At 34.6% G+C, this 72,089-nt stretch overlaps 3 protein-coding genes across 4 annotated transcripts; 1 reads left to right on the top strand and 2 right to left on the bottom strand.

Moving 5' to 3' along the window:
- The first annotated feature begins 27,498 nt into the window (after positions 1-27,498).
- On the top strand, positions 27,499-33,942 carry LOC111880628 (stromal processing peptidase, chloroplastic). Of its 2 annotated transcripts, none has more exons than XM_023877049.3 (22): positions 27,499-27,844; positions 28,328-28,519; positions 28,592-29,041; positions 29,128-29,175; positions 29,264-29,371; positions 29,446-29,634; positions 29,707-30,009; positions 30,092-30,193; positions 30,272-30,406; positions 30,487-30,711; positions 30,834-31,037; positions 31,131-31,301; positions 31,392-31,679; positions 31,772-31,999; positions 32,090-32,242; positions 32,337-32,448; positions 32,517-32,637; positions 32,715-32,835; positions 32,919-32,999; positions 33,111-33,212; positions 33,322-33,472; positions 33,534-33,942. In XM_023877049.3, the coding sequence occupies exons 1-22, from the start codon at positions 27,638-27,640 to the stop codon at positions 33,626-33,628; spliced, it is 3,786 nt and encodes a 1,261-aa protein (XP_023732817.1). In that variant the 5' UTR covers positions 27,499-27,637; the 3' UTR covers positions 33,629-33,942. The 2 variants fall into 2 exon arrangements, with proteins under 2 accessions (XP_023732817.1, XP_023732816.1); XM_023877048.3 differs by having other exon boundaries at positions 33,531-33,942.
- A 5,456-nt stretch (positions 33,943-39,398) lies between these two features.
- On the bottom strand, positions 39,399-46,118 carry LOC111880634 (DNA-directed RNA polymerase I subunit 2). The gene is made up of 26 exons (XM_023877056.2): positions 45,796-46,118; positions 45,263-45,345; positions 45,037-45,165; positions 44,803-44,879; positions 44,658-44,721; positions 44,413-44,483; positions 44,232-44,309; positions 44,107-44,152; positions 43,838-44,018; positions 43,678-43,730; positions 43,494-43,567; positions 43,274-43,391; positions 43,102-43,189; positions 42,883-42,998; positions 42,678-42,805; positions 42,462-42,541; positions 42,090-42,331; positions 41,846-42,007; positions 41,589-41,753; positions 41,429-41,503; positions 41,255-41,358; positions 41,095-41,170; positions 40,810-40,938; positions 40,575-40,715; positions 40,040-40,507; positions 39,399-39,935 (listed from the first exon to the last, which is right to left on the bottom strand). Exons 1-26 carry the CDS (start codon positions 46,001-46,003, stop codon positions 39,522-39,524), a joined length of 3,570 nt encoding a protein of 1,189 aa, XP_023732824.1. The 5' UTR covers positions 46,004-46,118; the 3' UTR covers positions 39,399-39,521.
- A 12,290-nt stretch (positions 46,119-58,408) lies between these two features.
- Positions 58,409-66,184, bottom strand: LOC111880629 (E3 ubiquitin-protein ligase KEG). Its single transcript, XM_023877050.3, has 16 exons — positions 65,257-66,184; positions 64,404-64,766; positions 64,076-64,306; positions 63,488-63,616; positions 63,066-63,402; positions 62,789-62,946; positions 62,533-62,690; positions 62,261-62,382; positions 62,005-62,139; positions 61,765-61,889; positions 61,528-61,632; positions 61,208-61,441; positions 60,710-61,043; positions 60,430-60,618; positions 60,047-60,352; positions 58,409-59,958 (listed from the first exon to the last, which is right to left on the bottom strand). The coding sequence occupies exons 1-16, from the start codon at positions 65,961-65,963 to the stop codon at positions 58,714-58,716; spliced, it is 4,878 nt and encodes a 1,625-aa protein (XP_023732818.2). The 5' UTR covers positions 65,964-66,184; the 3' UTR covers positions 58,409-58,713.
- Between the last annotated feature and the right edge of the window lie 5,905 nt (positions 66,185-72,089).

The following is a 72,089-nucleotide window of genomic DNA, read 5'->3' as shown; positions in this document are numbered from 1 at the left end:
CTTTTATAGGCAATCCGTTGCCAAGGTAACAATCATGGCTCTGGTTACGGGTGTGCAAAAAACCGCATAAACCGTCCACACCGCATCAAACCGCACCGCATAATGCGGTTTAGAATTTCACAGTGCGGTTTGCGGTTCGTAATTTTGTCAAACCGTACTATGCGGTGCGGTTTGCGGTTTATAGTTACCAAACTGCGGTCCAAACCGCACCGCGTCGTGTGTGTGTGTGTGTGTGTGTGTGTGTGTGTATATATATATATATATATATATATATATATATATATATATATATATATATATATATATATATATATATATATATAAGTTTCCAATCACCAAATATTTCATAGTGTCCAATAACTTTATGCTATATTACGATGGTTAAATATGGTAATTAAGGACTTACAAGACTATGATATCAAATTTTATATGTCATAACAACTTAGCAAAACATTATGTGGTTTTTTTTGTTTGCAATATCTATGCCTTTTAAAGGGTATGCAATATAATTAATAAATTTTGAAAGTGTTTAAATGTAATGAATAACAACCAAAGTTATAAATTGAAACAACTTATCAAACCGCGTAAACCGCACAAACCACCCGCATGAAACCGCACCGCATAATGCGGTTTAGAGCTTTTGTGGTGCGGTTTGTGGTTTCTAAAAAACTCAAACCGCATGTGCGGTGCGGTTTGCGGTTTTAACTCTAAACCGCACCGCGAACACCCCTAGTTGTGGTAATGGGTGGGATGGGCAATGACTAGAGCATATAAATTTATAGGCTTATTTTTTATATATCTTATTATGTTAGTATAAAAATAAAACAAAAAATCCTTAATATATCATGTATAGCGGTTGAGCGGAAAATAAAATTGAGCCAAAACAAAATCAATAGAAAAGATTAAGGCCCTGTTTCGTAGACATTTTTTCAGGTCCAAACAGATTTTTTTGGCTGAATGGACCGAAATAACTGTTTGTTTGCACAAAAAAAATGGTTTTTCCCAATAAGATATTTTTTTCATAGAAATCCCAAAAACCATTTTTTTTGGTTAAATGGACCGAAAAGATAATTGTGTCCCAAACCTTGCATCTTTCTTTTTTGGATTATTAATTTCTTTTAAATAAATTTTTAATTTTTTTATTATTACTTTTTATTGGATTATTATATATTAATAAATATTATTTTTTAAACATATAAATTTATGTATTAAAAAATATTATTTTATTGTGCTACTAATTTCTTTTATTTTTATTTTTATGGATCAACTCTTTTTTATTGTATTGTTATATATTAATAAATATTATTTATAATATATAATATTTACATATTAATATTATTACTTTCTTTTAGTTAATTTTTTAATTTATTTTTATTAGATTAATTCTATTTTTTTTGGATAACACCATCATCATCCTAATTTATTTTAAAAAATAGCATTCATCCTACCACTATCGGACATAAAGCGGGTCAAGAATTGCACATTGGGTTATAAAAAAAAACTAAAATTGGTGGAAAGAATAACAACATAACATCAATTTGAAAAAAAAAAACTATAAACAATCTAATCGACATTATATTTGGATTTTAATTGATTTACATTTAATTACTTTGTATTACAATTTGTATTTAGAATTTTAAATGATTATTGTGTGATTTTGATTTTTTAATTTATTTTTATTAGATTAATTTTATTATTTTATTGGGTTATTAATTTCTTTTAGTTAATTTTTAATTTATTTTTATTAGATTAATTCTATTTTTTTGGACAACACCATCATCAATTCATCATACTAATTTATTTTAAAAAATATCATCCATCCCACCACTATCGGACATAAACCGGGTCAAGAATCACACATTGGGATATAAAAAAACTAAAATTGATAGAAAGAATAACAACATAACATCAACTTGAAAAACAATAAACTAAAAACAATCTAATCGACATTATATTTGGATTTTAAATGATTTACGTTTAATTACTTTGTATGACAATTTGTATTTGAAATTTTAAATGATTATTATATGATTTTGATTTTTGTATGACAATTTGTATGTTTTTATAATTATTCAGCAATTTTATTCATCACAATATAAAACTGCACGATAATATGATTATTTTTCATCATTCAGTAGAATTAGCCAGATGTACAATCAAACAACATGATTTTTGTACCAGTGAAAAAACTTTCTTATACAATATTTTTCCAAACAATACTCTCTCGAACAACAACTATCAAACGAGACCTAAATGACGTGTGATTCTTTTGGAATAATCATCATATTGAATCTCTCACCGCCATCGATCGAAATACTCTATGAATTAATTCTGATTTTTCTCAATAGTAAAAGAAAAATGATTCATAATAAATTGATTCTAGCTTTTTTACTTTCAATTTCAGTATCCGTTTTCTGACTTAAGATTTTCAATCTTTCTTAATACATTGGTTTTAGTAATTTGATTTTAGACATTCTGCAAAAAAAGTGATCTTGAATTTATGTTAATATAATTTTAGGTTGTCTTAGTTATTCTGATTTCTTATTCGTATAAGTTATATTAAGATTTTGTTATTTTTTTCACATCTTTTATGTTCTTTTTCTGATAAAAAATTAATTTATGTGATTTCTTTTTTATTTTTTGTAGATAACTTTAAACTTCAACCTCACAAGTTTTGAAATCCTCGTTGTCAGAGCCTAAAAAAGCAATTCCAAAATCATTATTATTGTTGTTGAAAAATGATACAGCATCAAATGTTCACAACTATGTGTTTTCGTTTTATTCAATTACTTGTTCTCATTATTTTATAAGTTCAAAATAATATGTTGTTTAGAATACATGTATCTTGGTAGTGAGAAAAAGAAAATAAAAACAACCAACTAATACTATTACCAAAAAAATATAATTATAAATTTATAACAAATGGCTCATTAAAAAAACAAAAAGAAGTCGATCATCTTCACTATTTTTTTACTGTAAGGGTCTTATCTTTTTTATTTTGCTCAAGACCTTGAATTGGTTTGCACTGATCCTAACAATAATGACGACCATAGGTGTGTAGGAAATGCAATCGCACATGATCTTTGATATAAAGAGCCTCCCATCGAAAATTTTATTTCATATTATTTTACTAAAAAAAAGTAAAATAATAATGTTACATTAATTTATATTACTTTAAAGGAAAGTCTCCAATAAAATCTCAGTATTTTGGGTTAATTTACGGTTTAATACCAATATTTATTGTTTGAACTAGAAAAATCTCGATTGTCTAATTTTATTTGATAATATGTCATTTTCTATTGAAAAAAATAAAGATTGTTTCGTTAATTTGGGAAATATAAAATAATTGGGACTTTTCTGTTTAGAAAATAAAATGTGTGATTAAACTGTAAACTGACATAAACTATTGAGACTTTATCGGCAATTTCTCCACTTTAAACTATTAAAAAAATATTAAAACTGCTATCATGCATTAGAAAATGTATGAGTACTCTCTTTTTTTAATAAAAAAAATCTTAAACTTGGCGCTTGTCATTTTTTTTATAATTTATATTTTTTTTCTCTTACTCTCTCAAAACGATACATATCTTTTTCTATGATTTTACATTTAAATTTAAATTTTCTTATATACTACGTATCTCTTAAGATTAACATTATTTATTAGTAATAGAGATTTTGAAATTCAAAATGTTTGGTAATAAATTTCATGAAATAATTAATTATAAATAATGTAACATTCCATTTATTAATTTATTTTGTTACCGTTATTATCTATATTATTTTAATTCAGCCGTATATTACACATGTTATAACCTAATTGGGTTATATAATGTATCATTTATTATATTATATCCTTATCATTATAGAATTTCAACTACTTGAGTCATTATGGTCGGATATTTTTGGTCTTTTTTATATATTTATTTTTATAAGAAAAAATAAACAAAAAAGTTTATGTCCTTTTACTATTTTTTCCAACGGCATATTTCTCAAAACACACGCATGTATATTGTTTGCTTCTTGTTGCCTGCACAAAATTAACGAAGTATATAAATTTTGTAAAAAAGTGTAGACATAATAAAAATGGTATTTGACAATCATTTATTGTTAGGATAAATCAAAATCAATCCATTTCTTTGTCAACATCGTTATAGATTAAAAAGACGGTTTTAGCGTTTTCTTTGTTTTCCTCGTGTAAATCAATTGTGGTTTTAAGGTTTCAAACCCAATAAACACAATTATCATATGCCATGTGGAATATGTCGCAAAGAAATTGACGCAACCCTTACCTTTATCTTATATTTTTATATGAGAATAGTATCATGTCAGAAATGTTTTATTTATGTGTATATTTTCCCAAAACGATATAATTACCGTATCTTGGTTTACAAATACATATTTGAAGATGTTATTGTAAATAGTAGTAAAGTGCTTGGACATTTTAGATAGATCCAATGTAGGGGAGAGTATGTGGCATGTTCTCCAGGCTTATAAAATACTTGAACATAACTTTTTAATCATGGGTGTGAAAGGTGTTGGGATTTATTCAATTAATATGTTGTACTTCTTCCATAGTGCAAATAAATACAATTACTAGTGAAGTACAAATATCAAAGTGAGATACTAATTAATAAAGGTATAAAAACATAGTAGGTCAATTGTCAAACGTGGTTATCAGGGGAGTTGATATCGGGTCTATGCTTTGTATGTTGGATACAGCGGCTACTTATCACATTTTCATTATGTGCGATGTTTCGTTGGTGGTTTGTTCGGCTATAGGGGTTTGGTGTGACATGGCTATTCCGAATTTTGTCATAATTGAGGACATTTTTTATTGGATTGACTCGATTCATTTATCATCTACGAAGAGATCGACATGGGAGGCTATTATCATGACCTTTCTTTGGGTTATTTGTAAGTATCAAAATAATCTTTTGTTCTAGTGTAAAAGAATTAGAAGGGACTCTTTATGTGAAACTATTTGTTTTAATGGTTCGTGTGTAAGAATTGTAAGCTAAAAGTCATTTGGGTTTCATGGTTGAAAAACCCAATTATGGTTGTCCCTTTGTAATGTTCTGATGTTCTCTTTTAATTTTTTTTGGCTAATTATTTATAATTAATGTTTATATATATATATATATATATATATATATATATATATATATATATATATATATATATATATATATATATATATATATATATATATATATATATATATATATATATATATATATATATATATATATATATATATATATATATATATATATATATATATATATATATATATATATATATATATATGAAGTTGTTAAAACAAAGTCAAAGTTGGCTTTCGCTCCTGTTGCACACAGTTCATTTAAAATAAATCCGCTCTTTTGCATGTATTTTGTAGTGTACAACACGTCAACACCCAAAGTAATAGGTATTCTCGGAATTGAACCAACTTTACCTAAATTTAATATGGTCATTCTCTGTCTTTTTTTGTTTTATAGTTGCATGTATTGCAAAGATTGTGTTCCTCAAAGGTGTGTATGATATATTCTCGCAATGAGATTAAATTTTAAAAAAAATTGACCAATGGAAACTTGAACTACTCGTTGTCAAACAACTCACTATACAATTCTAACACACAACAAAAGGCACCTCACGCTGCTAGGATGCCTTAGCGGGGAAACTTGTTGGTTAGCTCTAGCAAGGTAGTCCATGCTAGCACCGACAAATCTAGAATAGAAAATTACATGTTTCCTAAACAGTTCAACCGGGTCGATTCAAGATAAAATTGGGTTCAATTAGACCGGATCAACCAGAAAAAATAACCGGTTCAACATGTATAAAAATTGGTGGTGAGAGGACCAAGCACAAACCGATCTTTCCTTATTATTATTATTATTACTAAAACCAACTTAGGCTTTGTTTTGTATACTAGCTGAAAAGCTAGTTGATAACTGAAAATGTATTTTTTAAATAAAAAACTAGTTGATAGTTAAAAACTAGCTGATAAAAATGACATTTCGTAAATCTAGCTGAAAAGCTATTTGTGCCGACCCAACACAATCTTAAACTTGAAGTAAAATTGGTATGAAGAAGACCTCTTCAAAGCTTCATGGTGTAAAAATGTTAAGAGGTAACATCTATTTTTAATGGAAAGCCCCCTTACTACTTTTTCTTGAAGCTAATGCATGGGACTCTCTCGCCAGGATGTCCACCTTTCCACTATATGGTTAAGAGCTATTTTTTATAGACATTTTTACACAGAGAAGTAGACCACTAGAAAATTGGTAAAAAAATTAACCTTCCATTGTTTTTTGATGGGATAAGAAGAGGGTGTTTGACATTGCTATTAGAATGATTTTTAAAATTTTAACTTTTTCAAAAAAAAAAAAAAAAAAAAAAAAAAAAAAAAAAAAAAAACAAAAGATATTTGGGTGATAAAAAAGTTCTTTTGGAATGACTTTTTGCAAAAAATAAAATGAATGGTTTCAAAAAGTCACAAAAACCTTATTTTTTGTAAGTTTACATATAAAAGTTACACTAAAAATCATTTTGTTAATCCAAACACATTTTAAATAACATTTTTTGCAACAAGTCCTTCTAAAAAAAAAAAAAAAAACTTTTGATGCTCAAAAGCAATCCCAAACACCCAAGAACTCATGTCATTTGTCTAAGAAGACATACATCTTAATAAAATTGGTACACCTATGTTTTGTTTACAATTATAAAAATTATTCAAGTTAACTATTTTTGAAATTTTAATATTTTAGGAAAATGACATTATTTCACTAAAGTGACATCATTCATTTAAGATATGTTATATGCACAAATATAAATAAATTCTTGAAATATAAAGTTATTAAATAAATTCTTAACTTCTTCATTCAAAACTTAAAATTGATAATAAAAAATAATAAAAACAATAAAAAAAACATCTCGTAAACTACTTACATGAGTCCCATATACACGACTTCACTCATTCATAATAAATTGAAATTGTTACAAACAACTTTCCAAATGAATAAATAACGTACATATTTCATTCACTCCTTTCATACATCTTCAAACTACGAGCAAGATGACTCCAATCGTTCTTCCCCCCCCCCCCCCCCCCCCCCCCCCCCATGTTCTAGATTACTTAGTTTGGGTTTATTTTTAAACAATTTACAAGGAAAACAAAATAGTTTATCAATATTTTTAGAGTACACAAGCCCATATACAATGATTCTCTCATATTGGTAAGTACTAATTATAAAACTTTAAACAACAACATTTATTTCTTCCATCTTTACAAATTTTAACTATTAACATAGCTCTTATATGATCATTTCACTACTAAGTTTCTCCATTTAGTATCAAGGGTGTCCTACCCTAGAATATATTATTTGTCATCACCATTGTCATTCAAGTTGTCAATGTTTTCATCTACATTTATGTCACTCACAGTTCAAGCACTTATTCTTTATATTCTTCTAATTAGGCCTGGCAATGGACTTGTAACGACCATAAAAATTACAACCAATTTAAACTTTTCAAAAACAACCATATTCGTTAAGTTATTACAAAAATGTTTTCAATTCGTTTATTATCAGAGTATCCCAGAACATCAACATAAAACTGAGGAGCGGTACGATCATGCCTTCGCCTTGCCACGGTCTCCTGAAGTACCTGAAACAATACACTGAAATTGTAAGCCCGAAAGCATAGTAAGTTACCCCCAAAATACTACATACAACACATACGCCCTTCCAGGCCATAACAACACATATGCCCTTCCAGGCCATAACAGCACATACGCCCTTCCAGGCCATAACTCCATGGGATCTTCCGATCTGAATGTCTCAGGGGATTTCCATCCCGTAACTCTGTTGACCTTCCGGTCCATACTCTGTGGACCTTCCGGTCCATATCATCTTGACCTTCCGGTCCTTACCATACGTAGCATACATAACACATATATAAATATCATATTAACCTTCCGGTCCTTATCATACATAACATACATATCACATAACCACATATAACATGATGACCTTCCGGTCCATAACATACTGCACATATCGTAACATAACACATACAGCTCTCATAACATCTAACAACATATGTCTCATACTCTTCATAGCACATAAGACCTTCCGGTCACACATATACCACCCTAACTATCAGGAGACCGACCTTAACCATGTCTCTAACATATACCATCATAACTATCAGGATGCAAACATAGCAGAGCAATAACATAACAACAATACCCGAATTTCCATCCGATAGAGGGCCGACCTTGGTGCCGTAGACCCTGTCAGTATAATGAAGATAACTCACCTGTAACTGCCGACTTGAAGAAATAAGATCACGCTACTCCGACCACCAGCATGAGCTCCACCACTGAACATTACCAATTAACCAAAACCAATAAGCACCAATAATTACCAAAATACCCTTGGAAGTCAAACTGGTCAACCCTTGGTCCAAGTCAAAGTCCTTAGTCAAAGTCAACCTTCCTGGTTGACCCTACTCGCCGAGTCAACTCGTTGACTCGTCGAGTTACTATGCTCAGAAACTCCCATGCCACGAATCAACTCGCTGAGTCACCCCAAGACTCGTCGAGTCCAACAATCTTCGAGTCCCATCCTGCTCAACTCACCGAGTCATCCCTCGACTCACTGATTTACAGCTCAACCAAAAAAGGCTAGGGTTCCACGACCAGACTCATCGAGTCCAAGAACAGACTCCCCGAGTCCAAGGCAATCTTCAACATACTCGCCGAGTTGTTCTTCCAACTCGCCGAGTCCACACGGGACTAATCGGACCAAACCCTACCCGACTCGCCGAGTCCTCTCTCGGACTCGCCGAGTCCACACGGGTTATTTCATAATCTGAAATTACAGAGCTTCTCCTTTGCTCCAAACAATAGATCAGGGTCCCTATGGTTCATTAGCAACATAAAGTTGCTACCTTTACGTGCTTCCATGACCCATTCACCATAAACCAAGCTATAATGGAACTTAACTCATTAGGGTTGGCTTTTGCATAGCTAAACAAAGGGCTTTCTTCACATAGAATCCATATAGAACTCAGATCTGGAGTTTCAACTCCAAATCTATATCATGCATCAAGATCTCATCATAAATTCCTCTAAACAAACCCTAAAGCTCCATGAAAGGTGGATCTAGAAGGAATAAAGCCAAGATGACGAATCTGTCACACCCCAAAACCATGAATGGCGGAAACATTTTGGGGCGGAGGACGTCATGTACAGTATCACAACAATGAATAGTAGTAAACAAGCAACAACATCATCCATTACATTAATAATATAATTTCATACATGTGTGTTCTGACAAGGTTATAAACACCAAAATATACATATCAAAATAAAAGATGAGTCTTGAACGAACTCTATCTTCTCAAAAGCCTGGCACCTGTACCTGTCTATTGGTGACCCGAGAATACAAGTTATTTTGAAAGCGAGTATCAGCTTAAAGCTGGTGAGATCATAAGTATATTAATGTCTGTGCTTGTATGAAAGCATTTGTATGATGTTCTGTAAAATGTTTTCTACAATGTTTTGTAAAATGTTTGAACTCTCCTAGAAAACCCTATGTTTCCTACTAACTGTAGCCTTCTACCAAGGCATCTAGTGTCTGTGTGTATGTCTCTTGTTAGAGTGTGTGTTTTCCTAATTCTGACTATCATTAACCAAAAATATAGTTTTTACATTACCGTGTATCATGTGAATATTCACGAAGTGAATGTAATGGGAAAATATTATAGTATCGTAGTATTTGTAATAAGTGACTACCGTTGTACTAACTACCTTAAAACAAAAGGTGTTCAAAGTAACATGTGATCGACCTGTATCTTGCTACCGACTCTAGTAAAACGATGATGTAAGACACCGTAAGAAATGACATTTGACACCCGTAGACTTGCAAGTCCCACTGTAGCGAGCAACAAGGTGTAGGATAGTCAATACAGTATAGATCTATACGCAAACTCATACACTCCCCAATTAAGGAGATTCGGGATACAAAAACGGTCATGGCAGGAAGTGCCATGACCCGCTTAATGGTTCACATAACTGCATGAATGTATATGTAATGAATGTGCTAACTGAAAAAGTGTATTGTTTCTCTGTCTAGCCTGTATGTACTGAAATGTTCTGCGTGTGCTAGCTGTAATGTATGTTCTCTCTCTATCTAGCATGTATAGTAATGTACTGACTCATGAATGAACTGATTCATTGTATGTTTCATTATTCTAGTAATAGTATTAGTATCCTCCTGTGCTACCCCTATGGTAACTTACTAGTGATGTAACTAGTACGCATGAACATGGAAGTATACCCTTGCTACCCAAGGGTATTGAATGGACTGGAAGAACCTTTATGACTATATGTGTACACATGATATATAACTAATATTTAAACGACCTTCGGACGGACACCCGATACCTTACCAGACCACATCCCAACGGGGAAAAGGAAATAAAGTAGGTTGGCCTTCCTAAGCCTTTTAAACATTTCTTATATAACTATACATACATAGACATGCATTTGATAATAAGTATAACAGAGCTTAAGTAAATGTATTTGATAAGTAAAACAGTTTGAAGCAAAAAAGTTTGATAAACTGTTTGAACGGTAAGAAAAACCATTGGATGTGTAGTTATTAATCACATGTGATTGATATAATAACTATAAGTATTCAACTTGTATCCCCCCCCCCCCCCATTAAAGCATTTAAAAACATTTAAACCATTGATTAAGGGGTACGAACTCACCTGTAGTGAGTGGTACGGATGAACTGAAGATGTAGGATTGCTAGGTGTCAAGTGAAGTCTTGAACACACTCTATGATCCTAGTTAGCATATAATATCACATATATGTATCCAATTAGTCTTTAAACAACTAATAAACAAGTCAAGACACCCTAGGACATGCTAAACACTTTATACAAGTGTTATAAGTCTCAAGGATTGCATCTAAGTGTTGTAGGGAAAGGCTAGTGTGTTTGGGGTTCAAGGAACACTCCATTAGGGAGTTTACGGTTTTGTGGTCACTAGGAAAAGGGTTTACGGTCGTAATCTCACCCCCTTTGTGACCATTTGTTGTTTGAAGCTTTAAGAGTCCCTAGAAGCTTTTCTACTTGATGTATGTGACCATGGAAGGAACTAGGGCACCATTTCACTCCTAAATGGAGTTTACGGTCCTATTACCATTTTCCTTTGAGTTTACTACCGTAAACTCCTAAGTTTTATGGTATTTGGGGGTTTTCAAGTCCTTAGCTCATCATGGTAATAGTCTAGGTTAGATTCTAGGCATAAGGAATAAATATGGGACATTTATACAACTTTTGGGGTGTTTACGGTTTTGGGAGATCCCCAAACCGTAAACACATATAAATGTGAGGTTTTTGTGCTTTTTGTGTGATAAAATCATCAAGGATGGATCTAGACAAGTCCCTAAGGCATTGTGAAGCATCTAGGCACCCTAAGGCACCACTTTGCACCTTACTTGGTATTTACGGTTTTGGGAGCCTCCCAAAACCGTGAACACCTTGTTCTTTGTGTTCTTAGGACATTTCCTTGATATTAAGATGTATATCAAGCTTTAAATGACTCTAGGATAGAAGTACTTACTTTGTGGAAGCTTGAAATGAACTTAAAGTCCAAGAACACTAGTGTGTGTTCTTGGTGTTTTGGAAATCTAATCAAAACACAAAAATGGATGGATGAAAAGATGTATAATCACTAGTAGTTATGATACATCAACAAATCAAGCCAAGAAGTACTTACGTTTTCGGGAAATCGGGCGAAAACCGGGATGATAGTTGAGAGTGTTTTGGAGTTTACTCTTTAGGGTGAAAACGAGAAGTGATCTACTTTGGGGAGTAAATTCATGCTTAAGGCATGAGTTTACGGTTTTTAGGGTAGTTTACGGCCCAAACATAAAATTTTGGCCGTGAACTTCTAAGCTACGTGGTATTCGCGGTTTTGAAATTTCAAGACCCGAGACGGCACATCCTTTCACCCGTTCGTTTAAAGAATAACTATTATAATAGTCAAACGAACTTTAAATTTGCTAAAAACAAATAGAACTAAAATTGACTTATAATTATGAAGTGATTGACTTTTAGGGTTTGACCGAATGAAAATTATGGGTTGTCACAGAATCCTTACCTCAAAACAACCTCCAACTGAAGAGTAAACCAAATCTCCTTAAGCCTCCTTGATCCAAGCTTCTTAATCTTCAAGACTTCCTTCCCAAATCCACTTATCTAAGCTCCAAAATGCTCCCAAGGCTCTCACTTATGATTTTAGGGTTGCTGATTCTCAGGGGAGTAATAAGGGGCCGAAATGAGGGCTTAATGCTCTTTAAATAGGGTGCAAACCCTAGGAATTAGGGTTTCTCATTCCAGCACGGACTCGTCGAGTCCAGCCTCCGACTCGACGAGTCCGATCACTTAACACGTGTCCAACACACGCTTAGACTCGACGAGTTGCAACTCCTACTCGTCGAGTTCCTCTTTTCCAAGTTACACTTTGCCCACTGAACTCTTAATTCTGACTTGGGATGTTACAGGACTGGGTTTTGACCCTGATCCGATCCAAACCCTTAAGAATTATATGAGTTTGGAGCATAGTTTTAGATTCGTTTACCCGTTAACGACCCATACCTGCTAACCCTATTATTAAAAGGGTCGGGTATGGATCATCACTAATCTGCTCTGTTTATAACCCGCCCTGTATAATTTTTGAATTATTGGTTTATCTTTTATATTTCTTAAAGTTTAATTTTAATTCCAATCAAAAGTCTAAAGGGAAAATGCCAAAGTCCAAACTGTTTATACATAAGAATCAAGGAGTTGACTTCTACACTTCCAGTCTTCTACTAAGAATTATGATGTCATTTCATTTATATTTCATAAGCAGTCGTCATATTTCATTCATAAATCAATAAATTCATTCATCAACTAAAAGAAGTTTGTCATTGCTATTCTCTATCACTACAATTGACAGTAAAAAATAAATCAAAAGTTACTACAATAGTGAATTTTTGATTCCAACCGGAAATCCTCGAGTACGTAATGCGTTTTCTAAATCAACATTTGTTTTATTTAAGTAATATTATTTTATGAATTAAGTAAAATGTGTTTGATAATTCAAAAGGCCAACAAGTTTGGATATCCGTTGGTTCGGTGGATAAGGGTATGGATTTGATTATACAAAACCATGCGGGTTTGGATCAGATTTTGAAATTTGTTAAAAGGGTTTGGATCAAGGTTGATTTGCTCCAAACCCGCCCCATTGTCAGGTCTACTTCTAATATTCATAAAGTTCGTCCATAATATGGTATAAGGTTAATCACCATTCCTATACCCTCGGAATAACCGAACTGCCAAACCTCACATAACCCCCTAACTATGTGAAAAAACTCGAACCACATTTGACACCAAATTGAACCTAAAGTACCGAGCTTAGGTGAAGGGGTGACAAAAGATCAAGGTGATGTCGCTACAGTACACAAAGTACATGGTAACCCAAATAAACATGAACAACTATATAAGAATGATTGATTGAACCTTATACATCTGTATAACGGTTTCCAAGTGTTTCTCTTCGTACCTTCGGGCGTACGGACATAAATGCGACAAGACCTCAGATCAGTTCAGTAGGAAGGAAGGTTGGGATCTTTCTACTCCAATTATAAATAGGCGATCTGATGCACTCCTGCGAGGTACGCTAACAACCATTCACTCACTTCGATTAAAGACATATTTTAGTAACCTTGTCAAGGCCTCTACTAACTCAATCGTCAAAGCGCTGTTCCGGAACCCCTCCCCGGACAACCAGCCTACGAGTTTGTGATTGTTTATAGGTAATCCATCATTAGAATAAGTTACTCAACTTTGCTAATATGGAGGACGAAATCGGAGGCACATCAATCCACATCCAGTATATCCCTTCTCTATGCTCTTCCTTATAAAGTTGACCATTATAAAAAATATAGTATTATCTTCAAATATATTTTGCTCTACTTAAATTAATTTATCATCATAATCGCACTCTGACACTTGTTTGAAAATAAACCGATTAATAGCTCATCTTTTACTATGAATAAGTTTTATTCTTTTTGTTTTCATTTACATTCAGGATACCCCGTTTCAAAATTTCTAGTTGTGGCATACTTTGTATTAATAAAATAATGTTATATATATATATATATATATATATATATATATATATATATATATAAAATAACATTAGTGTTATTTTATATATATATATATATATATATATATATATATATATATATATATATATATATATATGCTAATGTTATTTTGTTTTTACTAACTATTGTGTGCCCGAATACACAGATCTGGACCACCGGATGAAATAGAATCAAAGGTCATGATCTGAGGGTCTATGATATTAGAATAAGATAACATGTACCATATAATCACACAAAATTCAGCATAAGAGCATTTTAGTCAATTAACATATATTAAAAAAAGGAAATTTTCGGATTTTTAGGGGTAATTAATTAATTTATTTTTAAAAATCTAAATATTTTAAGTTAATTCAAATTTAAAAATCTAAATATTTTAAATTAATTCAAATTTAAAAATCTGATTTTATTCTGTCAGAATGATAGAATGTCAACCATAAACTAGTAAATATATTTTTCGATTTTATTATGTCAGTATGACAGAATGTCAACCATATACTAGTAAATGTAATTTCGATTTTATTTTGTTAGAATACACAAAATCGATTTTTGAACTAATAATATACCAAATACTTACATTGTATGATTATGATTCATTAAATCATAACAACATTCTGAAAGAATAACAAGTGCAATTCTTGAAAAATTAACAACATCCTTAAACAGTGGGTGTGATCATGCTTTAATTCATTCTTCAAGTCTTTCCCATCAGGTCTTCAAGCCATTTCTATCACAAATTCATTGCCAAATATTTTGTAGTGATACACTTGTAACAACTGCACATTAAACATATAAATAATTACCTACAATTCTATCAGAATACATCAATAATATTCTTATAGAATATACTATTCTTGCAGAATGGTTTTGAATATTATAAAAGAATTTGTATTATGCAAATGTTGGAACACCATTCATAGTTTATCAACGAAAAAAAACTTGATCTTTCATCTAAAAAGATAACCAAAAGATAAAAAGAATGAAGTATAGCCAAGAAGAGAACATGACATCTTCTTCAAAACCTAAACCCATAAAAAACTATGTAACTAGAATACTACTACTCAACCATTAATTCTTTCAGAATTTTATAAATATAAAAAAGCAATACATATAGCTTAATCTAAAAGAATAATTCAAATAAAATTGACAAATTTTCGAGATCAAAATACTTTTTGAGATTGCATTTATGTATATTCTAAGGGAGTGGTCAACTAACGTATTTAATAAAAACATAAACAATATATTACAAAGAATGCATCCAAAAAGCTCAATACAATCAACCATGTTAAATTATTATCTAAAATATAATTCCAAAAGAACCCTGACAAGATGATTCTTAGATGATTATGTTAGAATATAACACTCTGTATAGATTATTATAATAAAATTATAAAATTGTTGTAGAATATTCTTAAAGAATGAAACATGTGTCTTCACTAAGAACACCATTTTGACATCTTGTGAATACAAATCAAATCATGATTGAACAACAAACGCAACTAAAAAGTAAAAACCGATAATCAGGGAACAAAAAAGAAAATCCAATTCAAGTAGACCTTAACCTAAAAAAATACCTCATTTCTGAAAGATTGAATAACTTGAGCTGCAATAAAAGATAGCTTGTTAACATTGTAGAAGGATTACTTTTGTCATCTATCTGAAAAAGCCCTATCCTCTTCGTTCTCCCTCCAACTTAATCTATAACGTTGGGAAGAGTCAAACAATGAGAAAACCACAGAAGGTAGAATCATATCACAGCAGATTTAGGGTTCGATTGGTGGTGTCGTTGACAACCTAAAATCACCTGCTGCCTTCGTTTTCACCTCCTTTTGCAGACTCCACAACAGGCACCGAGCACCTCTTCACCGCCAACTGCTGTTGTTGCTTTTCCTGGTTTTCTTGTTATCGACAACGAGAAGAAGCAACCCCAATCAACAAATTAGGGCATAAATCTTCAGAATCCGACGTTTAGACCATGAAGCACCAACCTTAAACTGAACCTTTGCCATCATCATCAATCTGAAATCAATCATACCATGAGACCTTTAGCTACTTATATCATTATGATCATCAACACATGTAGACGATGAAACAAATATTGTCTGAGCAGCCGTCTCAGTTTTCTTTGCTGAAATAGGTAAAGATGGAGAGCCGATGGAGGAAGAGGTGATGCTCGATGTAGACGAAAAAGAGGGTGATATCTAGGGTTTTAAACCGATTTCCATTATTTAAAGGAGACATTAAATGATTTATTGTTTTTTACCATAATTATATATACTAAGTTTACCATTATACCCTTTTTAATTTATTTAATGATTTATTATTTCTTGAATTCTCAGCGGTGCATACATGCACACAATAGTTGCTAGAAACATTTGAACCTAGCTATCTCTCTCTCTCTCACTCTCTCTCTCTCTCTCTATATATATATATATATATATATATATATATATATATATATATATAATAAATCTAACATTAATTAATGCATGTAAACAAACATTTATATTAACTATAACGTAAAATCATAAATCTTTACAATATATTAATCAGATTTAAATATTATGCTTACTTGTTGTATTGTTTGTACAGTTACACATATCGTTCATATTAATTCAGTTGTAACTATCATTTGACCTTGAATTGTTAAGCATGCAATGGTGGTTGTCGAAGCCAACAAAATAAATAACCCTATAAATTGCACGTAAGATAGTGTATAATGGCAATTGGATCAAGTCCATGAATATTGGTTCAATTTGTAACCCAATGAAAATCTTTTCGTACAAATACCTGTAAAACGAAAATAAAAGTAAGTGGGGAGGGGTAGTCTTTTGGTTGTTTTAAAGAAACTAAAAGTTATACTAAGACTTGGAAATTGCAAGTAAAAGGTTTGATTCAAATAAACGAGAGAAAGACGGTTGACATTGGAATTTCATCACCTGAACATTTGACAAGTAAATCATTATAACTCAAGGTTTAATACTTGTAATGCATCTCTAACTTGGCTATAGTAATACAAGAAGCTTGAGATTACGTAGACTTTTCTTAGTTAATACAATGACTCGAGGAGCTTGTAACATATTTTCTTAGTTAAAGTCATAATTTCCATGAAGCATGCAATTAATGAAAATTAACTAGCATTAAGATTTTAAAGCCACCAAATCCAATAGTAGTCAAAATGCTTTCAGTACCATACTAGAGAAAATAGTTTTATGATTTTGTGAAGTGAAAACAACACAAGAACCACTTGTTGTTTGCTAATTTGAAGATCTGTTACTTAATCAATAAATTATCCAACTAACCACTAAACATACATATAAACTCATGAATAAAGACATATGTATAGACAAGATGTTAAGATACAAAATACTTTCATAAAGATTCAAAAACAAGTTCTTGATATTCTTCAAAATCAACCAAACATTTAAATATTACTTCCAATATCAACCAATTTTAGTTTAGCCTGACATGGCTAAACTCAAGAAAATGAAATAAAAGTTAGATACACCAAACATTCCAAGTGAATCAAGATGAAAAATTATAATCTTTCAAATGCTCTTCTTCCCTTCAAAGCTCCAGAAATGCAGAGAATTTTGACCAAAGTTTGGATCTCAAAAATGCCAAAAGAACCTCACCAGCCTTCCCCATATAACTTTTAAAAGTGAAGTACCAGAATTGCCCCTATAGGGCTTGCGCGGATGGCTGTGCACGATACTAGGTGTTGGGCCACTTTGCTTCTTGGGTAGCCCATTGCTCCAATTCGCGTTCCAACAGATTGTAACACATGATTCCTCGAGTTTTCTTCATTTTTGGTCCAATTCACCCCTTGTGTAATTTGTAATGTTAATATTTTTTTTCCTTGTTGTATATTTAATTTCTCCATAAACCCCAAATGTAATTTTGAAATTTAAGTTGGGCTTCAAACCTTTATTGTTGTGGACAAAATGTCTTTATAGTCTATATCAAGGCTCTAAATAAACGTTTAGTATGATTCGGCGGCAATGTCAAACCTCAAGCTTTTACAAACCTAAGCCACATCATTTTTAAGGCGAGACTTAAGACAACAGTTTTGTTAATTAATATTTGTATGTATATTTTTTTCTACTATTGCTATTTTTATATCATATATGACTTAAAACAACAGTTTGTTAAAGTTTGGCGTCAAATGCAAACTTTAGAGTTATGGTGTAATATGGCGAAACCATGGCGAGTTTTTTAGAACCTTGGTTTATATTGGTATCTAAATTCTAGTTGATATTAATAATATATTTAACAAATATAATTTTTATTATTAAAAAGTAGCATATAATTGTACTTTAATTACTATATATAAGTTTTTGTCTTATAATTAATTTTCTAATAACATAATAGTAAACAAAATTTTTGATTGCAGGCCCCTTACATTTGGAGGTCCATATGATCACACCATCCCGTACAACCTTAGGGCCGCCACCAAGGTTAATTAATATTAGGCATAACTTTGCGGCAATGTCAAACTTCAAGTTTTTTCGAGTCGTGGCGAGCCACGTCATTTGTAAGGCAGAGCTTAAGGCGATAAGTTTGTATATAATTAATAATTTTATATATTTTTCTACTATTATTTATTTTGATATACATATATGACTTAAAGTTGCATTTTGTTAAAGTCTGGCAGCAAATACAAGCTTTGGAGCTATGACGCGCCAGCTATGTCAAACTTTTTAGAACCTTGACCGTCACAGGCTTATTATTTTATTTGGGTAATAATCTTATTACTATAAGAATTATCTGATGGCTATTTCCTCACATATACTTATAAGTATGGGTGTGTATTTTTGTATTAAAACATTGGTTTTAGGTCATTTTTGGTTACTTAATTTTTGGTTTTGTTCTCATTTGATCACTTAACTCCTTTTAAGTTTTAAAAGGTCATCGAACTTTTGGCTTTGGGCTCATTTAGTCACCTAACTTTTGGTTTGGTCACTTAACTTTTGGATTTGTGCTCGTTTAGTCACATAACTTGTAAAATTGTACTCATTTAGTCACTAAAATTTTAAAATAAAGTTATAAAAATGAGCACAATTTTAAAAATTAGGTGACTAAATTAGCACAATTTTAAAAAGTCATGTGATTAAATGAGCACAAATCCAAAAGTTCTGTGACCAAATCAAAAGTTAGGTGACTAAATGAGCACAAAGCCAAAAGTTCGGTGACATTTTAAAACTTAAAATGAGTTAAGTGACCAAATAAACATAAAGTCAAAAGTTAAGTGACTAAAAATGACATAAACTCTAAAACATTTATCCCAATAGTTCAAAACATTCTCTCATGGCAACCATTGTTTGGTTTGGTAGTCTCGTTAAATTCTCTTATATAGTTATTTTAGGGTTAATGACTTAGAAGGGTAATAACGTTTCTTGTATGTCCATTTTAGGTCCCTAACATATTTTTTGTGCGTATTACACCATTAAGGTTATTATAACCGTTTACAAATAGTCCTTTTAACAGGAAGAAACCGGTAAAAGAGATTATTTATAAACAGTTATAACAACCTTAATGGTGTAATACACACAAAAAATACGTTAGGGACCTAATATGGACAAACGAGAAACGTTATTACCCTCCTAAGTCATTATCCCCATATGAAACTATAAACCCCTATAGTAAATTTTTACTTTTTAAATAAGAAACTTGTAGGTCTTGGGGTTGATAGTTTGGATGCTTTTAACCTCGACCTTCGTTATAAATGGAAGTGGTGGTTTCTTAATGACAAGGGAGCTCTTTGGGTTAAAATTGTCAAATTTTGTCACGGGGAAGGTGGTGGTTTTTCGGACGATTCGAGAATAGGAATTGGAAGGGGTGTTTGGCAAAAGATTATAGGATCCATTAATCATCTCCATGAGGATGGTTGTATTCCTTCTAATTTCATGTATAGAGTGATGGGGGATGGGACTCAAACGAGGTTCTAGAAGGATGTTTGGTGCTTGGATATTTCTCTTAGGGAGCGGTTCGGGAGGCTCTTTGCTTTGGCCTTTAATCAAGATGCTCGAGTAAGTGAATAATGGGATTCGGGGGGATGGAATTTTCATTGGCGTCGGGGGATTAGAGAAGGGGCTGAATCGACCCAATTTGATTATCTTGTGGAGATATTAAATCCTATTCGCATAGGGGAAATGTCAGATAAGTGGTCTTGGGTGCTTGAATCGTCGGATATCTTTACTGTTAAATCATCACGGAATTGGGTTAATGATATGACGTCTCCTAATATGCCTACTAGGTGGAACCGTTTTGTCTCTATTAAAATTAACATTTTTTATGGTGTGTGCTTTTGGATCGCATTCCGGCCTTAATTTGTTCTTCTCTCTAGCTCCTTGCTAAAGGTTTTGTTTTGCTAGAGGTTAAATGGATGATGTGGTTGCAAAATCCAATCCAATCCAATCCAAACCTTTCTACTTTTTATTATTTTTAATTTCAGCAACTTTATATGAAATACACATATAAAAATAAATACTAAAAATCTTAAAAATATATATATATTAAAAATAATAAATACTAAAAATCTTAGGAGGATAATAACATTTCCTATTTGTCCATTTTAGGTCCCTACGTATTTTTTGTGTGTATTACACCATTAAGGTTATTCTAACCGTTTACAAATAGTTCTTTTAACAGGAAGAAACCGGTAAAAGAGATTATTTATGAATGGTTATAACAACCTTAATGGTGTAATACTCACAAAAAATACTTTAGAGACCTAATATGGACAAACATGAAACGTTATTACCCTCTTAAGTCATTATCCCGTTATTTTATAAAATGGTGAACCAAGGTTCTTCAACAAGTTCATCAAGCAATACTTAATATCAAAATTTTTAGTAAAGACCACGAACATATAATATTTGGCTTCATTAAGAATGATCCAGGACGTAATCCTGGACGTCACGTGTTAGTATTTTTTTTCTTTAAATGATAGGTTAATAAATTCAAAGACTTTATTGACTAAAAATTATATTCAAATGTCGACTATTCTCAAATACTATTACGGTTCATTTATTAGAATTCAATATGAATTCAAAAAATATTGTTGGGAACAAAATATTTAAAGATGAAGTGAGACCAACAACAATTTCAAACGCATTTTATCACTCTGCATAATATTTTCAAAACTCAATAACCATCTGCATCTTCCGCATTCGTATGTAGCTACCATGGCCGCATTACAACCGGAACGATTATACTTTTTTTAATTTACGTAAAAAATATTCTTAATTTATGAAATACTTCTTTAAATTTTTGTTTATAGTTTAGCATATTAACAAACAAATCGAAAGTATTTTTTTTTATTGTGTAATTTAGAATCTTACTAATAAATGAAGGTTTTTTTTGCCACTTGTCAAACTCTCATTCAATTTGCCACATGTAATTTTTCTAAGATTTTTAAAATTATTATTTTCCACTTGTCATTTTTTGAGGATTTCACATTTCTTAAAATAAAATTTTAATAAATTCTAATGGATTATATATATGTAAGGTTATCATTCTATTAATTTGATAATATATTCTCATAAATGCTCCAAACGATTTGATTTTTTTCATAAATGCTCCAAAAGATTACATTTTGTATGGACAAGCATTATTTTATAAAATACTAGATTATGACCCGCGTTAAACGCGGGGACATAAATTAAATACATATTACATTAATAGGTGATATTGTCTTAGGTGAAATTTTAATAAAAAAATGTTACTTAGATTCAGTTTTAGACTTTTTGAACCAAACTTATTAAATACAAATATTTAATATTTATATCAGAGCAATTTGGTTTTTTAATATAGTAATTTTTAACATAAATGATCCACGTGATCTTTGTTTTATCACAACATGATGCGACTTTTTGATTAAAACATGTTGTGTAGTAGGTTTATGAATTGACTTTGTCTGGTGTACCAACCTCCATGTAGGTTCACATAACTCTTTTCATATTGGCCTTGTAAAACCAAAAGCAACAATAAGTTGTTATATGTACCAGCAACATTAAATTCTGCAAAGAAATTTGGTAAACATTACAGTTTAAGTGCATCGTCATAACCATAAACATCAAATTCAGATATTTTAATTTGGTAAATTTATAAAGTATATTTTTCTTATAAGAATTAAAATATGATTTTTCAGGCTACACCCAATCACATATATACATCTTCTAATCAAAGAAATTATTACAAGAAAAAAAAAACATGTCGTGAACAAAAATATAATATTAGTTTCATAATTTGCCAAAGGTTAGCACTAATAAATAATAATGAATTTTCACAAATCTTGCATTTTGGTCACTGCATCTAACTAACAAATGAAATTCAATTTAGAGGATTGATTCAAGAAGTGCACCCATGACTTCTTGTAGCCAAATTTGGGGAAATGTTAAGACTTACCAAGATATGAAGGAACAGTCTATGAGGCTACAACTGGTTTCTGGAGGGCAATACAAATTCAAAATCGTTAGCACGTATCTTTCCTACATGCTTCAATTATTAAATTTAGATCAAATTTGTCAAAATCAAATTACAAAAAAAAAAAACAAATATATAACCTAGCAATCAAACAACATATTTTTCTGTGAAATAAATATCACAAATCCACAATTTATACTTTATATAATATTCTTAAATTATATCTTATCTTTTCATCTTTAATGGTTACTAACACATCTTTCTACCTTATTGTTGTGACACACATGTATATCAAAAATAAGAGAAAGAACTTTAGATAACGAATGTTGATAGAGTGATCCTTCATTGAAAACGCAGCAAAATTATTCATATAGCTGCTAGGATTCTTCTATAGACCGCTAAAAGATCTGTATAATGACAACCGATGTGACTTCTATGAGAACGCACCATTTAAAGTAACAGTGTTGATTAATGTAAGTAAAAAATCATTTAGAATACTTACCAATTGTGATTGTTTCTACTTGAATGTGAACATTAACATTCTTGTAGAGAAATAGAACTTCGAATGAATCCTACATAGCCAAATCAACAAACATGACAACATAAAAAGAAGCCTAAATTGATATATAACCAATTAGGTTTTGTTGAACAATTTTTTCAATTTATCAAAATTTTATTTTATTACAAACCTATATGAGTAATCAATAATCTTAAGTAAGTGAAAGAAGTAATTGTTAATTTAAAGCTAGTAAAAAAAATACAATATTGTGAAATTGCTTATAATTTGCATGTTTGCTTATTGTCCTGGAGGTACCCAACCACGTGGACATGTATTATTATTTGATTAATTAGTGCATTAATTACATTATAGAATATGGAATTTAACAATTGTTCAAATTCATTTACACTTGATTTATTAATAGAAAATTGACAAATTTATAGTTATAAAAGTATGCTTAATTCAACAATTTTTTATCAACATTAGTAGAAAATTGAATTTCTTGAAGAAACAAATCAAATACACAAAAGCGATATAAATAAAAAATAAAGAATTGAGCAAAGAACATTTGAAGATCATGTCAGAAAGGTATGACCAATATGATCTTTTTAGCACTTTTCAATATAGATGAGGTTAATGTTTTCTCATCTTCAAGATGATAAGTACAAGTGATTAGAGAAAACAAATTTATAAGCATAAAAATATGTTTAATTCAACAAATTTGTTATCAAAGTTAATGGAAAATATATATTTTTTTCCGAAATACTCAGTTATTAAGTATGTAGGATATTATCATTAAGGTATTTAGAGTTTTGCATCATCCTCAAGCTTTAATACAAACATCAACTAATGCTCATCACTTTCAAGTAAAATTCTCTGCAATTTAAACTTAAATATAGTAAATATAATCAATAACATTATAAAAAAGGGTAAGTTTAAGAATAAATACATACAATTATTGAGTTAGATAGTTGGAAATCGATCAATTGTAATTTAACATGTATCAAACCGATTATTACTTTCAAAACTTGAGGTATTTACTATATTAATAAGATTTAAATTCAAGATGATTGTTTTTCCCTTGATGAATTTTGGTAGCATCGATCTACACTGAGAAAGAAATAGAATAATTATGAAGATATATCATGTTGATTTGCAAACATATAGGATGACCAGTGCATAAATTACGACTTTAAATTTGGAGAGGATTTGAATTTTGAATTTTGAATTTTATTTTAGGGATAAAGGAAATTGACGAAGGTTTGAGCGGAAACATTAATGGACGACGTGTTTGACCAAACATTGGTCAATATGACATAAGCAATTTGATCTAAGGGTGGAAACTGTATAAGTGAAACACAATCAAAAGTGTTTATTGCTTTAGATGATGGAATAAAGTTTCTCTTTTAGACATATATCTCAATCTTCTATTTAGTAAATGTAAACGTCTTAGTCATCGTCTCTGTCTAACATCATTGTAATGAGTTTTATTATTTAAATCTATAAAATTGTATAATATCATTAATATCTAAAAAGAATAATATTTCAATGGTAAATATTACTAATAAATTTATAAATAGTTTCACAAGAAATATAAATAATTGTTTTATAATGGTTAAAAGATTTATAAAAGTTTACAATTTCCTAAAAAGTGGTAGTTTTCTAATATTTATATTGAGGTTGTAATGAATAACATTGTAACAATGTTGAAATATTTACATTCAAACGAAATAATAGAGTAAAATATGATTAAATTTCTAAATTAATCTGAGTTTAAACCTAAAAGGAAAATAGATGAATAATTCAACATTTCATAAAACCCAAAATGTATTCAACTGATCAAAATTCTAACCAAAAAACGAATAGTATGAAATAAAGTCATCAAAAATAAACCCCAAAACCAAATAGTATGTAAACAAAATATGAAATGAATAATATTCAAATCACTCAACTACTCAAACAAAATCATGAAAATCATATATTATTTATCTTGCTTTGGAATTAACAGTTTTGGCTTGTCTTCTCTAGAAGTACGATTTGTCATTGATGTTGATGGTCGTTTGTTTGAGGACATGATTGTCAGATTACCAACATCGTAAACATCTTACCGGTTGCGTTTTAATTCATCATGTCCATATATTTTTTTAAAGGATGTCCACTTAGTTAGTGGACTTGTTGCAGTGTTTTCATCAAGATTCGAAACGGGTGTGACGTTATCACCAGTTAACAAAACAACATCCTAGATGTAGAAAATAAATTCATATGTCAATCTAAAAGCTAATAATATTTTAAAGTTTATAAAATATTAGATTTAGTTATATTATATTTAAAACCTTCTAATTTAATGTGTCTTGAGATCCGACTTCTGCCAATAAAACATTAAACGAATCGGATTCTGGCGCCTACATTTATAGTACATAGAAATATGTTAGTTGGTTAACTGAAATATAAAAAGCAAACTTTAATAAGTGTAATGTTTGTAGTATTCTTTGTAAAAGAATGTTTCATATTCGATGTTAATTTTTTTTTCCAATTCAACAATGATTGTATTATCAACAGTGAAGTTTGAGATTGCATAACCATCAACTTTGTTCTTCAAATTATAATGTGAAATTTGAATTTGAACACAAACTTTTTATCGAAAAGTACATTAAAGCAAATGGATAAAAATCCATATTACTCTCCTAAAAATTAAAAAAAAATGGTTATAAAAATAGATAGACAAAAGGTAAAAAATAAGTTTTATATAAATAAAGTTAATATCGATAACCTCATTAAACTTTTGAAGCAACTTTTGTGCGTTTTTTTTCATAAGTTTCTCTGTGTCACGGTCAAATAACGTAAGTGACACCACACTGGTAAAGTCTTGTACTTGAATGTCGATTTTGAAACTAAAGTCATTGATATAAACAAATACAGTAATATAAAATTAGAAAATTTAACTAAAGAGTATAATAATATGTATAAAAGAATTATTGAAAAACTTCGAACAAGATATATGTATTTGTTCATGCAAGTTGAAGTGTAACAATAAAAAACTTCTTCATCTTGCTTTTGGTCTGTTGCACGAGTTTTGCCATCATACGTTAAAACGATTTTTATGGCTTTCTCTTGACAAACATAGGTTAGCATATTAAAAATTTTAATATTAAGGATATAATTTTGTTTCTATAACTAAATGAATGAAACTAATATACTTAAAGTAGATTGATTATTTTTTTTCATAACCTCTCAATAGGAATACAATAATAACAAGTAATAAGAACAAAGTAAATACAAGAAATTGTAGAAGAAAAAGGAGAATATGGTAAATAAAGAACCTTGAAAAAAGAATTATAGAATAAGACCGTTAAAGAAGAACATTGAAAATCATATTAATTAATCCAAAATCGTAAGAAGAACAAGTTCAATGTAAACGTATATATATGTTGTTTTTCAATAAGGAAATCATTATTTTCCAAAAAAAATGGGATCCTAAAATATTATTTTGGAGATTTTCGGTTATTCATCTGGATAAAAAATGATATCATTTATATTGAATCAGAATTTCAAATTAAATGACTTGTTTAATAAATGAGTTTTAGATTCAAAACCATTATCTAAAATTGATTTATTTTACGTGGGTTATACCGGGAGATAAATTATAAATAATACTGACTTTTTTTTACTCTTAAATATTTTGCTAATTTAATAGGATTAGATTAGATTTTATAGGTTAATGACCAAATTATTGATATGTTTATTTAATGAGTTTTTAAAAAAAAATAATAATAAAAACTAAACTGGTTTGAATTTTGAAGTTAGAAGCTATAATAAGTGAGTTAAATTAGGAAGAATATTAATTAGAGAAACTAATATCTCGTATATAAATTAAAGATTCTATAATTAAATGTAATTGTGTTTGAATTTTATTTGAAGATGATGATGTCAGCAATCTAATCTAATAGTGAAAAATATAGGATTGAAATGCAATCAAAGGTCCTGATTGCTTCGTAGGTGAATTAAGAGTTGTCTTTTAATAATATTTAGAGATTTAATGTTTATATATTTTCATATTAAAATTTTACTTTTAATAAACCCGTATAATATACGGGTCTTACACCTAGTTAGTTAATAATTAAAAAGAATAGACTTTTCTGAAGTGGGCCGGGCTGATATTTCTCCCTTAGGAGTAAAGTGGACCGACGGCTGCTTCTTGCTTAAAGGGCCGGACCATGTGCAGCTCTCTCCGTGATTACTTATTACCCACGTCACGCTTCAAATCAAAATTGACTTGAACCGAATCGAACTGAACCGGGTTTGAGTTCCATAGAAAGAAGTTTGGAAGTGAAAAGGAAAGACAAGTTTGTTGCCACAAATATCAAAACTAGCCTTCAATAAACTCTTTTGGTTTTGTGAGGATAAAAGTCGCCCCCTTATTTTCATCTCTCCCGACTTCCTCCTGCAACTATCCTCCTTCACAAACCAAACGACAACGACAATGGAAGCTTCATCTATCATATGCGGTTCCGCACCATTACAAGTCAAGTCTAAGTCCCCCTTCTCTTCATCCTCTTCGAACAAATCCAATTATGTCGTATCACGTCGTAACCTACCGGCTAACAACAAGAAGACTGTTACTTTGCGCTGTTTCCATACGCATAGTCGCCGGGCAGTCACCGCTCCGCCTCGTTACTTCATCTCTAAGGTGTTTTTTTTTTTTTTTTTTTTTTTTTTTTTTTTTTTTTTTTGAATCTATCTTCGGTCTCTTATTTATCGATTAGTTTGGGAACAAACAAAATCATAGGAATCTTGTTTGGCAGCTGTTCGTTCTCGTATCTTGTGTGTAACAGATTTTGTTTTGGAGGAGCTCTTTCAAGCTGTAATTTTAGAGCATGGCGATGTTTACAAGTTATTGATTGAAACACACACAATTCCCTTATTCCTGATTCATGAAGTTTATTATAGAACTTTGACAAATAATCACAACGCTTTTGTCGATTTATTAGGTTAAAGTTTGCAATTTTCATGGGATCATATGTGGAATAATTGATGATTCTAGCTGATTGTATAACTTTGAATTGAACATTATCTTCTTACATGATTTGAAGCGGAAATAAATGATGTAAGATGGACTTTCCCCCTTTTTTTAGTATCTTTATCTGACTAAATTCTGTGCCTTTTACTATAGATTGTTGGGGATAGAATAACTTCTCCACTGGATAAACCATTGATTCAAAGGCCATTGCTAGATCAATGTACACGATTCTCTTGCTTTCATCATGGGCGAAGAAAACGGACTCCTATATGCAATTCTACCTCAAGAATGCTGTCGGACAAATCTATATTTCATATCTCAAAGCATGGAGTAAACAATGTGCCTGTAAGTTCACTAATTACATCAAATTACATATGATCATGAATCCTTTCTGATCTATATCTTACACATTGTTAGGAAAAACGAGTCCAAGTTTCATGTGCAGCTGTGGGCCCCGATGAGCCACATGCAGCAAGCACAGCATGGCCAGAGAGTGCTTTAGAACAGCAATCATCTGATCTATTGTTTGACACAGAAAGCATTGAATGGAGGAGAGAGTTAGAGGGTTTTTTAGGTTCTGAACTTCCATCACATCCCAAGTTGTATAGGGGACAATTGGAGAATGGACTTCGGTACCTCATCTTGCCCAATAAAGTTCCACAAAACAGGTTTGAAGCTCACATGGAGGTTCATGTGGGATCAATTGATGAAGAAGATGATGAACAAGGTATTGCACATATGATTGAGCATGTCGCGTTTCTTGGAAGTAAGAAAAGGGAGAAACTTTTAAGGACTGGTGCACGATCAAATGCTTATACAGATTTTCATCATACGGTTTTTCACATCCACTCACCTACTTCTATTCAGGTTTGTAAAATAAACCTCTCAAATTTATTTAATATTCTCTTATAATCTCTTTTCCATCTTTCTTTACACAATCATTTGATCTATAGGATGCTGATGATGATCTACTTCCAACTGTTTTGGATGCTTTAAATGAGGTATGACAAGTTTGGAAACATCATGATGGTTTGTTGTGAAGTGTAATAATTGTTCTTCATTGTAACAATTGTTATATGTATGATGTAGATAGCTTTTTACCCAAAGTTTCTTGCTTCTAGAGTTGAGAAAGAAAGACGTGCAATACTATCAGAGTTGCAAATGATGAACACTATTGAGTACCGTGTTGATTGCCAGGTATTCAAATAATTCATTTTTCTTGTTATTGTTGCCACTTTTTTTGTAATCAGTCTTTTATTTTGTAACCACAGTTGTTGCAACATCTACATTCTGAGAATAAATTGAGTAGAAGATTCCCAATTGGATTAGAAGAACAGATTAAAAAGTGGGATGCAGATAAAATTAGGAAATTCCATGAACGTTGGTACTTTCCAGCAAATGCAACTTTATATATCGTGGGGGATATAGACAACATTTCAAAGACAGTTCATCACATTGAAGTATGCCATTTCAGTATTAGACATCTTCATTTTAGTTTTTAAAATTGGTTGATATAAAGATTTTTTATGCAGGCTGTTTTTGGAACAAAACATGCTATCAATGAGACTCCTGTGCCACCTAAAACCAGTGCATTTGGTGCAATGGCAAGCTTCCTTGTACCTAAATTCACAGGAGGGATATCAGCTGATTCATCACATGACAGATCATCATCTCTACAAGTGGACCAATCAAAAGTTGTTAAAAAAGAAAGGCATGCAATTCGTCCTCCTGTAGAACATAACTGGTCTCTTCCTGAAAGAAATGAAGATCTCATATCTCCCCAAATATTTCAACATGAACTGCTTCAAAACTTCTCAATTAACATGTTCTGCAAGGCAAGAAGCAACAAAATAGACTTGCAAATACTTATTATACACACAAGTATCCATGTGTTTTTAAGTGTTTACCCTTTTGCAGATTCCTGTGAACAAAGTCAAAACATATGGCGATTTGCGTAATGTTCTTATGAAGAGAATATTCCTTTCAGCTTTGCATTTTCGGATCAACTCAAGATATAAGGTGGTGTATCTCATGAAACTTGATTTGCTATTTTTGTTTTGTGCAAATCTTTTATTAATAAAAAAAGTAACTTTACAGAGTTCTAGCCCTCCATTTACATCCATTGAGTTGGATCATAGTGACTCAGGGCGTGAAGGATGCACAGTCACTACTCTTACAGTCAGTGCTGAACCTAAAAGTTGGCAAAGTGCAATTAAAGTGGCTGCACAAGAGGTTTGTAGTTGTACTTTTCAATAACAATATTAAAATTATAGTAACATACATGTTTATATTTTTTTGGATCTTGTTTTCAGGTTCGAAGGCTTAAAGAGTTTGGTGTTACAAAAGGAGAATTAGCGCGTTATCTTGATGCATTGTTAAAAGATAGTGAACAATTAGCTGCAATGAGTGATAACATTTCATCAGTTGATAATTTGGATTTTGTTATGGAAAGTGATGCACTTGGACATAGGGTTATGGATCATAAACAAAGTCATGAAAGTTTGATTGCAGTTGCTGGAACTGTCACTCTTGAAGAGGTAAACTTTTCCAAGATTATTATTATTATTATTATTATTATTATTATTATTATTATTATTATTATTATTATTTATGATTGGGAGATGATAAGATTGTTTTAATTTTTGTGGAATTTATGTAGGTGAATTCCATTGGTGCACAAGTGTTGGAGTACATATCAGATTTTGGAAAAGCATCTGCACCTATTCCTGCAGCCATTGTTGCATGTGTCCCGAAGAGAGTGCATGTTGATGGAGTTGGTGAAGTTGATTTCAAGATAACTCCAAATGAGATAACAACTGCAATTGAAGAAGGTTTGAAGGAACCCATTGAGCCTGAAGCAGAGGTATATCTCAATATGTGATTATTTTCTACTTTTTTATATAATACTATTAGATTTAGGTTTTTTAACTTATATTTTGTGATTACACTACTACAGTTTGAGGTCCCCAAGGATTTGATAACCTTAGAACAGCTGGATGATTTGAAGTTGGAACTAAAGCCATCTTTTGTATCTGTTGGTTTAAACTCAAATGATACTAAAGTTCATGAAAAAGAAACAGGGATTACTCAGTGTCGTCTCTCTAATGGGATTTCCATAAACTACAAGGTATAAATTTATTGTAATTTTTATAAATTTCTTACTATTTAACTTGTATGACTGACATGACATGAATGTTTGTTGTTTATGTCAAATAAGATATCAAAAACAGAAACATGTGGTGGGGTGATGCGGCTTATAGTAGGCGGTGGACGGGCGGCAGAGACGCCGGACACAAGGGGGGCGGTTGTTTTGGGTGTTCGGACTTTGAGTGAGGGAGGGCGTGTTGGTAATTTCACAAGGGAACAGGTAGAGCTATTCTGTGTGAATCACTTGATCAACTGTTCATTGGAGTCAACAGAAGAATTTCTCTGTATGGAGTTCCGATTTACCACAAGAGACAATGGAATGCGTGCTGCATTCCAGTTGCTTCATATGGTGCTTGAGGTAAATATAATTTAATTCAGATTACTATATTTATAAAATGGTAAATGATTGATTATATATTAATATTTATATATATTTACATCATGATGCAGCATAGTGTGTGGCTTGAAGATGCATTTGATAGAGCAAGACAATTATATTTATCATATTATCGCTCTATTCCCAAAAGCTTGGAACGTTCAACTGCTCACAAACTCATGATAGCAATGTTGGATGAAGACGAACGATTCGTGGAGCCCACACCAAATTCTTTACAAAATTTAACATTACAAACTGTAAAAGATGCAGTAATGAGTCAGTTTGTTAGTGATAACATGGAGGTTTGTTGCATGTTATTATTTTATAATTTCATTTTATAAACTGTAACAATCGGCTGATTCACTCTTAGTTTTTTATATAAATAATAATAGGTGAGCATTGTGGGAGATTTTTCGGAAGATGATATTGATGCTTGTGTGATGGATTACTTGGGTACAATTAAGGCAAAAAGAGGAGCTGAAAAGGCACTGGAGTATACCCCGGTTGTTTTCAGACCTTCTCCTAATGATTTGCACTTTCAGCAAGTGAGACCAAAAATGCAAAAATTTCATTTTATTTGTGTAATTAATCTGGAACAATTGTATAAATATGTGGGGGTTTTTTTGTACTTGATAATAGGTGTTCTTGAAGGATACTGATGAGAGAGCATGTGCATACATTGCGGGCCCCGCACCTAACCGGTGGGGATACACGGTTGATGGAACCGACCTTCTTGACTCCATAAGTAATGGTAAGCATTTTGCAAATAATTATTTCATTTTTTATTATCTCACATGTGAAAAATATCTGTAAAACTAGAAACCCAAGGACAGCTTGTGAAGACAGAGAATGTGAATTTTGACCTAGAAAAAAGATCACGGAACCACCCGTTGTTTTTTGCAATTTCTGTGGGGCTGTTAGCTGAGATTATTAATTCCAGGTAATTCTGGGCATAAAATAAAATTATATTTTATTTTTTTAATTGTTGTTGATAAATTCTGATGTTTTGTTTCTTAGGCTTTTCACGGAAGTTAGAGACTCACAGGGGTTAACATATGATGTGTCTTTCGAGTTAAACCTGTTTGACCGGTTGACTCTCGGTTGGTATGTTATCTCGGTCACATCTACACCTGGCAAGGTGAGTCAACTCAGTTTACAAGTACTTGAGAGAAAATATTCTTTTTTTATTAGTTTTTTAACCTGTTAAGAGTCTAATTTCAGGTGCACAGAGCGGTTGATGCTTGTAAGAGTGTCTTACGAGGCTTACATAGCAAAAAGATAGGGGATCATGAACTGGACAGGGTTTGTTCTTACATTATTTGAAGTCCATAATATACACAACGTGTTTTGATCTTAGTTTTTAAAATTACGGATTTGACCCTTGAGGTGTATTCTGTTGATTGACTCTGACAGGCTAAACGGACCTTGCTGATGAAACATGAAGCTGAAAGTAAGTCGAATGCGTATTGGCTTGGTTTGATAGCTCATTTGCAGGCTGCTTCTGTCCATAGAAAGGTGATATTATCTTTTTATTAATTGACAAAAGAATAAAAAGACTGTTTTACCCTTTTAAAGTCAAAGTCAAAACAAACCCTTGATCATATATTTTAACTTCATTTTGCAGGATATATCATGCATTAAAGATTTGACAATGCTATATGAAGCTGCAACGATTGAAGATGTGTACTTGGCTTATGAACAGTTGAAAATTGATGAACAATCTTTGTACTGTTGCATTGGTGTTGCTGGTGCTCAGGCTGGTGATGATGTTTCAGGTACTTTTTTTTTTTATTTAAAAAAAAAACAGTTTGTAATTTATGATATGATGTGCAGCAGGTTCTTCACAAGAGGAAGAATATGTTGTTGGAGGTATTCCTGGTGTTATTCCTGTGGGGAGAGGTTCCCACATGATGACAATGCCAACAACATAATATGATCATTAAAAGACGAGAATGCCCTCATCATTATCATCACTATTCATCTGCATAAGAAGGGATTTATGTAAACAATAAGTCTCGCTCTCAAATCAAATAGCGTTTAGTTGCAGGAAAAACTTGTGTATTCTTCTTCTAGTTCAGTCATATAGTTATTAGCTAATAATGTACATGTACTTTGTTAAATAAAGACACCCAATAGGTTCTTCACACTATCTATTTTGTGCTTCTAGAATCTAGAGTATGGATTATTGCATGGTCATATAGATGTTTTATGAGTGAAAGAAATAACATGTTTATGTTTATGTTGATTTGTTTATTTATTTATTTTTATCTTATTACAACTTTGTATTGTAAAAAATCTAAATTGTCATAGCCTTGTGATTCAAATACAAATTTATTTTTATTGCGATAATTTGTCAGATTTTTCAAAATATGGTTTTATAAGAAAAAAGTTCAAGTACAATACAGCCTAGTATACTTTTAATGTAAAATCCTATAGCTTTCAAAATATGGTTTTATGTTGATTTGTTTATTTATTTATTTGGAGAAATGACACAAATGCCCTACAAAGTTTTTAGGGTTGGTTGATTCGGTCTCTAAAGTTTTTGTTAGATTTTATGGGGGTATAAACTAGGATACAACCTGTTCCTTTGTCTCTTTCAACCTGTAATAGCCGGTTCACCATGTGAACCATGAGACAATGACCATTTAGACCAAAAAAGTCACATTGTGTCCTTATAAAGCCAAAAAAATAAGTTCGGGGACCAAATGTTTATGCCATAAGGTCGAAGTGATTTGGGAGAAGAAGAAACATGATAATGGAATTAATTAACGATAACAATCCAGATGCTAAACCCAAAGTTTGCCGGATCAACCCTGTGACACCATTACCTCCACTATCAATTCTAGTTGGAAAACAAGAAAATGAGAAGAAACCTTCCATTTCAGAAATAGAATGAGTTATCAGAACAAGAATTTTGAAAGATCCCGACATCAACATGCATGTTTCTTCATCTAATTAAGTAAAATTCAGTAGTTAGTTTTGTTTATTCGATGTGAATTATGAACTTTTTAGGTTTCCATTTTTCAATTTGAAGTTTGTGCTTCTGTGTTGTGAAATCGGTCTTGTGGCATAAGCATTCGATCCCCAAACTTATTTTTTTTGGCTTTATAGGGGCACAATGTGAGTTTTTTTGGTCTAAATAGTCATTGTCTCATTGTGAACCAACTATTACAGGTTGAAAATGATTAAAAGAGTAGGTCGTATCATAGTTTATACCCCTATAAAGTCCGACAAAAACTTTAGGGACTGAACCGACGAACCCTAGAAACTTTGTAAGGCATTTGTGTCATTTCCCCTTGTTTATTTTTATCTTATTACAACTTTGCATTGTAAAAAATCTAAATTATCATAGGCTTGTGATTCAAATACAAATTTGTTTTTATTGCGATAATTTGTCAAATTTTTCAAAATATGATTTTATAAAGAAAAAAGTTAAAGTACAATACAACCCAGTATACTTTTAATGTAAAATCTTATGGTTGTGGCTCAGTTCCACCATTTGATGTTATAATGACAAAAAAAAAAATTGTATATAACCTTAATTCTAATTAAGAATCATAAATTTTGATTTCCATTAACAACTTTTTTAAAAGTTCATAATACATTTTAAATGTTTAATTAACTATCTTTTTTATTAAATTATATATTCTATTTGAAATGAGTTCATCACAACCCACCTCAGCTTTTTCCACCTCCACCTCATTTTACCACCATGTATGCCACATATGAGAGAGAGAGAGAGAGAGAGAGAGAGAGAAAGAAGAAGAGAGAAACTGTACCCCAAACCATAGGCTAGGAGCGGTGGTTACCACAACTGAGGTGGCAAACAACATCCTTTGCCACACTCCTACCCTCCGACTTTATTTGTGAGTGGGTGTGTGTGGTTGACCCCCACACATGTATGTTTTATCATGAGGGTTTTTTAACATCATTTGAAAATAGACAATTACACATATCAAATTTTTTTCAAACATAAAAATACATTTTACACTAAATTACTTAAATGTTACTTATAGTTAGGTAAATCATGCAACTTGAGTCCAAGTTTTGTTTCCTGAACTATTCATCATTTAGGTTCATTTTTCTTGCACAATTCTTTTTCTTTTGATAGACAATGTCACAACCTAACCGTTAACTCTCACCATGTGCCATGCATGCGATGACAAATTTGTCCATTTTTTGTGCCTATTATCTTTTAAACGTATGAATAAATTTATAGAGAGTGCCCACTCTTATCCCCATATACTATATTTCTTTTTCGCTTACCCCTACTTGTTAATTTTCTAAAACCGTGAATTAAACCAAAGAAGATGGTGTTTTGTAATTATGGATAAGTTGCGATGATACAAACCTTGTGGACAAGCACCAACTTTGGTCGTAGATTTTGGTCTTGTTCAAAAACCAAGTTTCATGGCCTTTATCGGTAGGATCGACCCATCTATGTGTCCTAGATCCATTGATATCATACCAAGTTTGTTGAAGGCAATAAATGCGGTTAAAGCCATTGTTCATGAATCTACAATGGAGTCAAAGAAGTCTAGGATGATGTTATTGGGCAGTTGGTGTTTTTCATCTAGTGATATCTTTAATTTTCTTCATATTTGGTCTTTTTGTTGACATTGTGTGGAAGTCCTAAGTTTTTTTTTTTTTTATTAAGGGTTTATAATTGAAGAAACATATGATTGTCATATTGTAATATTTTTGTGTAATGTAAATTATGGTTGTTACAAATCTATTTGCTATATATTATGTATCCATATTGTTAAATTTGAAGGCACTGAAACTAGTTTATGATCATTAATTGGCCAAAAGATATTATAAAAAATGGGAATAGTTGTTTTGCATCATGTGGTATGTTACCAAATACGGTATTGTACTTTACACCCAATGTTACCCAATAAGGCAATGTGATTACCTGCCAAAAACATGTTATGAATTGCCAATGTAAATTAGAGACAAGTATACAACATGCATTCCACATAAGATGTACATAATTAAAATTCAAAGTAACAAGGGATACAATCACCACAGTTCATCCAGAAAAGGATATTCAAAAACTTACTAATAAGGGATACAAAATCATTTGCCTAAATTTGTATCCCTCAACTACAAACCATACTATTATATGTTCATTGGAATGGTAGTTAATGATCCACTGACATCTTTGAGAATGACACGTTTCTTTAGCTTCTACTTAATGATCCTCTTAAAAGGCCTTATAAACAACTAAGCCCATCACCTTCATCATCAGCAAAATACCCAGATCCGTCTATACCCTCATTTCCTTCATCCTTGTCACCAACCACCTCGTCCATAACATCTTATTCTATGCTTGGATGATCATCATTTAACATCTTGTTTTAAACTAATTGATGCATATTTGGTGGGATATTTGATATAAGAAAAGTAATATGAACAAGGAAAAGTAAATAACCTGATTAGATCAAGGATAAAGTACATAAACACCTCCACAATCAACCAAATTGGTAACTATATATTGATGTTAATAGTGATAAAGCAACATCACCACACTAACAACAATCTAGAATTGACTCCTTTCATGTATAAACGCTCAAAATCAGCTTCACAAACTATTGTAAATTCATTATCCAAAAGATGATTTGGTAGTATAACTTGGAACCCTATATATAGGGCCAGAAAACTAAAAGGAACATAAATCTTGGAAAATGAAAAGGCTAAAGAAAGATCAAAAGTTGGAAAATAATTGAAGTACTATTAAAGACCTGTTAAGGAAGCATTAATAGGATGATTAGGAAGACTCTTCCACTCCTTTGGGCTGCCAGAAAACTATCCTTCTCCCTTTTAGTGTTTCGAACCCAAAACAATCAAAGCCCAATGTGAGCTGGAGAGATGAAATGGGCTAGTCTTGTACTAGCTAAAAATTACATGGATGCCCCTGCATCAACCTCCTGTGGATGGGAAGGATTTTCCCTCAGATATCCAATAGACCATCTTCAAGATAAGAAGAAATATCCCCAACATTGAAAGTTGCTTATATGTTTGTATCCCCCTGATAATTCTAGTTTGTAAGCATTATCTCCAATCCTTTCTAACACCTAAAATGGTCCATCTCCTCTTGCCATTAGCTTGCTCTTCCTCTTTGAATGAAATCTTTCCATCCTTAAGTGCAACCATATGAGATTTCCAGGTTTAAAGAGAGCCTTCTTGCAATGCTTGTTAGCCTTTTTCTTGTGTAAGTTGTTGACAACTTGACATGCTCAATCTTTGCTTTGACTTGTTCATGAATCTTTTGTATTTCTTTGGCTCGAGTTGATGCATCAAAGTGAATTTCACTACCCTTAGGAAATGATATTAGATCAATAGGAGTAAGAGGATTCACTTTTTCGATCACTTCAAACGGTGTGTGTCCAATAGTATAAGTTTGAGATCCATTATAAGCAAACCTTGCTCACCATGCTTCTTAACAAGGTTGTGAGTGTACACTTGGTTATCTCTGTTTGCCCATCTTTTTGTGGATGATAGGCATTGTTGAACAATAGCTTTGTTCCTAACAACTTCCATAACAAAAGTAGCTTAAGAACATGACATCTTTCTCAGAAACTATTGTCTTAGAAACACCATGAAGACGCATAATTTCTTTAAGTAATCAGCAAAATGAATGGCATCGTCTGTTTTGTGATACAGAACAAAGTAATGAGTATACATGCCTTGATGAAACTTGGTTTTAGCTTGATGATATGTTGCACATCTAGCAATAAGAGTGGTAACATCACCTTCCATGTGTGGCTAGTAGAATTGTTCTTGTAATACATCAATGGTTTTGTTGATTCCAAGATGACCACCCAATCATCATCCTCTATGTGCCTCTCTAATTAGTAGCTCCCTTATGGTTCCTCCTTTAGGAACACAAATTTTGTTGTTCTTGAAAATAAACCCTTCTTGGATGATATAAGAACCGCAAGCTTGATCATTGCATTCTTTAATAACTTTAGAAAAATCTAGATCATTTAGAAACAGTTGTTTAATGAAAGAAAAGCCTATCACTCTTCCCCAAGAAAAGCAAACATGACATATCTTCTTGAGATGGCATCTGCAACAATGTTAGAACTTCTTGTTTTATACTTTAAAACAAAGTTAAATGATTGGAGAATTTTTACCCATTTTGCATGTCTTGAGTTCAACTTGTTTTGGCCATTTATGTTTTAAATCTTGATGATCAGAATGTAAAACAAACTGCTTAGGCCTCAAGTGATGACTTCAATGATCTAAAGCACATACAATAACATATAATTACATACCAACTATAATTCTTCTTTGTTTCATTCAACTTTTCTCACTGAAATAAGCTATAAAGCGTTTATTTTGTACCAAAACAACCTTATGACAACAACGCTTGCATCACACTCGACCTCAAATAATTGATTGAAATCCATTCAAAAAGAGACGTGCACAAACAATCTTTGATTTTCTCAAACGCATTATGGGTAGATTAAATCCATTCAAAAAGAGCCTTGTTTGATACACTCTTAAAAACCCAAAACGTAGCTTAAAGTACTTGTTCTATGCACTTACCATAAGCAGTATTTTGGTTGAAATGCGTGTTTATTCCACGAATTGACCACATATTTGTACGCAAGTAAAATGTGAGAAAAACAAAGCTTCACAGACGAAATAGATGGGCAGTCACAAGAAGCTAAATAAGATGCATATAACTCACCAAAAAAAAAACTCACCCCTTTCATTCTACAACAATTTTAGAAGTCACATATAGATGCATATAACTTACAGACCATAAAAAAAATAAAAATAAAAGTTTCAAAATTGTATGAAAAAACACAGGCTTCACGCCCCCGCTCCATTACTTAGTTGCAATGTCATACGTATATTCATAGCCGCCAATTCCGCAGCCAAATACCTAAACACATACGGCATAGCAACCGTCTCCATCCCTTTACTTGTCCCACAATTAACACATATAACTTTCTTCGGTACCCTGCCAGGTGGCAGCCCAGCAATCTCCCTCATCGCCTTTTTCTGATGCTGAATCAGCGATGTTGTCAGAATACTCCCACAAATCGAACACACATCAGCAATATGATGATCAGAACTCGTGTGAAGCCTATCATGTAACAAATAAGCCGCTCCATGAGCAAGAAGAGAATCCCTCTCCATTTCACCAAACCGAATCCCACCTCCTTTCTTCCTCCCCTTTATCGGTTGCCTCGTAACCTGGTCAACCGTTCCCGTTGACCTAACCTGAAACACACACAAGTGAGAAACGAGGTTTTTTATCTAGCAAATGTCGGAATCGGAATGGAAGATTCCAATCGGAATCGGAATTGGGGATTCCATTCCGTTACCTGAAACTTGTCGGAAACCATATGCCGGAGCCGTTGGTAATAAACCGGACCGATGAAAATCTCGCAAGTCAATTCCGTCCCGTAAACTCCACTATACAAAACTTCCGTACCGTAAAAATTAAAGCCACGGGAAGTCAACATTGACCCGAGTTCATTAACGAGAGAGTCTTCTTCATTTTCTAGGGTTCCATCTGGTTTTTTAACTGAGCTGGAAAATGGTGTTGCATCTACAAATTTTCCATGTAAAGAGCCTCCTTTTGCAGCTATGGATTCTAGAAGCATTGCAATTGTCATTCTAGAAGGAAACGCGTGAGGATTTATGATTAAATCAGGTCGCATTCCTGTAACTCCTGAAAATGGCATATCGATATCGGGCCATAATTGTGAGCATACACCTTTTTGACCGTGTCTACTGCTGAATTTATCACCAATTACAGGGTTTCTGCCACGTCTTAATCGTATGTTTGCCTGTTTGATTATATGATTTTGATAATTAATGAACTTTTTTTTATGAAAAATGAATAAATTGAATTACCTTTTGTAATTGTTTTTTGTTTTTGACATCGATTGCAACGTAATCGACTGTTACGGGTTCCGAGCCTTTTAATTTTTGGTTGAATGAAGTGCTTGTGACTTCATTGTACATGCTGTAATATGGTTCACCTGGTTTTATTTTCTGAAAGTTGGTAGGGTGGTTGACTAGTCAACATTCTATAGAGATAGAATATATTAGAGAAAAGTAGAGATTCAAATAGAAGGAGAAGAAGAACCTGGCCAACGTATGGGAGTCCATCTGAATCGATGAATGAATGTGATTTTTTATCTAAATTGCTTCTTCTGAATACTCTATTGGCACGATTGGATTTGTTCTTCTCATCAGCCAAATCAATAGATTCAGTCTGTATTATGTAAACAGTATCCATCATATTAGCACAAAATCAAAATTAGCAACATATATATATATATATATATATATATATATATATATATATATATATATATATATATATATATATATATATATGATATAGAGCATAGAGATAAGATTTATTTACCTGATAAATGTGTCCATGAGCAAACCCACGATCAACAGATGATTTATTTAAAACCATAGCATCTTCCATATCATATCTGATGCATGATAATGATGATATGAATCACACCATGAAGAAAAAAAAAAGATAATTAAATTGTTTCTGAAAACAAAAGAATTACCCTGAATAAGCCAACACAGCCACAATTGCATTTGTTCCTAATGGAGAGTCATCAATCCTATACTTTTCATATGTAGCAGTGCGAACTATCGGAGCTTGAGGAGTCTGCAATAACCAATTTTATATAAAAATAATCCTTTTTTTTATATAAAACTGTTAAAAGAGAAAGAGAAACCTGAAGGTGATAAAGTTTTTGATCTGCACGACAATTGATTCCTTGTGAAGAGAACCCCATTGTTTGTTTTGCCATCTGCCCAAGATTTCACAATCTTTTTAACCACTAAAACAATAATACATCAAAAAGTTATTTTTTTTAAAAACAAATAAATAAAGACCTGACACTGGTACATATTTCTTGGACTCTGATTATGATCAGACCAAGGGGTAAGATTGCCAACAACACTAAGTATTCCAGTTGGATGAATTTCTTCATGAGTAGCAGGAAACTCCTTTAATCTTCCACCATTTCCTCCATCTGGACACTCTATCTCCATATACACCTACCAACAAACACACAACATTTTCATTTTTCTTAAAAAAAAAAAAAAAAGATTTCTGTTTCTTGATCATGTAAATATAATTATATATTTACCTGTTCAAAGGGACCAATCAGTTCAATATTATTGTTTTTTTCCTCTGGAAACTTCTGTTTAACAGGGCGTATAAATCTTGAAGGACTTGTAAACAGATAAAGACCAGGGAACGCGCCCCCCATGCTAATAGGTACATACCCCACCTCCAGATCTTCAGGGATCTGTTTTTAATTATATAATTTTTTTAAATTGATAAAAAAAAAAAGTAAAGGAAAGAATTATTGAAAGTGAAAAGATGCAAACCGCTGAAGCTGCTAATAGTTTTAATTTTCGTAAATGGTTGACAGCTTTTTCAACTATATCAGTGGGAATAGCACCAACAACACGCCCATCAAGTAGAACATGAAGAATTTCAGGAGGACCAGCTTTGACAAGTTTGGGAATTGCAGGGGTCATACCCGCTCCAACCAGAACACTTAGGATAGATTTGTTTATTTTTGAGAAATCTCTGATTATTCCTTCTGAATCATAATACGAGGTGATACCTATAAAGAGAACATCTATTAGCATCAAGAATATAAAGCATTTACAAATAGGAATGCAGTTCATTTATTTCTTTACACTTTTTAAATTCTAGATATAAAAAACAAAACATCAAAAAACGTGTGAACTTACGACATGAGGCAGTCAAATGATTCAGCAGTCCACATGGAGAGCCATCTGGCGTGTGAACAGGGCATACAAAACCCCATGACCTGTAAATAAGGAAGAAAAGAATATATATATATATATATATATATATATATATATATATATATATATATATATATATATATTATACATAATATAAAGAAAATAAAAAAGATTTAGATTTAAATTTAAATTACATACTCTGGCAACAATTTACGCACACTTGTAGTACGAAGTCCTGCAAGTGATGAGCCTCTATGAACAGCTCTAAAATGTGACAAAAAACGGAGGAAATTCAGCCTTTCTGCTTGAACTGTCATACCAGCTTTCTAGAAAACAAAATGTGATTACCCAAAGTTAAATTTTTTAAACAATTTATACAAGATTTATTAAATAAATTAAATACCTCTTTCAGATCAAGAGTTGACTGTGTAACCAATCTTCCAGTCTTCAACATATTTTCAACAGCTGAACCGACTTGTTTTGCAGGATTCTTATCCAATGCCTTCTTAACATCAGCTACTGAAATAATTAAAACCAAAAAATAAAAACAAGGATTTAGATCAACAATGTTTTAACATCTAGAGTTTGAGTAAGTTATAGGGTGACATGGAATGGAACATACAGCTTCCAAACTCAAAGTTTTTCTTTCTGTTATCAGCTTCATCTTGAAGTAGTTTTTTAGCTTTTAGCAGCCATTCCTGGAGCTTTTCCTGAAAATGAGCAGGAAAAAGATTGTCTACTCTTCCATATTTTCAAAATGTATGTATGCTTAAATAAATGTAGTTGATTTTTACCTTAACATATATTGTAACCAAGTGACCTGGCAGAAGAACTTCCTGAGTTTGCAATGAATCAGGGTTGTCTGGTATAGAGGTCTGATCAATAAAAGAGAAAAGTTTCTGCACCATGAAGCTGAAAAAAAAAAACATATGTCAGAATTTTCAAAGCCAAGAAATTCAAAACTCTTATCATAGAAAGTGAATAATCTATAAAATGAGATTGAGATTGGCTCACATTAGCAGATTAAATTTATCATGATTGTTATCAAGATGAACCAATATGAATTCTCTTAGAACAGCATCAGCAACCTACAAAACGAAAGAAGTTTTTTTTTTTTTTTTTAAAAAAAAGGTTAAAAAAGAGAAAGTAAGATTGCAAAACTGATAAAAGATGTAAAGATTTATTTATATACACTTACAGCAGAGTGACTTTCGTTTTCCATACCATCCATAAAAGGTTTGAAATACTCTCCTGAATAAAGATGAGAAAAGAAGAATGGAGTTTATTTAGTTGACTTTGGGTTGACCATTAAGTAAGAATAGTAAAAAAAAGGGTGATAACAGATTATAATTAATTACCAATATATTGCAAGCATTGTATGCGAGTAAATAAATTCAAGTCTCTAACTTCATTAAGAATAATCTTTGCCCTTTCACTCAAAATCTGAGTACCAACACAACCCATTGCCTTCTCATATTTTTCATTGTAGACAGATGTCAAACTCATAAAAATTTCATGATCAGTAGTATCAATAAGTGCCTGTTGAAATTTAACAAGATAACACCTGTGTTACATACAAATCATGTCAAAAGAGCAAGATATTGGATAAATATGTACACTAAAGTACCTTCAAAACAAGACCTATGGGTAACAAGTTTTCCCTCCCTCGTATCCTACAAATGTTACAAAAACAGTCAGCTGTAATTATTTAAAGTAACCAAAAACTTTTACATACTATAAATTATTAATTACCTAAACCCAACCCTTGCACTCCCATTGCTAATATAATATAAGTTGAGAGTCACAGCTGATTGGTCTTCTCTAACACATCTGAGAAGGTAACAGAAAGAACAAATCAACAACTATATTCTAAACCTAGAAAAAGAATGGAGAAACCTAGAAGTAGTTACTCTTGTGTTCTAAAAATAATAACCTTATCACCACAGCTTTATCAGTGAACCCTTCTCTTCGGTTTTTAAATGCACTTCTGACCATACTAGTTGGCTGCAAATATGGACATTGATGATTAGAAAAAGTGGTCAATAAAAAAGTCAAAAGAAAAAAGTGGGGAGCAAATATCTATGCAATGTTGCAATTCTTATTTTGGCTGAGATCATTATCATTATCAATTCTTTTAAAGATTGTAATAACTTCTGTAGAGTATACAAATCAACTTACATAGTTTCTTTTTGGCACGACTAATAGCCTGACAACTCTTTCAAGTCCATTTAATACAAAGTACCTACATAAGAAATAAGAATTGAAGAATTGATGTCCCTGTATATGACATAAAAAAAAATAGTAAACCATAAAAATTACTCACCCTCCCATTTCTGATGGTTCTTCATTACAAGACACCAGTTTTTGAGGGTCAGCACCTTTAAGGTGACAAAGTTTTGACTGCAAAAAGGTTATTGAAATGATGAGTAATAACAAGAAACAATGAAGGGACATTGTTTACATTCAACATAACAGGTAAATAGATATCCATGTGGTTTATAACATAGAGTCTTTTATACCAAAATAAAATAAAGATCAATGAAGAGACATTGCTTACCTTTAGCATAACAGGTAACTGTCCAAAATTAAATTTTTCTCTTATAACAGCTCCACCAGGTCCATCACCATATTTGAAGCAAACATCTACCAAAAATTTACCAGTATAGGAAATCTTGGCCTGTCTACACTGTAATATGAACATACAGATAATCCAGTAAGTTTCTATATTTTTTCCCTGTTAAGGGAAGGAGAGGGTAAAATTGTCTATTGCTGTGTATTTTTACCTCAAAAGGATAGAGAGATTCACGAACTGTCCGAGAAAGGCGCTCCTTTTGGGGAGGATATAGCTCAGGTTTTTCAAACCAGAGTATGATTTGGGTCAAGAACAAAACAAAAATGACACAGGAATTCAAGTTGTATCGAAATGTATGGATAAACCAAGCAAATAGAAGAATCTGTAATTGCTCCTCAAGTGAAAACTTGTACAAAAGGTAACAGATTCCAGCATATTCAAGAATTTATCTTATTTTTACAAGAAGAATGAATTCATAGTCTTAAAGTTAATAAGAAGCCAATTAGATTCTAAAACGCGAACACAAAAAGAACACCTTATTCATCAGAGCAATAAAGCAGATTCAAAGAATAGAACTTTCTAGTTTAATAAGCTAACAAAACCTGCAAACAAAAAGGTTCCGAATTCCATTCCAGAAACCAAATTTGTTGAAGTAAAGATTAAAAAGGAAAGGTATACTGAACCCGGTTACCGACTAAATTCTATTTCAATAATGCAATTTTAAGGAAACAAGTAAAAGGATATTTCTTAGCTTCAACTGGGTGTTAGAATCCACGACTTCGATGGGTTTGATGTTCATGAGTGCCTTCTCTAGACCATATTCGATGAAGTGGTCGAATGAATGAATATGGTGGCTGAAAAGCTCCCTTAACGGTTCATAGTCGGGATTGTTGGGTAGGTGCGGCGTCATTCTATGCCTCCCTGAGACCCTTGCTACTGCTTCAGACTTCATGGTCCTTACTCCTTAGTCCTCGTTGTTCAACTGATGATGATACTGCAAATGCTTTACGGTGGGGAGGAAGAAGGGTTTTGTGTTTAGGGTTTTAAGAAGAAGTTTAGTTGGTTGTAGATTTTGAACGTTTGGACACTTTGTTCGTTTTTTAACATATTTTGGCACAAAAGTTTAGTATATTGGCGTTTTAGGCCCCTTAAGCGGAATACATTCTATACCAATTCATTTTTTATTAATAAAACTATAAAATTGGTATATATGGTTTGAAAAAATTATGGATAAAGTCTAAATTAGTCTATCTGGTTTGAAAAAAATTATGGATAGGATCAAAAAAGTTTTCAATTTGTATGGAAAATCCAAAATCAAGAATTTTCTGTGGTTTTGTCCATTTTGGTCATTAATAAACTTGAAATGACAATTTTACCATTTTCATTTCTTTTTTGTATTTTGTTCATATTATCCTAAATACATTACTAAAACAAAAAATAAAAAAATAATAGGCCTATCCACTGCACCGCCACCAGTGCTCTCTCTCTCTCTTTCTCTCTCTCTCTCTCTCTCTCTCTCTCTCTCTCTCTCTATATATATATATATATATATATATATATATATATATATATATATATATATATATATATATATATATGGAAGAACTATGAAAACACAAACAAAACTTTAAAGAAAAATTTCATACACATATTAAGAGTAAATACAACAATGAGAAGACTATGCAAATGTAACACCCAAGATTTTGAAAGCCAAGAAAGTAAAGGAAACCCTAAATTTAAGAGGGACTCGGCGAGTCCAAGGAAGGACTCGGCGAGTCGGAGCGGGGTCCGGGTCAAGGAGTAAGTGACCAACTCGGCGAGTCAGCCAAGTGGACTCGGCGAGTCTGGTCTGTGCGAGGAAAACCCTAAATCCGGGGCTTGGAGCCTATTTAAACGTCTCAATCTTCTTCCTAGGGCTCCTTTACAGCCTCTCACACCCAGAACGTCGCACCTTAAGCCCCCATTGTGATGATTCATGCTTTGGCCATTTTTGAGTGATTTAGAAGAAGAAGAAGAAGTGGGAATCTTGGAAGCATCAAGGAGTGGCTTTGGATCTGAAGTTTGGGGAACATTTCAGAGCATTGGAAGGTATCAATTCGTTTCCCTCCTTTAGATCTTCTTTGGTTATGAGTTTTGGGGCTTTTAAGCCATGCCTAAGATCAATTTCAAGCTTGAGGTCCAGATCTGAGGTTGCTACCTCAGATCCATGCTTGTGTTGGTTTAGAATCCCGTAAAGTATCAGCCATTGGGTGGATTTTGGAGCCTCTTGGTCTTAAACCCTAGTTATTGGTGCATTTTGCCTAAGATCTCCCTCTCTACACGTAAAGTTTGCAACTTTACGTGGGGAATAGGCTTGGGAAGGGTAGATCTACAGTTTGGAGTCCATGCATGACTCGGAAGTCCTCTGCATGTAAGTGGATCTTAATGGACTCGGCGAGTCCCTCGAGTGGACTCGGCGAGTAGCTTGAAGATGAGGAGGAACTCGACGAGTGGGATGAACAGCTCGTCGAGTCGGATGAAGATAGGCATGAACTCGGCGAGTTGGATGAACAACTCGGTGAGTTGGATGAAGATTGTCGTGTGCTCGGCGAGTCTGTTCTTAGACTCGGCGAGTCAGGTCGCGTGGTCCCAAACCCTTCAAGTTAAGTCTCGAGTCAGCGAGTCGAGCCAGGACTCAGTGAGTTGGACAGGACAAGAATCGGGAATCAGTAGACTCGGCGAGTCAGGGGCTGACTCGGCGAGTAGAGTCGCGAGTGGAAGGACTCTAGACTTATGAACTCGGCGAGTCAGTAGGGTGACTCGACGAGTAGGGTTGACCTGGAAGGTTGACTTTGACCAGGACGTTGACTTTGACCAGAGTTGGATTGGTTGACCTTTGAAGGTCAGTTAAACTAAGTGTTATGTTGATATTGGTAGCTCGGGGAGCTAGCGGAGCAGCAGTTCGGAGTCAGTGGTCAGGTAGCGGTCAAAGGGGTTAGCAGCAACAGTTCAGCAGTATCGGGTGAGTTTCCCTTTGTATGAATGGGTCTACGGCCACAATGTCGGCCCATGTAGTTATGAGTAGAAGACCCGGGGGCTAGCCCTAGGCACGGTATGCTAGTATGATATTCGGACGAGGTCCGATGATAGAGGGTGGGTGCCCAAGGAATGGTTTATGCGATAGTTTATACTTGTTGTCTGTGTGATACTTGTATGTGCCTGGTAGGGAGGTGAGTGTGGGCGAGGTCCCGTATCTCACCAATAGCAGAGTGTGGATGGTGTTCCACATCTCAGTAGCAGCAGAGCAGGGGCGAGGCCCAAGTTAGGAAAGGAGTGAGGGTGGGCTGGGCCCGTATCTCACTATCAGCAGGAGTATGGACGAGGTTCGATGACTCATCAGTAGCAGGACACGGGCGGGGCCCAGAGATAGGCGAGGCCTTAGAACAAGAGTTGTTAGTATATGTTTATGTAATGTTATGTGATATGTTTATGTGCTATTATATGTTAGTGGGCGAGGCCCTGTGACAGGCGAGGCCTAAGTGAAACAGATCTGTATCCGAGCGGGGCTCGAAGCCAGGCGGGGCCTGGAGCGGCGGGGCCGTTATAGCGGGCGAGGCCCGAAGTAGAGGGCGTGGCCCAGTGTGTGCAGTATGTGGTTTTGCATGGTATGTGGTAAGGTGGGGAACTCACTAAGCTTCGTGCTTACGGTTTTCAGTTTTGTTTTCAGGTACTTCCGGTAGCGGAGGGAGGAGCTCGGGGTGATCGCATGGCACACACCATAGATTAGTCAGCCTGGGAATGTTTACTCTGATAATAAACATGTGTTTTGAAAACTTATACTCAGATTATGTTTTGGAATGATGTCTTTGGTTTAAGTAATGTTTTATTAAAAATAAATTTTTGGTCTTGAATTTTGGGACGTTACAGCAAATCATGTAAACAATTCACTTGATTCTCAAAGAATGTAAGAGTTTCATTCAGTTACATATCCATATTATAAATTCTCAAATCTTAGAACCATCGTTCCAAATTCTACATGATTCATTACAGTAAATGAAGCATAATATCCACTATCTACATCATAGTTGTATTAACCTACGAACCCATACAAAGTTCTTCCCTGCCTCTTCAAAGCATACACAACATCCATGGTTGTTACAGTCTTACGACGAGCATGTTCAGTGTAGGTAACAACATCCCTGATAGCTTTTCGATGGCACTTTGCTCCTCCATTTCCTAACCCTTTTCCATCGAGTTCAGGGACGAGTTACACAACATCGCCCAAATCTTTATCCAATATCACCCAGCACACATGTCCCTTTTACTTTTCCTTTATCTATCGTATTTGTTTCCATCTCTATCGCATCATGCCTCCATATGCTCTGTTTTATCTTTTGAATTGGATGCTTGAGACGGGATGGCTTTGGATTTATTCATGAGCTAGCAAAAATGGGGAAAAGAACAGTGCACTGTAAGTGCTCAATGAAATGCTTGAGAGAATAATTACTTCACATACCGAGATCATAGAAGCTGGTTCATGTTCAAACTTTATCAAAACCAAATGTAACTGTTAGCACCCATTTTCCTGAAAGAATCAGTTAATGAATTAATAGAGTCTAAGATATGGTTGTTAGGAAAAACCACATGCCACGACGTGGCATGGCAACTTAATGGAGATCGTGTCTGGCGTAATTGCCACAATGTGGCAAGTGAATGGCCACGATGTGGTGGATGTTTTAGTCCAATTCCATGATTACTAGCGCCTCCATATTTAAGGACCTTAACTTTAGGGTTATGTCATTCTTTTCAGCCTCCACCATCCTATCTTGAACCCTACCCCCATTGAGTGTCTTGAGCCATTCTTGGTCACTTGAAGTGTGACATCCCCAAAATCTCGGCCAGAAAAGATCGATTTCATTTATGCTTTTTAAACATTTTCAGAGTAAATCCTTTTAATTTTAAAAGAGATGCGGAATTTGTTCCCAAAAACAAAACATGATAAAATAGATATTTATCAAAACATTTCATATAGAAATATGATTTCATTTCATAATCAAAAGTCGGGATGTCATGTTCCGATACAGATCATAAAACATAAACGATAACATTACAAGTCATTCAACAAATATATACATATACAGACTTGTAAACAAAACAACTTGATGATTCGCCCATCTTAAGCTCTTGCGCAACTTCCTATAATACAAATAAACTGAGTGGGTCAGGCTTGGGAGCCTGGTGAGCATATAGGGTTTTCAACCCACAATAATTATATTTAATTTCAACAATCCACAATAAACCCTATTACCCATTCCCGTTATCCTCACTTTACGTCCCTAAAATAACATCTATTATAAGGAACCTAATTCATGATTTTCATCAGGACGGACATTACTGCAGAGGGGCTTCCTCAACAATAAGTGCCCTAAAGGCAACCATGTGGGGGATAGAGTACACCGGTGAACACGTCGTTCACAACACCTACAGGTAATGAGCCTGCTAGTGTTCCACATGACAGTCTAGAATAGTCCGTGGTCGTCATCCATATTCTGCTGAATGACTAGAATAACACCAATAACACCGAGGCCTCTCATCTGTTTATTTCACACCAATTATCTACCCATGTTCTACCCAACATATTAGTAGATAAAAATATATATTTTTATACATTGTTTAAAAACATGTATAGCATGTTTTAATCAATACATATTCCACATAACATATGAGGCATACACACATAACACATATTTCATAGAGAATATATCAGATCTATGAGATAGAAGAGAGTGAATATACATTCACACATATAACAACAAAATATATACACATAGCACGTATTTTATATAGAATACTTCATAATATTGCGTTGGAATGAAAATGACTACACACTCACTTGATCGGAAGACGATCGGGCAGCACTACGGCTTGCAGAAGTAGTGTTTCTCCGTAGATCTGGAAAATCTTCACAAAAAACCGGGCTCCTCGCGGGCAGGGCTTTGGCTCGGAAATCTCACTTCTCGGGATCCTCGGGACTTCGGAACTTTCTTCGGGGCTCGAGAATAATACCGGGGCTTCAGGATATGATTGGAACGCAAATCGAGGCAAAAACTAGAGAGAAAGTAAGAAAAATCGCAAGGAAAATGGCTGATCTCGAGTTCTATTTATAGGCTGTTGGGTCTGGGATTACGTTGGGCGTAATTTCAATTTACGTTGGGCGTACTCGGGTTACGCTGGGCGTACTTTGACGTCACTGCGTGCGTCGACCGGTGGCACTCGATTATTGGTCAGACAAGTTGCATCCGACTGAGTACGCTGGGCGTACTCAAATTACGCTTGGCGTAATTTGACTCCTCAACTTCTAAATTGCGTAACTTTCGCATACGAGCTCCGTTTTCGACGTTCTTTATATCCACGCGTAGGTGAGACAATACTCTACAACTTTCATTTAGACTCCATTGGCTAATTTTGACTTTATTTTTATTATTTATTTTTAGAAGGCCGGGACAGGAAAAACTTCGTTATAAATTCATAACTTCTTCGTCCGACGTCCGTTCTCGCCTAACTTTTCGTCGTTTCGCTACTAACAACGAGATCTTCGATTCTCGTTTAGATTGTTTCGGCTAAAAACCGCTCGATCTCAAATCGAGTATTCGGGCTGCATACTGCCAAATCGAAACTTCAGAAAATCATAACTTCCTCATACGAAGTCAGATTTGGGCGTTCTATATATATTCGGAAACCTCGTTTCAACTACTACAACATTATCCAAAGATATCAAGTTTATTTTACACTTAAATTTTGACGCTCATTTTATTCTTAATTCATTACATTATAATAATTAAGAAAATAAACACATAATTCACATAATTCACAAATAATACATTTTTATTATTTCAAATTGGGTTACAAAGGTTAACCTAGACTGTTACATTGCTAAAAATGGCAAGCCCAGAGACACGGGCGTTACATGAAGACTCATTTATCATGTTTTGGTGTGGAGGTTAAATATCAAGTTAGTTGCAAAGTGTTTTGGTGAAGAGCTCAAGTGTAGATCTAGCAAAGTGACCTTATTATTTGGACCATTTTGAGTATAAAGCTTCAAACTTTACTTATAGTTCGTTAAATTTAGCTTATGGTCCATTTTTATGTTGCTGGTCCCTTTTTAGCGGTATGCTTGGAGTTGATATGACTCCAACCCCTTCTAAGCACCAAGGATTGTCTTCTGGACCTTTTCTTGTTGGACAGTTGGTAGCTTGATCTTGTCCTTATATCCATGCATGTTTTGTGAAGGATTTATGCCATTTTGGACTTTAGGTTGTAGATCTTGCTTTGGGGGTGAGGTCATAATGGATAAAGTTGGAAACTCTATCAATTAAGTCATTGAGAATGACTACATATGAAGTTTTGGGCTTAGATTTGTAAGGATTAAGCTCTTAATGAAGAGAGGAGAGTTCTGTCAGCAACCATAACATGACTAATGAGGGCCCATGACGTGGTGGAATGTTGATTCGCAATTGTGTTGTCTTGGCATTCCCACGACATTGCCAAGGAGGGCCCACGTTGTGGCAATGTCCTGCATGTCGTCTATTTTGTCCTGTCATGCCCATGACGTGGCCAAGAGGTCTCCACATTGTGGTGGCTATTAACTTGGTTGACTGTTGACTTTTGTTGGTTGTTGACCTTTGACTTTTGAACATTTTTACTTTAGGTCAAACTTGGATGATTTAGGTTGTTGATTAAGGATTCATCTCTTTTGGTGTTAGTCGTTCACAGTATCGATGAATGCAAGGTGTGAGAGTGTTGTTGTGCTTCTCTGATTCTTCAGTTCAGGTGAGTCTTCTCACTATATCACATGTGACACTGTATATATACTTTGCATGGTATGATAGCGGTATTGTAAGTGTACAAGTATGCTAATTGACTATGATAACTCCTTGTTATGCATGTACAGTTTAGAACATTGGTGTCTTAGTATGCTTGGCTGGCATGGTCTTGCCTATTAATCGTATGATACTATAGAAGTTGCGTTCGTCCAAGGTAACTGGGGAAGGCCAGTTATCAAAATTATGTATGATTTATCAGTGAAAGACTTAAATGAGAGATGGTTAATGACAAGGGAACTAGGGAAGGCTAGTTGCCACGAGTATGTAATATGCCAATACATGTTATGTGTTTATGTTACATGATAATGTGGTAATAATATCAGTGGTTTTATGTAGTTTAAGTTGGATAGTGTAGCACCTGGTTCTTGGTATGTATTTTGTTATTAAATCTTCATTTATTTTTGCATTTTTGGCCTTGGACTCGGCGAGTCGAAGAACTGACTCGCCGAGTAGAAACGGGATGAGGCGCGGGGTTTAAGCTGCGGACTCGGCGAGTCGAGTCCCGGACTCGGTGAGTAGCCGCTGTTTGGACAAAAACCCTAATCCAGGGATTTGCACCCTATTTAAACGACCTTATGGAGCCTCTTTTCCCCCTTTATGCTCCCAAACACTCCTCATAGCAACCCTAGCCGTTTTTGTGAAGATCTAAGGCTTTTTGAGTGATTCTTATGAGTTTTGGTCTGAAGGAAGAAGGAAGAGCATAGAAGGATCAAGAGGGGACTGAAGGATTCGAGTTTGGTTCATCATTTGCAGTCCTTGGAAGGTATAAAGTCTGAACCTTGATCAGTCATTTGTTAGATCCCTCTTTGAGGGGACTTGGGCTTCTCTATCATGTCATATTATGAGCCACAAGTCAGATCTAGGTTGCTTTTTGCACCAAGGAAGGCCCCATGCAACAAAAGAACCATTTTAGTGCCTTTTAAGCTCTAATGTCCCATGCATGCACGTAAAGTTTGTAACTTTATGTGCTAGATCGAGTTTAGGGGTCCGGATCTATCATTTGGTTAAGTGTTGTACATCAGAAATCGAAGTTCTTAGTAAGGAATGTGATAGACTCGGCGAGTCCATTTCCTGGGCTCGGCGAGTCCAAGGGTTTTGGTCCCATATCAGTGAGGGTCATAAGGACCGGTTGAGTGTGGAAGGGTTTTCGGAGTCCCGGGGAGTGACCCAACGTTTTGGACTAAGCAAAGTGTTCTGGGAATTCATGGTACTCGGCGAGTGCATGAACGGACTCGGCGAGTCCAAGACAATCTTCATGGAACTCGGCGAGTTGTTCATCAACTCGGCGAGTCGAGGACAGAACGTGTTCATAGGATAAAGAGTAACTCGACGAGCTGTTCATACAACTCGGCGAGTCGGATGCGGATTCAGTCGGTGTTCATATAGAAGGAAAAATCGTCGAGTCATCGCCTAACTCGACGAGTAGAGACGGGTATGAGGTCTGATGGAAGGATAGGGACTCGGTGAGTTGACGAGTCAACTCGGCGAGTCAGGTCAACTGGAAGTTGACTTTGACTTGGTCAAGGGGTAAAATTGTCATTTTACCCTAAGGGTAGATGTCAATTTATGACTAAGTGTTTTGTGGGAATTTTAACCGGAGGATTTCCGGAGCAGCAGTGGCAGCAGTCAGAGGATTCCCGCACAGTTCAGTAGCTACGAGGTGAGTTACCTTCCAGTATGGGTGGGTCTAAGGCCACAATGCCAACGCACCATTGAGGAGTATTTAGAAGATAATTGTCTTTGTGATAATTTATCTTGGTCTGGTATGCGTTTGGTTATGAGTTATATATGTATGATATGTTGCATGATAGGGATAGTTTCCCTGATAGTGGTCCTTAGGACCAAGGGGTAGGTCAGTACCCGGATATGTCTAAATGTGTGCTTATATCTTGCTACTGTATGCTAATGGTAGGGGTGGAATAGTCCCCAGTTACCGGTTGAAAGATAACGATGACGATTACCGGTTGAAAGATACCGATGGTATTGTATGGTATGTGGTATGATGGGGGAACTCACTAAGCTTTGTGCTTACGGTTTCAGTTTTTTGGTTTCAGGTACCTCTTCATCTAAGGGGAAGGAGCCGGCGGCGTAGCATGGCATCACACACACTCACATATGATTTTCGCACGGTGTTTTCTGGGATTGTACTATGATATGACATTTGTTCATGGTTGTGGGTTTCAAATATGATACTTGGTTTTGAGAAGACGTGTTTATACAATATTTTCTAATGAATGTTTTATGAATTAATTAATCAAAAATGAAATTTTTGGGCTTGAATTTTGGGATGTTACAGATAGCCTGAGAAATCTTAGTCTAATGCCTTAGTGTTATGTTATTGTCTGATTGTTCGCTCTCGGGTGGATCATCTGTTCGACTGTCTATCTGATCCCTGACTACATGTGACTATTAAGGATTAAGTTATGTGACTATTAAAGACCATGATTTGGTCACTGGAATTTGTATGGAAGACCAAGATTTAGCCCTTGATATTTGATGAAAGACCATGAAAGGATCATGACAATTGTATGAAAGACCATGGAAGGACCGTGGAAACTATAGGACATACTATGGGAGGACCATAATACATGTGATATGTTTTTATATGTATGGTTATTATGTATGTTGTATGTTAGTGGATAGGAGAGCGAGTAGTCTGACGCTATTGCTGAGAACTTTGTATGGATGCATTGTATATATGATGGAATATGTGGTATATTGGCGAACTTACTAAGTTTTATACTTAGAGTTGTGGATTAAATGTTTTTGTAGGTCGTTCGTGAAAAGAGCTTGGTGGGACTACACCCGCATTGAAGATATTTGTTTCCATAATTTTGTAAATTTCAACTCTGATAATGTATGGTTTTAATCAAACAAATGTTATTCAATATTTTTGAAATAAGGGTTTAATTGATTAATCTATTTTATGAATAGAAAGTCTCTTTGTAATTTTTGAATGTTATAGTAACTCACCAACAATACATCATATATCTTCGTTTTACACTTAGTCAAACAAATCGAAGCATTCATGTGTTTTCTTTTAACATGGTTTTCATCTAAAAGCTTGGTATCGTTGATAATTGTTTTTTGGATTGTAGAAAAGAAGGGGAAAATTTATCACAAGTGATGTGAATGGAAAATCATCAGTAAAGAGTGACATGTGGGCGAAGAGAGAGAGAGAGAGAGAGAGAGAGAGAGAGAGAGAGAGCTCTTTTATTTTATAATTATAAAAACATTAATGAATGCATGCATGTTTGTTTGTAGTTGTAACACAAATATCTCAACATACTTTGACATAACATGAATGTTTGTTTGTGATTGTAACATAAATGTTTGTTTGTGACTGTAAAACATATATGAGAAGGTACTTCGACATAACAAGGTATTTTCACATAACAAACATGTTTCTTTGTGATTGTAAAACAAATATGGCAATGTATTTTGACTGTACAAACAATGGTACAATCCACACGAACAAATCAATCAACACTTAACATAACAGTTGGTACTTCGAGTGCATTACTGAGTATTAAATGACATCATATGAAAACATTGGTTAATAGGAACTAGATTTCATTTCATTCATCGAAGTGGCCTTACATTATAACCGAGGTTATCGTGTTACCTACCTGCATCATGCTACCTACCGACATAACTACACCCACCAAAATCCCCACCCAAAGCTTTCAACGTAACCACGAACCCCGCTCAACAACATCACTGCAACTCCAACAACAACTATCATGGTCACAATCTTTTTCAAGTATCGTATTTCCTCCCTAAACTCGCCTAGTTGTTGTCACATGTCATCTCTCATTTCCTCAATCTGCACTTGGGTTTCCATGGCGTGAAGCTCATAGTCAGTGGTACGTTTAGGTCTGACACTCCGAAACCATCATAGGAGAAGCTTTGTTTTGAGGCCATCTTCTTGATTTATAAGGGGGAAAAGATCGAAATTGGTTGTATTAAGCAAATGTTACGAATTAGGGTAACAAAGTGGATGGGGAACACAAATTTAGGGTATCCCTTTACGGGGGACCATCGAGGATGACTTGGCAATCTTGGGGACCAAGATTGCAACAATACTAGTCCACTGTGGAGGCCACTTCACCAAAATATGTTTGGAACCTTCTACAACCGATAAAAACGATGTATTTAAACGGTCATATGAGAGTTAGTTTCCTTAATATGCAAAAAAAAAAAAAAAAAAAAAAAAGAAAGAAAGAAAGTAAAGTGACCTTTTAAAACAAACACAATACGTTTGATGGGCTAATATGACATTTGCCTTTAAAAAAACTATATATGCAAAATAAGCATTTTAAATATCATATTTTATCCATGGTATAATACTAATGGATGTTGTGCCAAATCATGCAGATTAATGCCATAGACCAAAGGGCTTTTAGCCCAACGATATTTAGTATTGTCCTCCTTCCTTAAGGTTGAGGGTTCAAGTCCCATTGTGGACATAAGTGGATTTAATGACTAGTTTATGAGTAAGTTGAATTAAAAAGTAGTTTATAAATAGATTAGATTTTTCGTTTCAAAGAAAAAAATTATATGCCATTGGAATAGAAGATGAAATTTTTGAGCGAGTTCGGCCTATTTTTGTTATAGCTCATCCCTACATACAACATCTTGCCTGTCACAAAAATCGCTTCTTTGACAATTTATTGATTTGACAAACTCATGTCATTAAAATAGTCATGATTTCTAAAGATGATGGAAAATGTTGTAATATAAATCTTGGTTATAGGCGAAATAAGAATCTTAATATATATATATATATATATATATATATATATATATATATATATATATATATATATATATATATATATATATATATATATATATATATATATATATATATACAACATCATCCCATGGGCAGGGGTAGGGTTTGGGCTTGTTTCTTGAAGAATAAAGATGAAAGACCAGCACATTTCGTTCCTTTTACAACATGCATCATCCCATTCCCATGTACGGTGTAATCAAGCGGAGTAAGTACTGTATAGTTCGATACTCAACTCGACTAGAAAACTTGGACTCGAAACTCGACTAAAGCCTCAATTTCAAACTTGGGCTTGAGCTCAATAAAATAACCGACACTTTCATTCAACTCGACTAGACTAATTATTAAAAATATAAGTTTATGTTAAATTGAAATAGAAATACGACTAAGATTGTAACTCAATTCAGCTTGTAAAGAGCTTCACAAGCCGAGTAATACTCAAGCTTGACTAAATAATATATTTTATTAGCTCAACCTCGATTTGAACAAAATCTATTTCAAGTATTTTCCGAATTGGTCTCGAGTATCTCACCTGGTTCAAGTTAGTTACACCCTTATTCTCATGGCCATGGATAGGTTGTGTTCCTTGAAGAAGAAAGATAAAAGATGATTTTTAGTTTTTATGATGTTTTTTAGACCTCTATTTAAAATTTAGAACAAAGCAGCGATTGAATTAAAAAAGAAGAAACAAGAAGGCCAGTGTATAAAAATAATAATATGAACAAGGAAGGCATAATATGAGTTAAAGATAGATACATGAAACAAAAACCCACACCATGTCTAACGTCTACAAACAAGAAAAACAAATATCAAATGGTGTTTATCAGTTATGTTACGTACGCCTCTCTCTGTATAGTAGAATTAAATAAACAGCAATCATCATATAATATATATATAGAGACTATTTACCTAAATACCCTTACCTCTGTCATATCACCACCCATTTCCTAAATCGATCTCATATATTATATAATATATTTTTTTTTTTAAACCACCACCTGACACCTACAAAATCCGGCCAGCTGGCAGCCCATTTTCACTATCATCAAGTTCGATATCAGCCGGATCACCAATCCACGGCTTCCCTTCCCGCCACTGAAACTTAATCCTTAACTTCCCATTCGCATCCACCCCCACCACCTGACCTCTACTCGCATGCGTCTCCATCCCCCACCCCCACCGCGGGATAACCAAACCCTTCTTGATCCGCACCCTGTCCCCCACCACAAACCGCCGGATCCTCTCCACTTCCCCCGCCTTACACAGCCACAACCGCTCCAAGAAACAAAACGCCACCCAAACATCACCCTCCTCCATCCGGTGCACCACCCCGATGCTCGAATGAGTCACCTCCCCCCAATGGTGAACCGGGGAGGTCACAGACGGTTTGACCCGGACCCAGTCCCCAATATGGAGCTCCTCTTCTTCAACCACTTCCACTTCAAACGGGTCAAGCATCCATGACTTTGAACCCGCGGGGGTATACATCCTTAGCTTCCCGTCCGAATCGATACCCGAAATCACCCCGATGCTGGAATGCGTATGGCCCGACCACCCGAACCGCGGTTGTTTCACCGAGGGTTTCACCCGAACCCGTTGCCCGTTCGTGAGCTTCTCGACCCGTTCGAGATCTGTACACGGGCCGACCCATTGATCTTGCTCCCCGCAAAACCCTACCGAAATATTCCCTGCCCATTCGTCCGATTCATATACAATCCCTTGTACAATCCCGATACTACCCGGGCCGATTGATTTCCAAACACTTGCGGTTTCACTCATTTGAACCCACTCTCCAACTTCAAAAGTTTTTTCTATTTCCAAATCCGCCGGGTCGCCTCTCCACAATCCGGGCAGCCCGAAAAACGCGACGCGTACTTCGCCATCCGCGTTCACGTTGATGATAACGCCGCGGGAGTTGGGCTGCGCGCCTCGCCAACCCCATCGCGGTTCTTCTAGCCCTGCCCGGAATCTCACGTGCTGCCCGATTTTGAACCCGAGGACTTTTTCAATGTCCGTGTGGTGAGTCATCCATTTGCCTTTACGGAAACAACAAGCTAATTCTAGATAACCCGTGTCTTGTACACTATGAACAACTGCTAAACTTTCTTTTCCAATACTATACCAATCGTAACTAGGTCGAGTTCCTACACTCGGTTTTGATCGAACCCAATCGCCTACTTCAAATCCCGAAAGGACTTCCGCATCTCCAGGAGATACTTTCCATAACCCGTGTCTTCCAGCCACTTTAGCCTGAGAAAAAGGAAAAGAAAAAGATATGGAAATTGGAAATGGTTTTTGAATGAGTTAATGGAGAAAAAAAGGAGTTAAGTTGACATACATTTAAAGCTCCATCCATGTCGATTCGGACGATTTTACCCACGGTGGCGGGGCTTTCGTTTGACCATCCGAGGCGTGGTTGGTTGACGGAAGAAATTATATGAATTTCTTGACCTAATTCGAAAGGTGCTACTTTTTCGACATCTGTCACTGAACATGAAAAGGGTTTGCTTCTGAAGCAAAAGGCGATTCCCATGTCACCATCTTCTTCTAAACTGTGGATTAACCCGATACTGTTCCTGGTTATGTCCTCCCACCCGTATTTAGGTGAAGACACTGAAGCCTTAACCCTCACCCAATCTCCAACCTGCCATGTCACATAATTCGCTCATAAGTCATAATTGTTAAAGAAAATAAAATACCCAAAGATGTTTGTTAATTTACCTTAAAGTCCTCGACTTTTTCCATGTCAGAAGGATCAGCTTGCCATGGTATGGGCCTATTTGGAATTTCAATTATCAGGAGACCATCACTTTCTATCTCAATAATTCTTCCAACACTGTGATGTGTTTCACCACCCCAAGCATACCTAGGCTCTGCAACTGACCTCTTCACACATACACGATCACCAATCTGTAGACATTGATAATAAACATAAGTTGAAATATTGTATTTAGTATAATTATATATCAAGAAATAGCAACAATAAAAAATATATATATACCCTGAATGGGTCAACGGGTTCAACTTCTTCGGGTTCACAATGCCATGGATTTGGAAGATAACTGAGTTCCAACAACAAACTATTATCGGGTCTAATACAATACACAATACCAATGCTTCCTGGTGTAACCGACCCTAACCCATGCTTAGCTGTTGTAAGAGCGGGTCGGACCCGAACCCAATCTCCAACTTTAAATTCCTCAACCCGCTCCATTTCTGCCGGGTCGGCCTTCCATCCTCTGGATGCTCCAGGAAACCCGACCCGCAAAATCCCATCATCATCAACACAAAGAACAGTTCCAATACTCTCTCTCGATTGCCCACGCCAACCAAATCTGTCAAGATTATCATTTTTTTTATTTTTTTTGTAAAATATGTATTAACTATAAGAATTACTTTTTGGGTAGGACAAAAGATTCCAACTTTTGTCCTATTGGCATCAAAGTCTGTGTGTCTAATGCATGCCAAACACAGTACAACTTGTCTTATGTAATCGTACCTTGGTTCTCTGACATCTGGTTTGAGTTGGACATGTTGGCCTCTGTCCAATGGGATGACTTTCATAACTTCATTGGCAAGTACACGGGCTTCACCAGAACAGAATGAGACAAAAAGATTGTCTTTATCAGGGACACTTTGAACAAAACCAACACTTTTGTGTGTTGCACCTTGCCACCCGTATGTTGGTGTGGCTACTGTACTTTTGAATTTCACCCAGTCACCTACTTGGTATCTATTTGAAAGAAAAAAAAAATCAAGTCTTTTTTTGAAATGCAGATAGAAAAGACGTATATTAGAAAATGAAAGAAAGATACTGACATTGTTGGAAATAAATGAACTCCTTTGTTTGCAAGTGCCTCCATCAAATCCTCTGAAATCCATTCCCGAGGAAGGGCCTCCAAGAAGTCACGTAGTGTCATACCACTGACATCCATCACAAATACATAGATAGATATAAGTGCTAAATGAAAATTATTATATTTTGGATTATATTTTGCTATAAGTGGGTAGATTTTTGAAAGTAGGGTGATATAATAAACAAATCAATGGAAGTACCTGTGATTCCTGACTTCTACAGCAGCCCCTGGATATTTAAGCATAACAATGATCCACTCCAGATTTTCACGTATCATCTTTGCTGTATCAGCAGCTATATGAAAAGCATTGTTTCCTTCATCATCCTGAAAAGAAAAAAAAAAGTTGAAAACAAGCAGCACCCTTGTTAGAGCCATAAAAAAATAATTCATAACAAACAAATATCCAATTTAGAATTGATAGAGGGAAAGGAATAGGAACCTGCAAATTACAATTTGCTCCTGCAGAAAGAAGCATTCCAACACATGATTTTGATCCTCTTGCCAATGCCACATGTAAAGGAATGGTGTTTTGCACATTCCTTATGTTCACATCAACTCCAGCATCAAGAATAATCTGTTCAAACAAAACAGCAGTTAATGACCCAATTCAACTCAATCATGTCATTCTGTAGAGAAAATGTCACCACACTTGAGGAAACTGATGGAAGAATAAACAAAAAAACAAATAAACTTACTTTAACCAACTCCACATCATTAGTCATAGCAGCAGTATGCAGAGCTGTGCGCCCATGTTGAGTGTCTTGAGCAGTAGCATCAGCTCCAGCAGCAAGAAGAATCTGTACAAGTTCTCTACCATCTGCAACAAAATTAAACAAATATATATATATATATATATATATATATATATATATATATATATATATATATATATATATTTAGGGTAATATTTAGCAATAAAAAAGTGATTAAGATGAATCATGAATATGAGATTTTTTTTAAAACTTACTAGCTTCATGGTCTTTCTTTAAAGCAGCTGCCATACTCAATGCGGTCCCCACAGGACTAGGTACATCTATGGCTTCTGCAATTTCTTCAGAGGATGCAACTTCAATCCATCTTTTAACAACAGCTACATTCCATGTTGTCACACATAAATGCAGAGGCCTATTGAATCATACAATTAACTGATTAAGTCCCATATAACTCAAAATTGATTGAAATTAGCTTCTAGAAACATAAGAAAACATAAATTTTACACGTACGTGAGATTCTTCGAGTTTGAGATACCCATGGATTTACATCCCCCATTTTCCAATATAACAAGAGCACACTCTGTGTACTTTTTTGTCACTGCTCTATGCAATACAGATTCACCTTCATCATCAACTGCATTTGGATCAGCTCCAGCCACTAGCAATTCCTATAGTTTTTTTTTTTATAAAAAATATTAGAACATTTAAAAAATTTTGAGAAATCTACATATAAACAAATCAATGAAAGCACATTGCTGTTTATTGCATAGAATTACAGAAAACTTACACGCATGCAATCTGGTTGACCATGATATGCACAAACATGAGCAATTGAAGGACCAAATCCATCCCTCAATCTAGACCTCACATTAGCATATCTACTAAGAAGAGCACGCACACATTCTGGGGACCCTGCTGCAAGAGCAAACACAAGTGGTGGGTCCCCATCTTTATCAAGTACATCCACATTGGCCTCTCGATAACTTAAAATAGCTTCAACAAGTTCAGAACTGCCACGTCTGCATGCCAGGTGGAGGGCAGTTTGGCCCTCTGCATTTTGAGCTTCTAGAAGAGAATGAAACGTGTTGACATCGTTTTTTGATGAAGCCTTTGCTAGCAACTCACTGTATTCCAAAAATTAAAGGAATGCATAGATTATAAAATGAAAGAAAGAATGTGAAAAATGTATAATTGGATACTGATACTGACCTCACACCAGAAACATTCCCTTCACAAACCATTGTATGTAAAAGAGTTCGATAATCATGGACAACTTCTAAGTTGGTTGGAGGGACAGGTGGCATCGTCCCATTTGCTTTCGGGTATACAATTACATCACTGCAATTTGAGAAAATGTTGTAAATATGATGTGTTGTTTCTTTTTGAAAACTTTACAAGACTTGGGGGTTGTTTTTGTTTTTTTCTTCCCATTGAGTCATGTATGGGTAAACTGACTGAATACGTAATGATGTATGCATGGATAAAACATTGTATACATAAAGTTCGTTTCTTTTCTAGACCGAATAAACCGTTTGAATGAGACTCAATGACCCTTATACCCTCACATTCCAACACACAATTTTCACAATATACATCAATTCTAACATGAAGTAAGTCAAGGTCTGATTGAGTCAGACCCAACCTCTTATTAATCAGAAGCAATAGGAGCGAATCAGAGGCTTCTAATTGTGGTATCAAGCAGTCTGAATTTGACCAAGTCAGACCAAATAAGAGGCATATCAAACAGCTCATTAACTCATTATGTCCAGATTAAGTAAAAAAGAAAAAAACCCTTACCTATCTGGGCTTGCAGGAGGCCCACGAGGTATTTCTTGTAAATGCCTAAGAAATATTGCAAGCATAGCACTAAAAGTCGGTCTTTTAGGTGCCTTAAACTGTAAACAATCACCAATCATTTTCCACAAATCCCTTGGTATTCCAACACCTACTACACTTGCATATTGTGGAGGTTGTCTTTTCACCTTAACAACTGCACGATATATTTCCTCAGCATTTAATCCAGCCCACCTACAAAAAAAAGTTACCAATTTTTTACATTTTAAGTAACAATACAACGTGTATAAGTCAAGGAATATAAAAAATATATATTAAAATTTATACATACGGAACAGAACCAGTGCACATTTCTACTAATGTACACCCAAAACTCCATGCATCTGACTCAGGTGATATACCAAGGGCATCATCCCAAAAAATATTTAAAGATTTTTTAACAGGCTCCCATGCTTCTGGAGCTGTGTAGTTTGGGCTTAACATTGTGCAATCCATGCATGAATGAGTTCTTGAGGAATCACACTCTAATCGGGCTTTTCTGCAAGCTGGTTTTTTTAAAATGGCAGGAAGGGCATAATCGGAAACAACTGCACGACCTTCTTCATCTAAAAGAAGATTTGATGGTTTAAGGTTCATACAAACCACACCTGCTGCATGTAGTTCAGCCACCCCACGAGCAATATCTGCACCATATCTATTAAAAAGAGGAAGGAAAGAAGATTATTAGATAATAGTAATAATTACTAGATTTGGAATATACTAGAAATGGAATCTTAGATATGTTAGGGTAAAGTGGTTGAATGGGTAATAATGTTTGTCTGGATAAAGTGTTGTATACATATGGACTGTTCTTATCTAGACTGAATAAACTGTCTGAATGAGACTAAATAACCACTTTACCCTTACATTCCATTCATCAATTTTAACATTATAGGAGTTGTAACCCTAATGAGGATTCATGCTTTGCAACAGGGAGCTTCCTTCTAATGGTTTACGTCATGTCTATTGTTCCCAAATACTAGGGTGTTATAGGTTTGAAATTCTTTAGGCAAAAGGTGGTTTTTTTTAACATAGAGCTTACTTCATATGTTGTGAATCAAATCAAACATATCTAACAAGAAACAAGTAAATCACAAAGAGAAATTGTTTGAATTGCTTAAATACAATTTAACACAGAAACAAACCTCAGGATTTGCTCAAGAGTGAGTCTCCCTTCGTTTCTTTGCATCTCTGTCTCAACAGAACCATTGCATTTATCCATGATCAGAGCAAGACACTCATCCACCTTCGTTGCCCCATGAAACTTGCACACATTTCTACACCACATCGACTTACGCCTCAAATCATCAAGCTCATTCTGTACCCAAACTAAATCAGTATCTTCCCCAATCACCACAAGTTTCTTCACCGCCACACGGTGACGACACCTCCCTGATTTCCCAGACAACACCGCCGACCACATTTCAACTCCGCTCCCCTTCCGCCCTGGCCCTTCCCCAATCCGCCTCACCATCCTCAAATCCTGGTGCGAACCAAGTTCGATTAAGCCATTAGAACTGGAAGCGTTGGACCCACAGCTGCGCCGGTCTCTATCCACCACCACCACCAACCCATCATCCTCATCGTCATCATCCTCGTCGGTAAAATCGCTATTGGAAGCAGAAGAGATTAGCCCCAAAATAGCGTAGTTCTTCCGTAGCGCGTGGACGGAGTTACCGACAACGGAGACTTGGCGACATCGTGGACACGGAAGAGTAGTGTCTGATGGTGCTGATGAAAACATACGGGACAAACACTCTTTACAGAATCCATGGCCGCACTCAAGCAACAACGGACACCTATCTTCTTCGTTGTACCTTGTCTGACAAACCGTGCAACAAGGTATCTTCATACCCTTGAATCTTTCAACTCCTCAACAGTTCAAGTTGACTGATTGAATTGAACCCACCACCTGATTCAAGATCTCAAATTGATTGAATCAGGAATGGTAGATCCATTGAACAGAAGTGATCGATGGATTTGGAAAGAATAGCTGGAGAGCACACAAGAAGGTTTTTTTGGGGGTTTAATTTTATTATAAGTTGATGTTTTTCTTCTGGTTTAGCATACGATGAAGTGAAAGTGTGAAACCGGTTTCTAGTATAAGATACAAAAAGTACAAGTTCTAGATGCGAAATACAATAATGTCTAATTTATAGTTATTCCATTTTTTTGGAAAAAAATTTAGGTATCGTGATTTGGGATTTTATTTGAAGTTTTTGTACTAATGTGTTAGACATGATCTTGGCTAAAGAAATATCATCATTCCAAAAAGAAGGTTTATCTTGTCCGATTAAGCTTTCGCTTTTAAATGTGTTTGAAAGAAATTGTTTGAAGATGTTGAATCATATGGCAAATTGAGCTCTAATTTGCCTTCGTTAAAGCACTTGTAAGCTTCTTTGTTGAGCATTTGCTTTATTGTAAATCATTAGCAAGAGTAGTGATCATATCTTTTATAGGTGTTGATTTACCTAATAATTACATGACGAGTCATTTTATTATGAGTTCGATATTTGTGATGGCTTAAACAATATGGAGTTAGATCTTCATGGAATGTATAGGGATTATGAACCAAAAGGCGGGGTCCGAATCGACCATTGCTAAGTACAAGGGTCTATTTACAATGTGCATATACCAACTAAATGATATCAACATGTAATATGGATGATGAAGTTATAGTTGAAGCAAATGTGCATTATGAGGGGGCAATGATCATCAAAATGAACTTGATGTGGGTGTTGAGTACCCAGTTCATGAGCATATCGTAATGTAATAAGATTAAAATTCATGTTGGAGACATGTATGAGTTCTCAATACGACTCAAATTATGTCTAACAAACTATATTGTTACCAACAGTTGTTATATTTACTCTGCAAAATGTAATAACACTATAATTGTTGCAAGATGTGGGAAAATAGATGATCTCGACTCATGATAGTTATATGCAGTTTGCATGTACAATGAAATGTAATTTCAAATTAAACCAAGGGAAAATGTCGTTTTTAATCCAACGAAGTTTTCTCGTTTATTTTAAAAGGTCACTTAGTTATTTTTATTTTTTGTACTTTAAGGGCATGAAGTATATTTTCAATGGTTTAAAACATCATAATTGAAGAAATGATCGGGTAACACGTTAATTTGTAGGTCAGATACTAAAATGAATGTTGTGCAATCAAATGGTAATGTCATGTCATTGAATGAAATGGCCATGTGTACAAACGGATATAAATTACACGCTCTTTTGTTTCTTTCTTTCAACTGAACCAAAATTTATTAAAAAAAAAAAAAAAAAAAACACTTGTTCCCATTCAAGAACCCTTTCCATGGCAACATTCGTCAAGATCAATGATCATTTCCAAGGTGTATTCATCAACAAACCATTTTGCTACTCTGATGGTGTACATCATGTCTTTGAGAATATCGATTTTGCTTGTATGAATGTAAAAGAGTTTTTTGTTTTTCTTGAACGATTTACACAAGAGACGTGTGAGAAGGTTTATTATTGTATGCCAGATATAGAATTCCCACAAAGTTTAAGATTGATTTCTAATGAAATTAAATATTAAGATTTTATTGACATTGCTTATGGTTGTGGATGCCAACTGTTGGTGTACATTAACCAATTTGGTACTAATATACAAGTATTGTCTGATGAAATTAGTAGTTATAAGGAGGACAAGTATTCAGGTGTATCAAACATGTTAATGGAAATGGATGGTTGTATTGACCTAACCGACTTCATGAGTCCAGTGATGAACAACATGGAATGAGTAACCCATGAAAGAGTAAGTCAGGAAAATGATAATGAAGTTGCCACGTGTGATGATGTCCCAAAAGATGATGAAGATGATAATGTCCTGGTTGTTAATGTTAAAAAAAGGTTCAATGAAGATGTACCTTGGAAGAAGTAGTTGCCCATTCTAGGTATGAGATTTATCAATCTTAAACAATTGAAATACATGTTTTGTAATTATGTTGTAGCAAATGGCTATCAAGTGTGTTATGAAAAGAATGACAATAAAAGATTATTGGTTAAGTGATGTGGTGGTGAATGGACATTTAGGCTTTAGGCTTCATGGATGAGGAAGGAGCATCATTCCAAATCAAGTATCTTTTTGTAACATCCCAAAAAAATCAAGGTAAAATTTTCATTTTTAAACCCAACCAAAAACCATAACTGTTTACAAAACATTGTTCCCAAAAATAATAATCACAAATTAGAGTATCCCAAAATCCAATATGATCAAACCAGAAGGATGTGCACAATCACGCCTTTGCTTTTCCACGATCATCTGAAGTACCTGAAATATAAAACTTAAAGTGTAAGCCAAAGCTTAGTGAGTTTTCTCCAAAGTAACACACACAGCCAATACAGATAACATCATGCATATATGAGCCTTCAGCCTAACTGGACCGCCTCCTAGGGCCTACAACCTATCTAGACCGCTCTTCGGACCTTCGGCCTAACTGGACCGCCTCGAAGGCCTTCAGTCTATCTGGATCGCCCCGGGTATCTTGACCTTCAGCACAAAGCATGGCCTCCTCAACCCAATAAACATTACATGTCGACATATAGACAATAACAATCAATAACCAGCAACATAGGTAATCATACAAATCTACCAATCTAATGCATACTCAGTGAGCATAGGTAATCATACAGATCTACTAGTCTAACACATACTCAGTATAACATCAATCCAATATATCACAATACAAATTCCAATGGGCCGTCATTGGTGCCTTCGACCCACGAGTACAGTGAGGAAAACTCACCTCATAGTCTGAAAAAGACAGTTGAACATGTCACAGCTACAACTGCTGACCCAACACGTCGCCTATAGATCAAACAGTGACCAAATCTCAATTACAGCTCAAAATACCCAAAATACCCCTAAGTCAAACCTGTTCAAGGTCAAAGGTCAAGAAGTCAACTTAGTCAACTCAGGCTGAGTACGCCCAACGCACTCACTAATCTAGAAGTGGGGCTTCAAGGGAGTACGCGCAACGTACTCAAAAGTACTCCCAACATACTCAGTCAGATGGCAAATTTCCCATTAAGTTCTTACTCTCTTAATTTCTTTGGTCCAAAGCCCGTATCTAATCCCAAATAACGTTCTAAATCATAAAGTTTCCAACTTTATGATCTTGCATGGCTATTAAGTGCTCAACACCAAAACCCTAACTTAACACAAAGTTCTAAACTACTTGCGAATCTTGTTTACTTGGAAAGATGACGAAGTCACCCTTCACTGGTACTTATGAAAGGGGTGAAGGTTTGTTGGATCTCATACACACTGATGTGTGTGGACCATTTAGAACCACCATAAGGGATGCTAGCCGTTTCTATGTGACTTTCACTGATGATTATAACAACTATGGCTATATCTACTTAATCAAGCATAAGTCAGAAAAATTTGAAAAGTTCAGAGAGTTTAAGCAATAAGTGGAGAATTAATTGGGTAGGAAGATAAATATGTTGCGATCTGATTAAGGAGGAGAGTATCTTAGTATCGAGTTCCTAGACTATCTTAAGGAATGTGGAATTGTTTCACAATTAACGCCACCTAGGACACCACAACTAAATGGTGTGGCTGAAAGGCGCAATCGAACCTTGCTAGACATGGTTCGCTCCATGATGAATCAAGCTTCGTTACCTATCTCATTTTGGGGGTATGCCTTAGAGACTGCCGCCCATACCCTTAATCTAGTCCCTACCAAAAAGGTTTCCAAAACACCTCACGAGACGTGGACAGGGAAGGTTCCCTTGTCAGCACACATCAAAGTTGGGGGTTGCGAGGCTTCCGTGAGACGCGAGACTCATGACAAGCTCGAAACTCGGAGTGAGCGATGTATTTTCATCTGCTACCCACAGAAGACCTTTGGATATCTCTTTAATAGACCGAGTGACAATGTTGTCTTCGTCGCGAGGAGATGAGTCTTTCGTGAGAGAGAACTCATATGTCGAGGGGACAGTGAGAGGCAAATTGACCTTGAAGAACTTCAAGAGTCAATCGGCGAAGGACCTCAAACACTAGCAATCAACCTGAGGAGGAAACTCTAGTTGAACCAATTGACGAATCCGTACCTCTAAGGCGTTCCAGTAGAGTTAGTGTTCCACCTGTGTTATATGGTTTTCATATAACAGTTGAAGGTGATATATTTATCAGTGATAGCACACTGGTAAATCTGGATGAACCTAACAACCACAATGAATCCATGGCAAGCCCCGAGTTTACAAAATGGAAAGAGGCTATGGAAAGCGAGATTCAGTCCATGTATGACAATCAAGTTTGGAACTTGGTTGACAATGTACCGGGTCGTAAGACATCAGGTGCAAATGGATCTTCAAGAAGAAGACCAACATGGATGGGAAAGTACACACATATAAGGCGCGACTTGTAACGCCCGTAGATCCAGGCTAGTCAATTTAGAAAAGATAAGCATCAAAGTGACTTTCTGATAAAAGATTATTTAGAATGAATAATCTTAACTAGGTTATAGTGGTCGTGACAAGGATTCCAAATATATAAAGAATGCCGAAATCCAAGTTATAACGAAGAAGTTATGACCTGTTGAAGTTTCGTGACAGAGCCGATACGACACAACGCGACGTAAAAAGTGAATTTACATTAGAGCGATATTTAGCCTTAGCGATCTAAATAAAAGTCGTAGAGTTCGTTAAACCGATAGTATGCATAAAATGAACATCCAAATCTGACTTCGTATGAAGAAATTATGATTTTTCTAAGTTTCAGCTTAGCAGTGTACAACCCAAAACTCGAATATGAGACCGAGTGATTTTTAGCCGAAACAATCTAAACGATAATCGAAGATCTCGTTAATAGTAGTGCAACGGTAAAATGACAGACGGAAACGGACGCCGGATGAAGGAGATATGAATTTTTAACGGACATTTCCTGTCCCGGCCTGTTAAAAATATAATATTAAAAATAAAGTCAAGGTTAGCCGACAGAGTCTAAACGAAAGTTGTAGATACGTTCCCACTTACGAGTGGATATAAAGAGCGTCGAAAACGGAGTTCGTATGAGGAAGATATGATTTTCTGAAGTTTTTAAATAATTAAAATATATAAATTTAATTATTTATTCGGATAATATCTGAAGAGTTGACGAGTTCGGTCTGATCCAAAGGGTACGCCCAACGTACCTAGGAGTACGCCCCGCGTTCATGTCGATAGCGAAGTACGCTCCGCGTCGGAAGGAGTTACACCCAGCGTACTTCGGCCTTGTGTGGTCCAAGAGAGGGTCGCGTAGCACCACCGAGATTTCGCCACCGGCTCTCCTATCCGAACTACGCCCAACGTAAGGGCCTCGGTACGCCCAGCGTAGTCCGAGGATCAGACCCTATATAAAGGGTGCGAGGGCAGCCGAGGTTGTTGCTCAATTTCTATCTTCCACCCCTTATACTTCCTATTTCTTGACAAGTTTTACCCCCGAAGCCCCGGTATCAATCCCGACACCCGAAGCAAGTCCCGAAGCCCCGAAGATCCCGAGAAATATAGTTTTCGAGCCGAAACTCTGCCCGCGTGAAGCCCGGTGTTGGAGAAAACATCCCGGTTTCAGCGAAGAATATTATTTTAATAGACGAGGTGTTGTCCGATCATAGTCTTATCAAGTGAGTGTATAGTCCATTTCCTAAACACGATTTTAATACAAGTATCGTTTGAATGTATTAAGTATTTGTTTTGGGTGAGTGCGTAGTCACTATCTTCTAACACATCAATATGAAGTATTTGCTATGAAATACGTGCTATGTGTTTATATATTGTTGTTTATTCGAGATGAGTGTGGAAAGTGGAATGGATGTTTTATGAAGTTTTAAATGAGTTAAACTGTATATGTATTTTATATTTACAAATATGTTGGGTAGAATATGGGTAGATGAGATTGTTGGTGGGTGATAAAAGATGTGTTGGATAATGAGATCAAGAGGTTAGTTTTAGATCCGGGAGTA

The sequence above is a fragment of the Lactuca sativa genome, chromosome 7, assembly GCF_002870075.4.
Source record: "Lactuca sativa cultivar Salinas chromosome 7, Lsat_Salinas_v11, whole genome shotgun sequence".
NCBI lineage: Eukaryota > Viridiplantae > Streptophyta > Magnoliopsida > Asterales > Asteraceae > Lactuca > Lactuca sativa.
This window is presented reverse-complemented; position numbering and strand designations above follow the sequence as displayed.

What these genes read in the sequence shown, in the direction of transcription:
- LOC111880628 (XM_023877048.3), top strand. Translation starts at nt 27,638, where the DNA reads ATGGAAGCTTCATCTATCATATGCGGTTCCGCACCATTACAAGTCAAG. An exon ending in CAATTAACATGTTCTGCAAG is followed by an intron (nt 30,010 to 30,091) that starts GCAAGAAGCAAC and finishes ACCCTTTTGCAG; the next exon opens with ATTCCTGTGAACAAAGTCAA. An exon ending in GAACTGTCACTCTTGAAGAG is followed by an intron (nt 30,712 to 30,833) that starts GTAAACTTTTCC and finishes GAATTTATGTAG; the next exon opens with GTGAATTCCATTGGTGCACA.
- LOC111880634 (XM_023877056.2), bottom strand. Translation starts at nt 46,003, where the DNA reads ATGAAGTCTGAAGCAGTAGCAAGGGTCTCAGGGAGGCATAGAATGACG. An exon ending in GAACCATCAGAAATGGGAGG is followed by an intron (nt 44,722 to 44,802) that starts GTGAGTAATTTT and finishes TTTCTTATGTAG; the next exon opens with GTACTTTGTATTAAATGGAC. An exon ending in AAAACGAAAGTCACTCTGCT is followed by an intron (nt 43,568 to 43,677) that starts GTAAGTGTATAT and finishes TTCGTTTTGTAG; the next exon opens with GTTGCTGATGCTGTTCTAAG.
- LOC111880629 (XM_023877050.3), bottom strand. Translation starts at nt 65,963, where the DNA reads ATGAAGATACCTTGTTGCACGGTTTGTCAGACAAGGTACAACGAAGAA. An exon ending in TCAAACTCGAAGAATCTCAC is followed by an intron (nt 62,691 to 62,788) that starts GTACGTGTAAAA and finishes ATGATTCAATAG; the next exon opens with GCCTCTGCATTTATGTGTGA. An exon ending in AAAGAAAGACCATGAAGCTA is followed by an intron (nt 62,383 to 62,532) that starts GTAAGTTTTAAA and finishes ATTTTGTTGCAG; the next exon opens with ATGGTAGAGAACTTGTACAG.